The following is a 60,948-nucleotide window of genomic DNA, read 5'->3' as shown; positions in this document are numbered from 1 at the left end:
CCTACAAGATGTGAGAACAGTTCTTCAAAAGCTGCTGTCTGTACCGCGTTTGCCTGAAAAACGCTTTTGACCAATTACATCGATGTATTTACAGTCTGACAAATTGTAGGTCTTGCAAAAGGTGAGTAGAAAAAAGTTCATTTTGAAATAAAAGATACTCAGAGGTACCTTGCATCCTCCTGCCTGGTCATTCCGAAGGCTGCAGCGGCTTTTGTAAGGGCCCCTCTGGGTAGTTTGTCGTCTTTTAGGAGCTTTGTCAACCCAAATGACAATATTTGGACGGTCATTGACGCTAAGTTGCTTGTGTTTGAGTCAAAGAGCTGGAGAGGTAGTCATCGGAGAAGTGCTTGTGCTGCTCGGCGTGATTGTCTTATATTGAGGCCCTGATTTTCAGTCGAAATCGCTTTTTACAGAAGCGATCAGACGGCAGCACATCATGCTTATCTGCACAGCTGACACGTAATATGTAGCTGGCAGTCACAAATTAGACATAGCAAATCTCTTTTCTTAGCATTATAATAGCCAATGATATCTTGTATTTTTCTGCGGTCGCTCGTTGCGTTAGATTTGAGCAAGATGCGTTTAAACCAATTTTTTTCAAGTTGAGATGGAACAGAGCAGTAAGCAAGACAAATTTGTGTTAGCCGATGGAGCCGCCTTCGCTCCGCTCGACAGCCCCTGGTTAAGCTTAAAAATCTGAGTGTTTCGTGTGACGGACAGGCAGCGCTACTGTAAGCTTTGCCGTACTGGGGTGAACGACGCTCACAAAGCACGCGACACCAAGAAGCACTTCAGTTTGCGGCCACCTCATCTATAGCAAATCATGCCACTCCGCCGCGTGGCGGCGGCGAACGGCTAGTTCTAAACATCAGCTGGTGTCATGTGGTCCCGGAAATATCGTGGTTTGGTACGCTTCCGTTACCCCGTTATACATGTTGGATGTCATTTTCTTCGGTGGCCCGTGCTCTTTCGTGTTAATCCTGACCTCGTGGTTCCCTGCTTACCCGTGGCCCACGCTGCTTAGTGGCTATGCGCCCACACATTTGAGTTCACACTTTTTTGTACACCACCCTCTTTCGTGACTGCTAGCCATTCCGTGTTTCCAAAAGCTTACGTGGGTTTCACAGGTTTTGTGGTCAATAATCATTCATGGTCCACGGCGTCCCATCAACCGTACCCTCACCGATGGGTGCTCCTCCGTAGCTATGTTGATACGTCTCCCGTGTATCAAGCGCTTCTGGTGTGGCTCAATCGACCGCATTCTCGCGCTATCATGCAATCGTGGTATGATTCTGCTGTCATATGCTGTTGTATTCGCATACTTTATCTGCGTTTTCCGTATACTAGCGTATTCAACAATGGCATCGTGCTCTGCGGTGTGCAATCATGCCCCCCCCCCCAACCCCCCCCCCGTATATTTCGTGGCTGGTCCGCCGTCCGTCCATTTATGTTCTAGTGTACTGTCGTCCTCCGTGGCTCGATAAGCTCAGGTTCTACACTGGTATCGGGCTCCGTGGTCGGTGATATCCGGTCTAAAGCTACCCTGACTGCTTGTTCTCCCATGTTTTAGGGGCTGGGTCATCGTCCTTGCTATCGTGATCTTTGTAGTTTCGTGGCTGATCAGTGTTATCGTACTCTACCGTAGTATCGCGCTCCGTGGCTCGAGGAGCTCCGATTTTCCCCTGGTATCGTGTTCGAATGATCGGTGATCTCCCGTTAACGGCCTCCCGCGGCTTCATGTTTGGTCCGTCGACCGTGCTCTGTGCTCGACGGTGGTGCTATGGGAGACTTTCTTTCCTGCACTCCACGCGTTCTATCGTGGCTTCGAGCGTGAGTGCTCCTCCGTGGCCCGTGCTTTTCAGCGTGTCATAATTTTAGCCCTCATCATGACTGCCTGCTCTTCCGTGGTTTGTGGTTTTAGAATATCGCGTGACCTTCATTTATCCACTTCTCTTTCGTGGACCGTGGCCTTCCTTCGCTTCGTGTCCATTCGTGCTTCAGCTTCCATTGCATTGTGTACCCATTCGGGTTTAGTGTCCTGCCGCGATTCCGTGCTTTACTTCTTCCGTGCCTCCGCGCTACAACGAGCGCAAACTATGTTCCCAATGCCTTGGACGCACACTGCGTATCGTGTTAAAAAGTGCTCATATTATCTAAAGGTCGCACACCGCGCGCGCAAATACAAAGGAATACTTTTTTTCGCGGCGGTGGAGTGGTGTGCGTGGGTGTAGGGTGGGAGGCCACTATTGTCACATTTTAAAAGCTTATAGTTAGTAAAATAATTGTGTTTTTTTTTTTAACGCTAAGCTAATACATGTACAGTACTACTAGTACAAATAACTGTCGTTTGCGTCCGTAGCGGGCTAGGTCTAATACAACTCACGCAAATACGCGCGCTCTACTGGCTGCCGAGCGCAGCGAAGGCGGCGTCAATTAGCTAAAAAGCTGCCGAGCGCAGCGAAGGCGGCCCCGTTGGCTAAGAATCGTAAGAGAAATGGCCAATTTCGGGCCGTTTTCGAGACATCCGATATTTCTTCTTATAACTCGGGATCGCGTTATCGGAACAGACAAAATGTGGCAGGTTTGGAAAGCCCACCATCTCTTCTACTCCTTAATTGGTTTTGTGCTGTCGGACCAATCAAACTGATGGCATAAAGGTTCTGCTAAATTTGCAATTGAATTTGAGCCGATTGCCAATTTAGGGCCGAATTTTGACTTGAATAAAGTACCGGTGGTCTACAGAGAGGCGACCACGAAAATCGCATGATAATAGGGATCGGGTTACTGCATCTTCTTATCTGAGATAGATGATATACAAATTGAAAGTATATTGAATAATGAAGGTGCATCAATTTGTCAAAGTGATTATCGCATTTCTTAATTAGTGCTGACAGCTCAGTCGTTAAGACGGCTAGCTTATTGAGGGCTCTTCGGGGAGCAGGGTTGTCGCGAGCTCGAGTCCGCCTGATCACGTTAATTCTCCGCACTAAATGGTAAATAAAGCTTTCTATTCAAAGTTCAGTCAAAGCATCCAACTAACACTCTTTTGATCTAAACCACAACCAAACAAACAATGTTGGCAGGCATAGCTGGCTCTGATATCGGCTTGCCAGGTTTTGGTTTGGGCGGTTTTGTTGCACTTGCCGCAGCCTCTTCTAACTTCGCCTGCGTCAGCCTTTGGCCACCCAGCTCGACTCGCTTGCGCTTCGTCGATTTCTTTGGCCGTACGGGAAGCCTAACCTCATGTTCAACCGTCGACTTTACGTGCCGCCACGTTGCAAGGTGCACGTAGCCAGGAACTTTATTGTTGTTGTAGACACCTAGTCTATTGCTCATGTTTACCAAGGAAAGCGGAAAAATTCCGCATGCTTTGAATCCAACCTTGATGTTCCGGCCATTTTTGCTGCTCGTCCACGCCATGCTCGCCAAGCGTATCGCTGTCGTCTTGTCAATCGTGTAGCGTCCATCGTCGTCCTCCTCCACCATTCCGTAAATCAAATTGCATAGCTTTACCTTGAGTGTGGCAAAGACAGCAGCGTCTAGAGGTTGTAGCAGGTGGGTTGCATTTGGCGGCACCAAAACGAGCAGGATGTCCAAATCCGAGGCCTTTTTGACCACGCCCGCGAAGTAATGAGAGCTGCATCCGTCCAGTACAAGCAGCAGCGGCCGCTTCACAGAACTTGGCACAGATTTCGCGAAGAATTGCAGCCACTTCTCAAACAAAAACGTACTGATAAAACCTGAGCTAGATGTAGTAATTGAAGCCCCTGGTATATCACAGTTCTTCAGTATATCCCATTCAACCGTCTTTCCTGGCAGGATGAAGGCGGGTGGCACGACAAAGCCAGCACTGCTTCCACATGCTACAATAGTCGGGTGAAAATTAATAGCAGAGCCCATGCTCCACACGTTAGAGGATCCACGCACCGCCACCACTTTTTTGCTCTTGTTTCGTGTTTGAAAGGCGGTTTCATCCAGTTGAACTCGCGCGACGCATCCAGCTTTAGCTCAATAACTAGCTGGGCTAGTGAGTTAAACAACGCAGTCAGATTTGTAGACTCAATAGTATTCCGCTTCAGCGTGAGCTTCTGAGCCGTGCGACTTGCCAGCGCTGGATGGCGCTCCATGAATCGCCGGTACCAGCCATCCCCGACAGAGCGACCACACACAAGGAGTGCCACCTCCTGCGCCTTAAGTAGGATCTGGTGGTGGTCTACAGGAAACCCAACAAGCTGCCGACCGACTACCCCCTCGTAAATATGGCATTCTGCCTCTTCAGGCAGCAGTGGACGTGGTCCTCTTTGAGCGGGTTTCAGCGACTTGCCACCGGTAGCAGCTTGAACCCACTTGCGAATGGTTCGCTTCAGAATTCCCATTCATTCTGCAACTGCAGACACTGGTACGCCTCCTTGAACCAGGGCTACACTTCAGCGCTTACCTCTGTCCGGTACTTGGCCATGGCGTATTAGCTCGGTGGCGCCAAAGCATTTGTTTCCCGCCATTCGTCTATCAATGTCTGAAGGTTTCGTAATTAACGTATTTCGACCACCCATGGTCCCTCATTTGCATATAACAAGTTTTATTGGTTGAAAGTTTGGTTCGGCCCTTATCTGGTCGGCGGCCCCGTTTTCCTTATTATGAGGTATACACACTCAATGTGGTCTACACCTCGTACTTAAATGCACCGTTCAAATTTCGTTTTGCCCCCATTATCGAAACGGAAGCCGCGGAGCGCCACGACACGCAAAAGACGCTGCCTGTTAGTAAGCATTAGTAGGCGTCTCCGAGGTGCACATTTATGGTCTTTGAAGCTGTGAACTTAAATTGTAGGACCGGGTGACGCCTATTGCGGCTTAAATAGTATTTACTGCTAAAATATGATGTCTTAAGGATCGTAATACTTTTATGATAATTTTACTTACAAGACTGTTTGTTTAGTACTATTCGAAAAATCTTTCCTATTTTCTCTATTTTACTAGGTCGAAGACCATGGCTTCCTTCGCATGTCTACAAATAAACGATTTATCCTAACGTAACGATTAATAGTATCCTCTTTCGAGCGAGAGAAATGGGCTGGTACAGCGACGGACATAATGTAACTGCCACAGTTGGTCGGGGTTATCTTGACATAATTTGCAGAAAAATCTGAGTCGATTTGTTGTTGAGCCTAAAATTACATATCGTTTTATAAGAAAATTCTATAATTTAGCAAAACAAGGAGGTAGCTATATTCACTAAAACTTAGTAAGAAGCGCTTTGTTGAACGTCGTCGTGACAGCCTCTGGGCTAAGAGACTCCCACGCTTTAATTGTTTGCTTAATTGTCTTCAGTTTCTTGTCGGCGGCCGTTTTTTTTTCCACCTGGCTTGAGTGGTGGGGGTCTTTCTGTCAGCCAAAGCGCCTCAAAATTGGCTTTAAATTTGTTCATAATGCTCACGTCTAAGGGCTGGCAAAGCGACGTCAAATTTTAAGGGAGATATTGAAGAGTAGAGCGCAGCTCGTGCTTAGCAGGTCTGTGTGCTTCTCCTATACATGTACAGCACAGAAAGCAAGAATTGTTGTAGCATCCGACACTTAAATAATACACTTAAGTATCAAATATTACACTTAACCATCCGTTAAACAATTTCTCAGCGAGCTCACCAGATGCGGCGACCACCGCCCTATGGCACTTTACGTCGTCGCCGCGGCGGTGAGAGAGCAGCTGCTGGTTATCTCCGCTCTATCTACATGATACGTCTACTCTTCTGCTCGTCTACTTTTCGTCCACTTATTTACTTATCTCCGCTCTGCTCGGGGAAGCTTTGGGCCAATCGAGACCACCACAAGTGCGCCCGCGGCGGCTGGCCCGATACGTCCTAGCGACACATACGAGCGGACTTATCACTTCGCGAAAAATACCACATGATGAGGGAGAGCTCCGAAATCACCATGTCCAGGAGCCTCAGGCAGGGATCCTCAAAAAGTAATATTGCTAAAAAAAATTAGCTAAAGAAAATAACTTCTTTCACCGACGCAACTCAAAAACAACCCATGCAAAATAGTCTAACCAATAGGCATCGAATATCACATTTAAAAAACAATGGCTAGCCTGGACGCAATTTCTGCTAATACTCCAAAACAAAATGACAAAGGTGCTGTACGGCAGCGCCACGACAAAAGAATACGTGAAGTGTGAGAGATCGATATCTCGCACGAACTTCTCAAAGCACGCGAAGAAGTGCAAGGGGATAAAAGCGCGTGAATTCAGGGCTGATATTCGCAAGAGGTCGTGGGTTAAGCACCGCGCCAAGCGCGTCTCCGAGCAGCGTTCTCGCCGCGCTACACAACTATTCCAGAAACTCGAAGGTACCGTGAGTATCTTATATTTTATACACAATTGTGGTACCTTCTATTTGTATCTAATAATGCCAGCGCTCCGACAGGAGCTTAGAGAGGTGGAGCACAGCGCTCTCCCTGACAAGCCACAGCCGAAAGGGCTACGACAACACCCCCTTAAGAAGCTCAGTCAAAACGGACCGCTGTTTGAGTACATTTTTGCTCAGGTACAGATATTCCGGTAAACTTTCAGCTAAACACTAACACTGACTGCCTTTTATTATTAGATGGACGAAATCGACTTGCTGTCAAAGGCGTGGTTCCGAAAGGCCTACCTTCTTCTGCATCGTGACAAGCGCCATTGGATGCCACCAGAGTTTCAAGGAGAGCCTGTTGAGAGTTTGCTTCAAGAACATGCAAAGTATTCGGTCAGTACAAGGCACAAATGCTCGATGCGGACGCCCATACTATTTTTGGAGAGAGGGTCCGCCTTCAAAAATATCTTGCCTATTTACGAGCGACGTATTACGAGCGCGTCAAGCGGTGGCTTACCAGTTGTGAGGAGATACAGGCCCAAAACGCAGCTCTCAGAGCTCCAATTTAAGATGTAATTGACAGCTTCAAAGAAGGCAAGAATTGTAGCTGAGCTTGAAGGGATATATATGGCGGGCTTTATCGAGAAAGACAAGATACATGAGAACAAGATGAAGGAAAAGGAGAAGGATCTGACGGACGAGCGTCGCTTTGGGGAGGTGTTTGGTTTTGATTCGGATAGTGAAGAAGGATAGTGAAAAAGATTAAGGGATATTTTTGTTTTAGTTTTAACCAATCGGATTTACCCCCTAACACCAAGACTCTAAGTACTAAACAAGACTCTAAGTACTAAACAAGACTCTAAGTACTAAACAAGACTCTAAGTACTAAACAAGACTCTAAATACTAAACAAGACTAAAAGTACGAATCTTTAAATGATTGGATCTGCAGCTCATTGTTATTTTGGCTGGACGACATGCATATACCCAGCCAGTGTCTATCGTAATTATGGCAAGACACCCCGCATCATTCCAAGAGCTGTTACAAGGCGGTATCGACACAGCAACACACGTGATTAAGCAGGACACAAGGAATGTGTATGCATCAAATTTCAGGAAGTTCTGCGAGTTTTGTATCGCCAATGAGTATCCCAACCCAGCGCTTACGCGACATCACGAGCTACCTTCTCTACTAGTCGCCTTCATGGAAAGTGTCTCTGCATCCGCTTTGGTTTCCAGCCAAACCGCAGAGAAGATTCGCGCAGCTGTAGCAAACTACTACGGAGGTTACGAACGTCGAGACGCAGCAGGACCTGACAAGTGGATGGTACTCACAGACGATCAAGGTAACAAGTATCGCGGAGTGGTGTTTTGACTATCCGGCTGAGTGTTGCCAAGCTGATTAGGAGTGATGTGAGAGATTTCGCTGCTCAAATGGGAGCTTCAGATGCCAGAAACGCGACCGATTCTATACTGGCAATGTATAATGCATACTACACGAAGCACTGGCTGAAAGACACCGCCGAGTTTAACCTGAATGTTCTTACAATCAATACGCTAGCACGGTGCATTCGCCTGGACAGGAAGCGTCGGGCTGTTAAGTCGATACATATCTACCTATAGTGCAAGTAATATATTCTTTCATCAGTATTTTTGGTCTTGCTGTAGTATTTTTAGTCTTGTCTTAGTACTCATAGTCTCGTCAAAACCACATAGTACTTTTGATCTTGTCAATTCCTTTACGCACTCGAGGCCTTCTACAACTTATTTCTGTTCACCTTCGAACGTTTTGCACATTCAATATTTTTTCACATTTTCTGTGCTCGCGAAAACGAATAGAACAAAGTGCTTCGATTGGACATGCAATCGAGAGTTGCATATTTTGTTGTTTCTGGACGCGGAAGTTACTTCAGACAGAGACTAATACAAAAATCAAGTAAGTAGGAAGCAGCTACCGTTTTCTGAGATATGCAGTTCGTACAGGGGCGTCAGTAGGGTTAGGGTATCCATACAAAGCATAAGTATTTATGCGAAACCTATTTTTCATTTCGTCAATAAAGCTCTACCAAAACCTACACAAACTCAATTTTTGCGTCTGACAAAGCCGTGACGTATTTGTTGTCACAAATCGGTAGTAAAATGCTGAGGCGTTTTTCTCGTCTCCACAAAATGTGTCGACGCAAAATCGTTCGTACCTCATTTCTGGTACATCTATCAGTATCCAGTCAAGCCCACTTCTAGTTTTGCTTTGGGACACAGCAGCTCACACAATGAGCCGCCGTACTGCTGGAAGAGGACGGGGCTTCACTACGCCTCAGGTTGAACGTACGTAGTGCGTCACAAATGGGATCTCATGATTGATTTTAACGCTGCTTTCACTATTGCAGGCCTCTTATCTCTCGTCGAGCAGATTCTCCCTCGCGAATGCTGGCGTCGGGCAGAACCTTCAGACTCGCACACAGCGCGGTCTCTGCATTAGCTAGGACTCCAGATAGGGTAGCTGGAGGGACACCAAAAAGTTCGCACAGCGTCTTGTTCTCTACGGCTGCTGTATAGAAGTGCAATATACAAGGTAACACAGCGTGCTTAAAAATGAACTTTGGGGGCCGCCCTGGCTTGCCCACGCCGCTTTTAACTACGTAATGCACGCTAAACACCTGTAGCAAGCAATCAAATGCCTCAGGATCAAGGGAGACAACTGATATGAAGCTCCCACGATCTCGACTAGCATACAACGTATGCCAGGGCGATTTAGCAGGGTCAATTAGCGCTGCAACTGTTAGAACATTACGATCAAATGAGTACATACAACGTAGCCGTAGAATCAACAACACCTGCTTCTTTAAACGCGCATTCCGGTGCTCGCACGCTAGCACAAGTCGCTGGGCCCTAGCCACCAAAAAGGTGAATGGCCCGCGTACATGTACCCATAACGTTAAAAGTGCTGATTTTGGTATGATAGCAGACATATCACAAATTCGACATATATTTCAACACATTTCGCTTTTAAATTTGTGTTTGTGATTGCATTTGTGTAAGTTTTGGTAGAGCTCCAATGAAAGCGCTACTTACTTTATGGGTTGGCACAATTTGAAAATTTATTTATGGATTTTTTGCATTACTTTACGAAATTTATTGTCCTTGTTGGGCAGCCACCAGAATTTTGCGCTGTTGCAGCGGGGCTGCCGTAGCTTTAGCGTCAGAAGAAGACGTTCGACTCAAAGAGTCACTAATACTAAGTTCCTTATCCAAAGGACACTTACAGCCCAAGACCAGGGCTCAAAGTTAACACCTTAACTTTTATGCTTCAAAACCAGAAGCGTTTTATTTACTATTATTGCGGCTAAGCCGCCTAGGGGTAAATGTATCTCTTTAACTATCTAGCATAGTTAAACCTAATCAAATGCATAACGTGTGGCTTTCAGCCAACGTACTGAGAGACCTTGTTAACTCTCCAACTTATGTACTGAGAGTTTGTTAACTCTCCGGGTACTTCGTACCCCTGTGTGCTCCACACCATGTAACCCCGTTACACTCTCCCCCACTAAGATGAGAACATTCCGTTCTCGAAACTCTCCTCAGCGAGGTCACGTCTTGTTAAGACGGCGGAGGTTACTACACCTCACACCAGCGTTGTACAGCTCCGTGAGCTCACAAACGCCTACGCATCGTTGATGCCCAACTTCTCGTCGTCGGCCCACGGCCCAATGCTCCAAGCGCAGCGCGCATCTTGCTCTCAAGCGGTCTCAGACCTACGCTCGCGCTCCGCGCCTACTCCAAGAGCTGCAAACCGCTTAGAGCAATGCTCTTGACTCATTCGAGTCGTCGACAACAGCTCAGCGGTTGAACACTCGCTTCACAAGCGATAGGTCCGTGGTTCAAACCCACTAGGGCACAGCCCTCTCGTTCCATGAACGATTGTTCACGCTTGGACAAGCTTAAGGTAACACCCTTTTAGCTCAATGGTTGAGCGCTGCCACAGGTCGGTGGTTCGAGCCCACCAGGGCACAGCCCTCTCGTTCCATGAACGATTGTTCACGCTTGGACAAGCTTAAGGTAACACCCTTTTAGCTCAATGGTTGAGCGCTGCCACAGGTCGGTGGTTCGAGCCCACCAGGGCACAGCCCTGTCGTTCCATGAACGATTGTTCACGCTTGGACAAGCTTAAGAGCAATCCGCTTTTAGCTCAGTGGTCGAGCGTTGGCTTTGGAAGCCACAGGTCAGTGGTTCGAACCCGCCAGGGCACAGCCCTCTCGTTCCATGAACTGTTGTCCTTGAATGGACAAGCTTAAGGGCAACGCCCTTTCAGCTCAGTGGTCGAGCGCTGGCTTTGAAAGCCACAGGTCGGTGGTTCAAATCCACCCGGGCGCAGCCCTCTCATACCATGAGTAGTCCGTTCTCGGACTGACGTACGGGCATCGCCCTTGTAGCTCAATGGTAGAGCTCCGGCCTGTCAAGTCAAAGGCCAGTGGTTCGATCCCCGTGCGGGACACCACTTTCGCTGTTACAGCGCATCCACATTTGGATCATGCTCATCGAGCAAGTTGTTTCAAAACAACTATGCGTCTATCGAGACGCTTGTGCCTGAACCTTGTTCAGCACAACACGAAGCACCTGCTTCCTTCGGGACCATTTCCCTAACACTACGAGGTCTCTCCACCTCCTGCTCCCGCTGCGAGCACCGCTCATACGTACGAGCTGGCTGCTGCAGCCACTGGTCAGGGCCTGAGCTCAACTACTGACCTCATCGCTCCCCACTCTAGTGGGAGGCACCCAGCGCCTGGCGACGCTGTCGCACGCCATGGTGGCGCTTCGGCACATGATGTGCCCGGTCGTAAGCGTCAACGACGTCAGGGCAATCTTGCCGGAGGATAACCTCAAACTCCCATGAGTTCTGTGAGTGAGGGTAACCCCTCCACTTCACTAAGTACTGGAGTAGGACCCTGGCGTCTACGCCACGCCACACAGGCGTTCCACGTGAAAGTGGAGCTCACCATGCTCATCGAGCAGAGCAGGAGGAGGCCTTGCCTTAGCTGGGCTCTCGCGGGGAGAGTCAGCACTTGCCGGAACGGCGTCTGCGTCCATACGACGCCGGCGTCCAGGACGCGAACGTTCACCGCCCATCGGTCGATCTCGAAGAGATGATCCACCTTGTGGATAGGTTAGAGCCACCACTGTTGACTCACAACCAGGTCTCGGACCTTGAGCGTCCAGCTGCTCGGCTGAATGTTCAGCTTGCCTTGCTCCTGCATCTCGAGCACTTCGCTCCGCGACCTGTGGCTCTGCCACATGCTGTTGATCAGCCATCTGTGGATCCACCACTTGCTGTCGTTCAGCCTCCCGTGGCTCTACCACCTGCTGCCCTGCAGCTGTCCGTGGCCCAGCCACCGTTGGTGCCAACGCCTCCGCGCTAACCTGAGCAGGGTCTTGGTATGGCTTAAGCAAGCCGACATAGAAGACCGGATGCGTGCGCATCTTCTTCGGAAGGTTGAGCGTATACGCTAGGCCCTTCCTGGCCACGACCTTGAACGGTCATATGAACCGAGGTCTTAACTTCGTCTTGAAGACTGCAGACACTGCATGAGTAGGTAGGTTTTTAGCGTTTAATAAAACTTGGTCACCGACCTCAAACCCCTCAACATTGCTTCTGCCCTTGGCATCTGCATGTTCCTTCTGCGTGTCTTGGCTTTCAGCCATAGCGTCGCGTACTTGACGCATTACGCTCAGTCTCAAAGAGACAAAGTCATCGACTTGCTTGCGAACCGCAACAGGGCTGACATCAGCTAGCCGCTCGGCTATCCCTCCCCCACCAAGCCCTGAGCCACTGCGTGGCGGCGTCAGTGGGACGCGAGGGTTAACCAAGCCGTTCACATAGAACGGAGTGTAGCCTGTCGAGGCGTGCACTGCATTATTTAATGCCAACTCAACGAGTGGGAGCATCTGGCTCCAGCGTTTTGGCGCCTCAGCGCATACGCTTCGGAGGGTATCCTCCACAACGCGATTCACGCGTTCAGTTTGACCATCGGTCTGCGGATGGTCCGCCGTGGACATGTCCAAACGAGTGCCGAGCACTCTGAAGAGGGACGTCCAGAACTTCGCGGTGAAGCGCGGATCTCGATCCGAGACAATTGCCTCAGGCAAGCCATGTTGGCGAAAGACTCGGTCTAAAAACAGCAAAGCTGTACCTTCACCATCAATGGTGTCCGGCACTGCCGCTAAATGAGCCATCTTGCTCAATCGGTCTACAAAGACCACTATACCTGTGTTTCCCGCCTTATCCTTGGGAAGGCCAAACACAAAGTCCATACTCATGGACTGCCAGCATCCCTTGGGGACAGGCAAACTCGCCAATGGCGCTGCCGTGCTCGGCGCGGACTTTGTCCGTTGACACGTCTCACACGTGCGTACATAGGTGCCAGCTCACTTATACATCTCGGGCCACCAGTATATCGAGCTCACCGAGCCATAGGTCTTCTCCCGACCTAAGTGCCCGCCCACGGACGTATCATGAACCTTATAGAGGATTCGACACTTTAGTTCCTCATCATGAGGTACGACTACACGAGGGTTATCCTCAGCGTCGGTGCTGTAGTACAGCAGGCCGCCATCGAGTGAGTATCGATGCAGCCTCGCGCGTAAGCGCCCAGACAATTCCTTGTCAGAGTCTTTAAACTCTTCGCTCCCAAGAGCCCGTAGCAGCGCTACGCACATGTCGTCCTCTGCATACGCTCCGCGTATCAAGTCAGGCACTGACGACGTCACTGTCGTGACATGAGCTAACTCGTAGTCCGGCCTGCGCGAGAGCGCATCGGCCACTACATTAAGCCGCCCCGGCTTGTACTTCACCTCGAAGTTATACTCGGCAAAGAAGGAAAGCCATCTTGCCATTCTCTGAGAGAGATGAGGCGACTGTGTCGCAGTGCGTAACGACGCATGATCAGTAAAGATCACAAAAGGCTTAGAGCCTAGCAGGTGTACCCTGAATTTGACTAGAGCATACTTCATTGCAAGTAGCTCTTTGTCATGAACTGGATAGTTCTTCTCTGCAGCTTTGAGCTGGCGAGACTCAAACGCGATCACGCGTGCACGCCCTTCGGCGTCTGCTTGTAGTAAAGCACAACCGATTGCAAAATCGGAGGCGTCACAGACGACGCTAAACGGACTATCCGGGTCCGGTAGCGCAAGGATCGGAGCCTAGAGAAGGCTCTCCTTCACAGCCTCAAAGGCTCCGTCGTGCTCGACGTTCCAGCACCATGGTGCGTCCTTCTTAAGGAGATCTGATAATGGCCGAGCCATCTCCGCGTAGTTCGCACTGTACTTGTGCAAGTAATTGGCTAAGCCTAGCCACTTGCGTAAGTCTTTTTGGTTCTTGGGAACCGGCCAGTCCACGATGGCCTTGACTTTGGCAGGATCTGCCCGTAAGCCACGCTTCCCAATGAAGCACCCGAGGAAAGGTATCTCCTCTGCGCCAAAGACGCACTTGTCCAAGTTGGCATACAACTTATTAGTGCGCATGCACTCGAGCACCGCTCGCAAGTGGTCAATGTGGTTATCCACGTCTGACTTTCCGTGCTCGGCACGACTATGGACGAATATATCGTCAAAGTACGTTTGAGCGTACGCCCGGTGGGGCCTAAACAGCTGCGTCACAAGACGATTGAACGCTGCTGGTGCGTTCGACAGCCCCTGGGGCATCACCAGCCACTCCCAGAGCATACCGCTCGGAGTACTCACCGCTGTCAGCGGAATGTCGCTCGCTCTCATGAGCAATTGGTAGTAGCCATCGACCAAGTCGAGCGCGCTGTACAGCGTACAGCCTACCATGTTGTTCTGCAGAACATCCTTGCGAGGAATCGGCGTTTGCGCCGGGATAGTGGCCGCATTTAGCTTGTTAAAAGCATGAACAATGCGCCACTTGCCGTTCGGCTTTCTGACACAGAACGTGGGTGTCGAGTGCGGAGACTTACTCTCACGCACCATCCCTGCCTCGTGCTTCGCACGGAAGAATGCGTCAATGACGTCACACTGCTCTCTCGGCAAAGGCCATTGCCTTGTTACGCAGTATTTGGTTCCAGGAGCCAGGTCAATCTCATGACACACGCCTCGATCCGGAGGCAGGCCCGTCGGTGGGTCTTTTGAGACAACGTCTCCATATTCCTTCACCACCGGGTAGAAGGGATCCGAAGGATCTTTGAGGATCGCCGATCCACTTCTTGCGCTCAGCGCCTTCTTGGTGTCCTCTAGGACCGCGTCGTCAACGACGGATGAGGAGTTCAACTCCTCCTCAGGTCCCAGCAAGACCACCTCGGCTAGCTCGCCTGCCTTTAAGGCTTCGCCGAACTCGGCAATGGACATCTCGTCCAGCTCTAGCAGAGCATCTGCAGCGGGCAGAGTATCAAGGCTGATATCGCCTTCTACCTCCCCCGTCACTCCGTTCACGAGTGTATACAGCTGTTCACAGCAATCACGTGGAGCATCACCGCTCGTCACGTTGGACACATCGTCCGACGTCGAAGACGTCACAGACGCCCTGCGTCTTCTTCTCCTCTCCCTCCGCGACCGAGCCCGGCCGGATGAGGGCGGTGTGGCGACATCTCCGTCACCACCACCGGGTGCAGCAGCACCATCACTCCTCGAAGAGGATACAGTGTCTCGCAAGACACTCGGCTGAAAGCCAAGAGGTTCTTGACCTTCACACAGTGAACTAGGTGTCACTTCACCTGCATCTCCTGGGCCACGCCCATGATGCCTCGACTCGCAGTCGACCGCGACCCTAGGGTCACGCAGCGGTAGGTCATCGACCAGATTCATACCACTCAGTGGATTACGCGCCACTCCGCGCTCGTCCTCACCAGGACCCAGCAGTTGGTCATTGACCTGACCTGCACCGCTCCGCGGATAACGTGCCGCACCACGTACGCCCTCAGGGCAAACAGCAACCTCGTTGCTAACAATTTCGGACATACCAATGTCCAGCACTACGGCCGCCTCGGCCTCGTGCTCGCGCCAAAAGCGCTTCTGCTTCCTAGCAGAGGTGGGTTCATGACTCACCAAAGCTCCACTAGGAGCAGGGTGCGACGCACCCAGCGTTTTCGACTTCCAGTCGATCCATGGCTCATGACGTTCCAGCCATGCCATGCCAAGAATGAGGTCATACCTCGCATCCAGGTCTAAGACCAAACAGCGTTCCACGCTATCGAAGTTCTCAAACTTCACTCCAAGGTCGACAGAGACCTTCGACACAGTTACCAGTGTCCCCGTCGCGAGACGGACAGAGATCGTATCTCTCGTTGGCACTTCCAGTGCCTCAGCATACAGCTGACTCCCTTCCAGGGTGGAGCGACGGGCGTAGTTGCCCGAGGCTCCCGAGTCAATCAAGACTCTCCATGGCTTTGCAAAGCCCTTCACGTTCGCTTGAACGACCAGCAAGCCCGGCTTGCACACACTCTTCTCGTAAGAGAGCTCAGCTCTCTTCGGGGCTGAGCCCCGTTGTCCTCTACCTCTTCGAGGCACAACAGAACTCAGTTCTTCCCCAGTAGGCCGCCCCGCGCCTACTGGGAGTTGCCGTTTCCCGGCGATGACCCGGAGGGTTGGCTCGCCGGAGCCTCGCGCTTCTTGCGCAGAGGGCAATAGGCCCTCAAGTGCTTAGTGCTATTGCACACAAAGCATCGGCGGATGCCGGCGCGCTGCTCCGCAGCAAGAAGCTCCGCTTCTTCATCTTCAGCATAGCTGAGGTCCATCGGCTCTGGACCGCTCGAAGAGCGTGCGCTACCAGCGCTCCAACCAGGTCGCGCCGACCTGAAGTTGTGCTCGGCATTCAATGCCACATCCACCGCCTCTTCAAAAGAGTTAGGGTGTACACGGAACACTTCCGTTCGAGCTGCGCTCACACGAAGTCCCTCCATGAACACGGTCACGCTGACCAGTTCCGGAAGAGGGTCCGCCGCCATTCCGGCGATAAGAGTTCTCAACTCTTGGACATAGTTTAATAAATCCTTCTTACCCTGGCGGGTAGCAAGGAACTTTGACCGGATACGGTACGCCTGATTAGGCGGCGCGAACACGCGCGAAAGCTGTTGCTTCAGCTGATCCCAAGTGGGAAATGCAGCGTCAACAGACGTGCCGCACGTTAGTGCCCATTCGCGAGCGCGACCTCCAAGCCTAGAGATAGCCAGCGCCACGCGCTGATACTCAGACTGGATCAGGGCCGATCCCATGGCCATCTCGACCTCACGGGTCCAGAGAAGGAGATTCTCTCCATCCTTCCCCTCGAAGGTTTTTACGCTCACCATGAGCGGTTTCAGTCTCATAGACTCTTCACGCGTCATCGACGCCGCCGCCGTTGCGGCGCTCATCTTCTCTTGGACATGCTCCAAGAGCGCGTTCTCGTAGCGGGAGAACGATTCCAGCCTGGCAGTGACCGCCTCTGGACCTTGCGATGCAAGATGAGCCACGCCCTCCGGGCCAAGCAAGGACATAAGCTTAGTAAGCGCGTCCTGCTGCGCCGGGGGCAAATTCGCGAACACGGGGTGTTCCATCCTCGCAGAGGATATAGTCAACCGACTCAGGAGCGGGATTGACTACAAGTGCTACCAAGTGCAGCGGGGCTGCCGTAGCTTTAGCGTCAGAGGAAGACGTTCGACTCAAAGAGTCACTAATACTAAGTTCCTTATCCAAAGGACACTTACAGCCCAAGACCAGGGCTCAAAGTTAACACCTTAACTTTTATGCTTCAAAACCAGAAGCGTTTTATTTACTATTATTGCGGCCAAGCCGCCTAGGGGTAAATGTATCTCTTTAACTATCTAGCATAGTTAAACCTAATCAAATGCATAACGTGTGGCTTTCAGCCAACGTACTGAGAGACCTTGTTAACTCTCCAACTTATGTACTGAGAGTTTGTTAACTCTCCGGGTACTTCGTACCCCTGTGTGTTCCACACCATGTAACCCCGTTACAGCTGTCTTCAAACCGGTGTCACCGACGCAAACTCACTTTGCGCTTCGCACACACCTGATGCAGATATTTATTTTCCACAGTCGCAGCACAAGTTATTTATTTGCAGATTTAGAATCTACCAATCAATTCTCATTAGACCAAGATATCCATATAAATTTTATTTTTAGCCTCAGCGTCTCGATGCTGTGTCAAGTGGCAGCAGCAAGGCCTTGAACCCACTGCAGCTTCTACCGAGCAAGGGCTAGAGGTAGACGGATGATGCCACGCTGCCTGGCGGCGCTACGTGCGATCGACACACACCTCAACAGCCCCGATAGCTTTGTTTACAGACCTCTTTACAGCTACTAAGATCTACTATTAATGTTGATACTTTTGCACAACACCTAGCTGTGTAAGAAAACCGAGAAAAAATTATTAAGAAAACATCTTGCATTTACGTAAAGTGAGCTAAGGTAAACTGCCAGTTTAAGTCCGTGACAGAAGGCTGAGTTTGAGAGCGCATAAATTGTCACCGACATCGAAAGCGATCGTTTTACAAACACGTCTGTAACCATCAGGATTTCAACAGTGAATTGTGGTGCAGAGTAACGTGAATGAACTATTTTTTACCTTGTAGTAGCGGCTTAAAGTTCGAGCCCATTTTGCAGATGTGCCAGTTTAAGTCCAAATTTGACTTGAGTTTAGTAAGGACGACGACGTTTTATGTACGTTCTCATACGTACACTGGAATTTCTGCAAATTCCGATTTGAGCTTTATAAATGATAATCACGAGAACGATCAATGAATGAAGTGAATTAAAAAAAAAAAAAAATCTACAACCTTACCACATTCAGAACTGTTTGTTGGGTTGACACTTCTGCATTTAGCTCCATCTCATACCGCTGATCCTGGCTCTGTACGCGCTGGTGGTCGTGCTCATGCTCCTGCTTCTACTCCTCGTGGTGCTGTTCCCTCGATGGTTTACTTGAAGCTCTCTTACTCTTAGCTGTGTTTCGTTTTTCATTCTGGGTCATTGGCTCGGAGGGTTGGTCTGGTTGCTGGAACATCTCGCGTGTTAACAGTCTACCTGCTACTGTCTTTGTTTTTTGTTTTCTACTCTGCTTGCGCTGACGAGCAGGTGGCAGTAAGATGTCGTGCTGCACTGTTTCCATGTATCTTAACCAGGAAGCTGTTTTAAGGCGGGCAGTTGTGCTAAAATTTGTGGAGTTTCTCGTGCAGTTTTACATGATTCAACGGGAAATCCCACAACTAAGCTACGAAAGCCAAAAAAATATTTTGCTCAAAGTTGCAACTTGTCCATGCTAATGTAGCCATTTGAAGAGCTTTTTCCTAGCTGATAGTATTAATTCCGCTCGCACGAACCACCGCGTCGATGAGATCGTGACGTTTCGGACAGGAATGCCATTTTTCTCGCCTATGTCGCCTCCTTCTCGAACTCCATTTTCTCCTTGCTGCTGTAAGTCTTGCGGTGCTTCATGATTGGAGATCGAAACGGAGAGATATAAATGGAATCATCTGCCTTAATAATTATAGCCAATCCACTGCATCTGTTATTGATATTGTTCGGTCTTAAACCTGTAAAGTTTATACAAATTGGCAGGAAAATAAGACCTTCTCATTTGAAATGTGTAATGAATCGGTACCTACTATTGGTGTTTGCACAATTAAACTACTCGTAGCACTACCAGGATTAATGCATTGTATTATAAACACGACATGTCTACTTCGGCGCAGGCTGGGTCTCACAGGAGTGTTCCGCCAACGCAAGGTGGAACTCTGACACGGCTTCACTGACATCTAAGTGGTGAGCGCCAAGCGACAGGCAAGATGATGATGACCAACAGCTCGTCGTAGCAAGCATTCAAGTCCAGACGGACAGGCTTGGTCGTCATCGCGGCGCAAGCCTCATGAGTCGGGATGAAGCCGGTGTTAGTGTATTGTACCTGCTTCACTGAAGAACATGTATCTTCGTAAGCCTGGTGTATCGCAGATATGTACGCGTCTACCTTATTAATAGACGGAGATCGTGCATATGTTCCAACTTGTCAGCATCAGTCTGCCACCTTCTGCCTCGACAGTGCCGAGTCGGCGTCATCCTTCCGGATATCGCGGTAACCGCTTTCCTCCCAGAACTCAAGCTTAAGTGCATCGTCTCCGCAAGTTGCCCATGGCTTCGGCACCCGGCAAAAGCAGTAGTTATAGCCTGATAACAGCCCTAAAGTGACCTCATCGAAGTTGAAGTGACAACGTGTTGTGTCCATGCACTCGGTTCGTGTTCGTGTCCTGCGGAACGATAGCACGACAGACAATCGCTCGTGATGGCCATACGGGTTCACCGAGGCTGCCAGTGGCAGTGCCACTACGACAAGAGGACAACCCCGTTCGGTCAACCATTCTCTCGCTTTCTCCGGAGAGTACACCGGTCGGATTTACTGGTATACACGTCAGTTCAGGCGGCTCAGCAGCACCTTACAATTTTCCAACAGCACCTACAGCCGTCCAGCCAAAACGGCTGCAGTTTTATCTCTCTGTACCTCAGGAGAGAGGCCAGCGAGCCCCAAAACACGGATGTAAGTCCACCAACCTTCGTGTTGCCCATTTGGTTTTGGCAGATTTACTTGTGCAATGTCTTCAACTGAAGTTGGAGACAGGCGACAAGACATAGTGAAACCGAGTCACCGGCTTCAGCGTTGAGGCTAATTCCCCTGTTTAAAAATAATGCACTTTGCTTGTCAAAATGTGCAATGGTATTGTTGTCATGTGGTACATGTACGCTTCCGAGGAGTTCCTTTTTTTTATTGCCGTCTTCGTGTCGCTAGTAGGGTGCAACGCAGTGCGCTTGGGGCGGGAGAAGTCCCGAAGGGGTCATTTGCTTTATTTTCCGTATGGCCACTTTTCACAGTGAAATTCACTCTGCGGGTCCAGTTAGTACACTGAAACGAAGCTCCAAAAACAATGCAAAAAAACCATCCGAGATACAACAGTGCGGCCTGGCGTAAGCTTCACACTGGTCGCCGGCCATCGCATTTCGCAATTTCCCAGCCAGCACCCGCGTGCCTCGTGCACACCACTAGCGTCGTTGTAGTGTCCACTTCCATCAGCGCAGACTGCATTCTGTGCCTAATACCGTTCTTCTAGAAAAGTGGGACGGATTTTAGCGGAGGAATAAACATAGCATGCAGCTCCAGCTCGTATTGGGCGACGACCTCGACGTTCTACCGTCTTCACAAACGAAACTACGGCCTATGCGTGACGTCGAAGCGGCCAGCAGCATACTCAACGCCCCACGGCGCGCTGAGCTCTCGCGACAGCGTCATTGTGTGGACTTTGAGCACCAGACCATCGAGCTGCGTCAGGCCTTCCGTACAGCCCCCGAGCCCGTGACGTTAGAGTCTCCTCCACGCAACTCTAGCCCCACCTCCATCCTGCGCAATCGGTCCACGTCAGCCAGCGTGAACTTGCAGACACTGGAACGCAGCGCCACATGCAGTGAGGATAGCGAGGCGCCCAAGGAAAAGCTAAAGAAGAAAAAGAAGGTCTCGTTCATGCAGACGGAACCTGAACAGGAGCTTGAACAGAGCTTCAGCAATCAGTGCAGCTGTCAGAGCTTAAAGCCCTCGGACGACGTCAAGGACATGCAGTCTCCCATCCACGCTGTTTGCAGGAGAGCCGAGCTACAGGCGCTCAAGCATTTACTGAGCTTCTATTTCGGTGCAGACCTGATTAAGCTCGTAAACTCAAGCTGTGCATGTGGCCGTACGCCACTCGAAGTGGCCTGTGAAGCGGGTGACCTTAGGATAGTCAAATTGTTGCTCAAGCGCCACGCAGATCCCAACAGTGCAGGCAGCGCGAAGCCCGGAGCGAAGCAGACTCTGTCCGCCCATATTCGCAACCACAGGAGACGCAGTATCGACCCAATGTTTACGCGCAAGCGGAAACAGCAGACTTGCTTGAGTATTGCTTGCAAGAACCGCAAGTGCGATATATTGGAGCTATTGATGCAGTACGGCGCTCGGATTGACGAGGACGCGTTGGTGATGGCAGCTAGCCACGGTCATGAGGATGTGGTCCGTACCCTTGTGAACTTTGCCAATGCGGATGTCAAGAAGAAGGCCAGTCCAGTGCATCACCTTTTCCATAAGAAAGGAGCGGAAGCCAATGAACGTGTCTACGTGCCGCTGATCTCCAGCTCTACGTTGCAGAAGGCCTGTTCCGCTGCGGCAGTTAAACACCCAGAGCTGATTCGCGTCCTTTTGGGCGAAGGCAAGAACACCGTTTCTAAGCAGAATGTGGTCAAGTGTGCGTTCGACGCCGTCAACTTGCCGGATTATCGTCTGATTAAGTGTTTGACCAAGATGTACGACCTCCGACTGCTGCTTGAAGCACGCGACAAGACCTCACAGAGCTCGCTACTGCATGCAGCAGTGAAGAATGGCAGCGCTAAGACCGTTCTTCTGTTGATCAAGATGGGTGCTGATGTTCATGCAAGAGACGGAAGCGGCATTCCACCTCTGTACTTGGCATGTGCTCGTGGTCAAGAGGTTGTGGTACAGTCTCTGCTGGAGAAAGGGGCCAAGTGTACAGCGGTGGGTCCCGGTGGTGAGACGCCACTGCATATCGCTGCTCAGGAGAACCAACTAGCGTGTGTGAAATTGTTGCTGGAAGTTGGTAAGGTACCGGTGGACGGCGTGACTCACGATCGCTGTACGGCCCTCCATTTGGCGTCTCAGCGAGGCAACACAGCAGTCGCTGCGTGTTTACTGGACCATGGAGCTAACGTGGATGCTATGACGGCAGACAACGAGTCGCCGCTGCTCAAGGCCAGTCGCATGAGTCAGTTCCAGACCGTCAAGCTGCTTCTATCCCGTAACGCCAGCACTCAGCAACCCATTTTGACGTCGAGTTCCTCTGAGCACAAGCTGACGGTTTCTAGTGGAGAATCCTTCGAGTCGGCATCAAATTCTAAAGACGCAGATGCGCAATTGGCTCGCAGTCGATCATGGAACGGCGACAGTAAGAACAGCAAGAACAACGAGCGGATCTTCATCGCCAAGTCCAACACGCACACATCGCTCAAGCATTGGCTTCGCTCCGTGCTCAACAACTAAAAAGAAAACGCTGGCAGTGTTTCCTACAAGGACGGGAGTGTGGGAAGCAATCATGCCGAGCGTCAAGTTATAAATCAGGCTTCTCTTCAAGCCAAAACACCACAAGTATATTACTCCACCCACAGCGGCCACTCGGCGTAGATGGCCCGTGTTGTATCGATAGATATGTAGATCCACTAATTTACCACGATTTTGATTATTATCATCCACCCCCAACCTACTCGCTTCGTCTATCGATTATTGCATAGTATGCAATGCATACTTCGTTTCCGACGCAGAGCTGCACAACGACTCGTTGAAGAGAGAGGGTTGGATGAGCAGAGGATACAAGGTCCTACTCACATGACTCTACACGGTTCAGAAACACTCGCTTCAAGCCCGAAAGGTATCCATGGATCTGGGTGTCTCCAGCTTCCTCCGCTGAACTGTGGACAGGCGTGTGTCTCCATCGAAAAAGTAATACTTCGTTAAACGTGCAAAAAGCATAGTATTATGAGGTGTTAATATCTTCAAGCTCTGTAAACGGAAGTACGACACCCATCACGGTTATACAAGTCGCGAGAAGAACGGGTCCTTACGGAAGCTCTGCAGCAGCTCGCTGGTGCTGAACAGAAGCTTGATCAGGTGTTTCCTCAGCTCCGCCTCGGCGATGAGGCCTTCCTCTCCCAGTGTGTCCAGCGCGGTCCTAAAGTCGCGTTCTGACAAAGGCTTGAAGACTCCTGCGTCCTTGCTCACCTCGCAGTAACAGGAGTACAGCTCGTCGACACTCAAGAGCGGCGTGTTCTTGTTTCCATTCGCAGCAACGCGGTTTGCTGCCACAATGAGCAGTCGAGTAGAAGCGAACAGAATCATCTGCAGGTTGCGCGGCAGTGAACGGATCACTAGCGCACTCTTGGACTCCAACGCGTGCTTGATGATACGCAGCATGTCCGTAAGGGGCAGCGGGCGTCCCAATTCATCCTCCGACGGGTTCTCCGAGTTCTCCTTGCCGGTTTGTTCCATCTTGTGCTGCAGAACGCGACGACAGGTGTCGACTGCTAGTCGGATATCTCCGGTCGTCGACGCGATCTTCCGAGCCAAGAAGGAGATACCATGCGGACTTACCATCTTCGCTGCCGCAGTTTGTCCTCCAAGACGGTCGGTCAGAATCTGCTCGATAGTATGGTGGCTGTACGGCTCAAAGATGACAACCCGTGGCGAACAGTTCGGCAGTCGTTGCTGTAGCAACGGCAAGTGACGCTCAGTGAAGTCCACCTGGTTTGCAATGCCGACGAGGAGGAAGCTATTGGAAGGCCGGTGAGCAAGCTCAAAGAGTCTACACAGGTCGTTCTCGATGCCGTTGTTCTTGAGAAGAATATCGATCTCGTCCAGGATGAGGATCATCGTCTTGGAGGACTTGAGCTCGCGGTTTGTGGCGCGCTCGATAGCTTCGAAAGCCTCGTTTCCTGCTGAGAACGACTTCTTCGTAAGAGCTCCCGCGAGTTTACAGAAAAGAGCTGACGAGTCAGCAAGAGCCATGGCGTTGACATGGCAACGAACAGGCTCCTTTGCTTGCTCAGAACAGCATTCCTATCGTTGCAAAACACACAATTAAGTTAGTTCATCAAATAAACAGTCGAACCAGCTACCACCGCAGTCTTACCTGGTAGAGTTCGTCAATCTCCGATTGAGTCGCCTTCAACAGAGCAGTTTTGCCGCACCCTGGTGCTCCAGAGATATACAAACTGGTCTTCTCCTCTCCGTTAAAGCAATCAGCGAAGAACTTGTAAATCTCTGCGAACTCCTTCTCGCGGTGACGGAGCTTGGTTGGGATATACGACGACGTGAGCTTCAGGATGGCGCTTTGAATCAAGGAACCGGGAGGCTCCTTCGCAGACTTCATCGCAGCGTCATTGCCACCAGGACGCTGCAAGCTTTTTTCCTTCGTTGCGGCACTTGGCGACGGAGTGAAACTGTTTGCGAGATTGCGGAGTGGCTGTCGACCGGTTCCGTTGTTCTCCTTGCTCTTCACTCCTGCAGCATCAGGTGAAATGGTATCCATGTCTTCATCGTCACTGAGATCTGCTGTTGCCAATCGCTTGTCAATTGGAGTTTGGAAAGCATCCTTTTGTTTCTTGGCTTCACGCTGTGGGGCAGGGGTGCTTTCCTCGCGCTTTCTCTTCTGGACGGGGGTTGCCGTCTCGGGATCACTATCCTCCATGAATTCGTCCGAGTCCATAGCAGCTTCAGCTCGCACACGCGCTGCCGTCTTGTCCCAGAGTCCACTGGTTTGCAAGTACTCGATCAATTGGTCCTTCGTCTGAAAGTAGTCGATTCCTGGAACGCCGTCCTTGATGGTGGCGCAGTGAGGCTTAAAGTAGTCGCATTCGAGGACACCATAGCGGTAATGCCAGCCATCGTCCGACAGAACACGCCAAATCTCGCCGAATTTGACCTCTGCAAGTGTAGTTTGGGACGACAAGCCAGCAGATCCCCGAGCTGTTGACTTGGAGCGAGCACGTCGGAAGCGACTCACAGATTTGGATCGACCACGGACGCTTCGCTTGGGGGCTGGCTTTGGCGTATGCTTCTTGGTACGGGCTGGGGGCTTTACTGAGGTCTTCACTTCGACTTGGTCATCTTCGCTGTCACTTCCAGTGAAATATTGGCTGATGTGATCGTCTTCGAGCTTTCTGCAAATATGCTCGAACTCGCCACTGCGCTCCAAATACGCTTCAAGCTGCTCCCGACCACAGAAGTAGTCCTCGTTAGCGATAAGAGTTTTTTTGTCCTTTGACTTGCAGTAAGGCTGGTAGTAGTTCCACTGCAGACCTCCATTCTTCCAGTACCATCCACGGCGCTTCAGCTCGCTCTCAAGCTTTCCGAACGCCATCTTGAACGGAGGGATATCTGGCTTCGGCTTTTTCTGCACCTGGTTGGCTGGCTTAGCTGGTTGCTTCGCGACAGTCTTGGTGGGTTGCGGCTTGGTCGAGGCCTTTGCCACAGTCTTTTTACGTGCTGTCTTCTTCGCAGGAGCAGCAGGAACATCCTCTTCTTCTTGGTTGTCCTGCTCGGCATCTTCCTCTTCGCTCGCAGATTCGTCACCGTCATCGGACTCAACCTCAGCCATTTGACTCAATTCTTCCTCGCTCTCAGCGTCAGACTCTTCCGGCTCCTCCATCTCGACGTCCGAGTCAGCAGCATCTTCCACAATGTCCTGCGTTTCACAGGTGTTGTCGCTAGTGGAGCTAATAAGTCCGCACTCCTCCAGATACTTGGCCACGGCTTGAGATTTAGAGCGGAAGATCGTCACATTGGGTACCCATTGGTCGAACGGCAAGTCTGCCTTCTTGTACAGCGTCTCGGTGTTTGTCACCATGCTCTCCCAGCCACTCCCCGCCGCCATGGGCCACAGGAACTCCGTCAGCTCGGAGAAATCCTCACTAGAGTCGTCAACAGCCGTTGACTTGACCCAGTCGCTCAAGTACCGTCCACAAGCCTTCTCGAGCGAGTCGAAGAGGTTGACGTTCGGGACAAAATCGAAGAAGCTCGTGCCTGGCATCTTGTACAGCACCTGTCCGTCGCCCTGTGTCATCGTCTCCCAGCCAGTCTCCAGCATCTGCTGCCAGCACTTCGCCACCATCGCTGTCATGGCCGGCGTCTTGAGTAGCTTGTACACGTCGGCTGACTTCTTCTCCTCCACGACCTTCTGCTTCGTCTTCTTTGTCTTCTCCGGTGCCTTCGCAGGCGATGGGATGATCTCTCGCACTACGACAGCCTTGCCGGTCTCGTGGGCCTTCTTGGCCATTGTCAAAAACGTCACGAACAGCTCGCTAGCCTGCTCGTCGGTGTGCACGTCACGAGCGAATGTCGAGACCTCCTCGCAGGCACGTAGAAAGCATGCGTTGTTCTGTGCGCGTGTGACGATATCCTCGGGTATTTGGTGCTTATCACAGAGCTCGGGGAAGTCCCCGGCGGTCATCCAGGGCTCCAGTGTGAGGTCGTCTTCGTGTACCACGCACAGCTGAAGGTTGGGCGCAGAGCCCGTCGCTACCACGTGGCAGGCTCGCGGGCCCACGCCGAAGAAGTAGAGGAGGCGGTCCTCGGCATCCAGCGCGGGTTTGTCGTTACGCAGCGACAACACGTCGTGCGTGTGCGCCACAGCGGCCGAGTAGCTCTTATACACGCATGCGGGCCAGAAGACCTGCATAGTGCGCAGCTTGACCCAGTGCAGCGCCGTCGCGTCACAGTCGGTAGGCGTCATGCTAACGATCGATCCCTTAGCTTTAAATGCTGCTGAGTGTTGCGCTTTGGATGCGGAATGCGGGAAGGAATGCGCGCGCAGTTTTGGCGCGCGTTCTGATCGTTTGAATCTGCGGTGATCGGTTTGGACAGGTTTATGTGCCTTATTTACTTACACACAGTCCCGTGGAGAGCTCATCCAGCGCTATATATATCTGCTGGCCGTCATGGACCCGATGGACCTCCTGACTGGAAGCTTCCACGACACGAGCGCCTTTGACTCTCACGTCGACGTCAGTGTGCGCCGGGGACCACACAAGACGCTTGCGGACATCGAGGCGGAGGCCGCAGCGCAGCAGGAAGAGAAGCGCGAGGACAACTCGAGCACTTCCAGCGGCAGCAGCTCGGAGGACGAGCCCGATCAAGACATGGACTACCCAACCACACAAGTGCTGGCGCAGGAGGAACGCATGGGCGAGGAGGTGGCGGAAGCTGAGAAGCAGCCTCCAATGAGCCCTGCGACCACCCGGTCGCCCGTCAAGGTGAGCGAGTCGCCCGCCAAGGTCCGATCGTCTCCTGCTAAAGTCCGTTCATCTCCTGGTAAGGTGCGTTCGTCGCCTGTGAAGGCTCGCTCATCTCCGGCCAAAGTGCAGTCGTCCCCTGTAAAGGCCCGCTCGTCACCAGCCAAAATGCGATCTCCCTTTAAAGCTCGCTCTCCTGCGAAGCTGCGATCGTCGCCATTGAAGGCTTCGAAACCTCCTGTTGTTCCCGCCCCCATTGTAGAGAGACTAACGGAAGCGGAGGAGGCGGCTGAAGACGAGACGCCTGAAGAGTTCCGAGCTGAAGGTGCGGAAGGCAAGTTCACCAAGGTGTTTCCCGCCGTCTCCAAGCTGGTGGAGACCGGTGGGTGGCAGATTGCCCAAGGTATGAACACGCTGTTCTGCGCCATGCCGGGTGTGCAATTCTTCAACTTTAAGCCCAACATTAACGTGTTCGACTCGAAGATCAAGGCTTGCTGGAAGTTCATTCAGCTCGCGGGCGAGAAAACCGTGGATAACGAGGATAAAGAGCTCTGGGAAATGCTCTGGCCTATAGTGCAGAAGGAGTTTGGATGGTTCACTATGACGTGTGGCGTCGAGACGTGGTACGTCAAGCCCAACACCAAATTTGAGAACTTCCTACCGAACGAGACAGTTTTCCAGAATAAAAAGCGTGCTGTGCTGAAATGTCTGGCCGTTGAAGTGGGTGAAATTGAACTGGGTGACTCTGCTGAGGGTCACCAGGTCATTTCCTTCGCACCACGTGTACAGCCGGCACCTGCGTCTGCTCCGAAGAAAGCCAAGACCTCTTTGTTCAAGACCCCGTCGCCAGCCGTGAAGAGTGCTAAACGGGCTACCCCGTCGTCATCGTCGAGTGCCAAGTTCGTCACTCCTAAGCACGTATCGCCTGGCCCAGGCTCTTCCAGTGCCAAGCGCAAACTTTCGTCGTCCACATCTAAGACGTCGAAGAGCTCGTCGTCCAATAAGAAGGCGAAGACAGCTAAACCCAGCGCGAAGAAATCCGCAACAAAGAAGAAGAAGAAAGCAGTCGTGGAGGAAGTCAGCAAGGGAGATGATTTCAACTTCGTCGCTCCCGAATTCAGATGCTCGTTTGGAATTGTGTACGCAAAACTGCAGGATGAGGGATGGTACCACAAGAACGGAGTCTTCGAGTATGATTACTTCTCCCCCACGTACACAGAGGCGACCAAGGAGCTTAATGTCAATTACTTCCAGTCGCAGGCTGACTTTGAGGATTTCTTGAAGGTGAGTGGCACGTGGAAGCGCATCGAGGATGAACTTCGACAAGAGCACGACCTGGTGGTGGATGAAGAGCGCGAAAAGGCTCTGGAGAGACACCACCAGCGATTGGAGCAGCAAGCGGCACGGAAGCGCAACCTTGCACTTTATGGGCCTCCGACTAAGGTGTTGACGCCTCACGCACCTGCTCCGAAGTCTAAAAAGTCCAAGAAGGCTCCTAAGAAGACTTCCAGTAACCCTCCTCCTTCCTCGCAAAGTCTCTATCAGGCTGAAGTTGAAGCTGCTGAGGCGGCAGAGGCTGCTGAACTCGAGAAGAGGTTTTCCAGACTGCCCAAGATGAAATTTGGTACAGTTTTGAAGAAGCTCATTGGACGAGGCTGGTATTACCGACCTGGGCGATTTGAGTACGACTACTTCAAGCCCAGCGCCAACCCGAAGACAGCCGTGTCTGGTGAAGATCGTTTCGAGAGTGCCTCTGCTCTGGAGATCTACTTGAAGACAACTGGACTGTGGGAACAGATCGCAGAGGAGGTGGCACACGAGGAGCTCGCCAAACACGACGCTCTGGATCGGGCAGTCAAGCGTAGCAAGCTTGGGTCGCCTCCCCCGGCATCTCAGTCGCCGAAGCGATCGCTCAATGGCGGTGTCCACAAGGAGGACGTGAAGGCGATCACCAACGATATATGGGCCAACTCGCATGAGTTCGACTTTAACGAGTAGCTTGGTGGACGACCCAGTAGGCGGATGGAGCGATAAGATCGAGGTTGCTAATTCAGATACATTTGAGCTTAGTGGTGGGGGCAGCAGTACCGGTACGCTAACAGATTAGCAAGGCTGGTCAGGCATCGTTGTGAATAGCAGCACCCTCGCCCGTGAATATATTACAAGACCCCCTTGAGCGATGCGCCAGCACGGCGATTGATGTTCTGACGCTCTGCCTCGATGCGGTTGATGCCCTGCTTCAGCTCCTGTTGCGATCAAAAAGCAACAAACATGTCAGTTAGTATTCGCGGGTGTCTACTGTAGTCTAGGTAGCATCGTACCGCGATGTCCTCCGGTGTGGCGTCCTTCGTCGGCGTCGCAGTAAGGTTCGACATGTCAGCGTCGGCCATCTATGAAGTACACCGCACCAGCCTTTTCAGCTTTTTTGCATTGCCAATAAGGTAACAAGTTGTCGTAGACCCACCCTGGAGCTCAGACGATTAAGCATCTCAACGATCCGGTCCTTATCCGCTGCAAGCGCCATCACAACACCCAAAGTCAGCACATCGTATGCATCAGCACCCAAGTACCAGGGCCAGTACTCACTGTAGGCATCGGCGGTATCGTACGGACACTGCTCCGACTGGTTCTCGCTGCCACAAGTCACGTAGTGATTGAGCAGTTAGAATTTGCAACCATATTTGTTTCTCGCACACCAGCGCTGAAGCGCTGCATCGATCGGCGGTATAGCCGCAGCACCTACATCTTGTCGAATACCGAGTCCATCAGCTTCTTGAGCTTGTGGATATCGTCTTGCATCTGCATGATCTGCTCCATAGTCACCAAGAAATGTCTGCTTGCAGCAATTGAGGCAGAAAGTGAACTGTACCCATAATCGGTACCATTCTGCTAAGGTTACCCAAATTCTCGAGATTTTTAATCACCCAGTAGAGTGACTACCGGTACTCGCAGCCAAGCTTTGTCATGGCGTCGTCCCCGGAGGCTCAGTCGGGCAGCAGCAGTAGCAGCGAGGACGAGTTTGACCTTGGCGGGTCCTCACTCAAGTCAAGCGGCGATGCTTGTAGCAGCAGCAAGCCCGTAGACCCGGACAAACTCTTCAGCGACGACAGCGACGAGGAAGAAGATGACAATAAGGAGAGGGTTGAGAAAAAAGGAGCGTTATCCCCCAAAAAGGAAGAGAAAGACAAGGAGATGGAGGATCTCTTCGGATCAGACTACGACTCGGAGGAGGAAGAATTTAAGGCCTCGTACGTCTCATCGAGTTGCTACAGTTGATCTCCCTCTAGTCGGTTATTGAGATTTAATGTTATGACTGTTCAGAGGAGTCAAGGAATCACCAGCCCGTGACGGAGGACGCAGCAATGAGGATCTCTTCGGTGATGAAGCCGGAGACCGCAGTGCATCCGGAGGAGGTGACGGAGACAATGGCTACTCAGACAACATGTGGCTGCCCAAGACTCCCAAGGCCCCCAAGACTGCCAAGTACTTTATCAGCAAGATGCCCAATATCTTGCGTCTCGTGCCAGAGCCGTACACTAAGGAGGCAATTCGAGCCGAGATGGACAACCCATCGGACGAAACACTGTACCGTAACTACGTGCGCTGGCGCTACAAACGCGACCCTGCTACCGGCCGCGTGCTGCTGGACGACAAGACCAAGCTACCGCTGCGCGAATCCAACTCTAAACTGGTGCAGTGGGAGGACGGCACGTTCTCCATGTTTGTAGGCAAGGAGGCGTTGACGCTGTCTCGTCAGAAACTGGCCAATTCGTTCCTATTCGTGAACGAGATGGCGAGTGATAGTCCGCACTTCCAGGACAGTGACGATGTGGTCCCAGGACAGGAGAGTGTGTTGGAGTGTCATGCACGGCTTAAGGAAAAGTTCACGATCCGTCCCATGACTACAGCTAGCAAGTCCCACAGAAGTCTCACCATGTCCATGCGCGCCAAGCACAACAAGAGTGTACAGAAGCTCAAGGAGTACATCTCTGAGCTCGATGGCGAGCGTGAACAGGAGCAGCGTGTCAAGATCACGGACGAAAAGCTACGCCTGCAGAACCGTAAGAAGGCGCGTCAGGGTTACGAGTACGATCGCGAGCGCTCTTCGCGCATGGATGCTCAGTTCTTAGAGGAGGGCTACGATGCCATCGACTACGACGACGATGAGCACGTGGGTGCCATCAAGGAGCAGTTTGGTAAGCGTAAAAGCTCAGCGGTGCACCGAAAGCATGGCGTCCGTCGCCCGGTACCTGGCGGCGGCTTTGACGAGTACCGCAGCAGCCAACGCCAACGTGAACTCGAGCGTGAGCGTGAAGGTGAGAGATCTGACAGTGACAACGACGCTGGTGTGGGCGAAGGTGAGGACGATGAAGAGGAGGAGATGGTTATCCGCAGCCACAAGAAGCGACGCACCGTGGACGAGGAGGACTCGGAATAAGCACGTCGTTCATTATGCGAACGCAGTCAGCTTATACATGTAGTAAACCTTACCCCAATCTTAATGCTTTCGTTAGACACCACCTAACGTTATCAGAGAACTTTAGTTTCTGGAATAACTTAGGCTTTGCAATTAGAATTTTCTTCGTACGGAAATATATTCCAGTTGAATAGCGGTCGCGTTATTCCACTGAAATAAATTACTGAAATGTCGATCGGTAATATATACGTCATTTATACAGATTTTATCCAGATAATCGCTCCTCCTAAGCTAAAGTTCTCTGATTATAGAACTTTAGCTTCTGGAACTCAGGCTTTAAGTGACGGGGTCACACAGCGCGCTATTAATATAATAGAGGAAGTTATCTTCCGAGAGTATACAAACTCTCAGTGAACGGCAGTTCACAGGTCCACTCTTTATTTAAAAGAGAGCGAAGTGACCTTAAAAGAGAGCGAACTGACCTAAATAAGGTAGATTGTAAACTGAGTATATTTATAGGTAGATAAAGTTTGGGTTTAATACAAACTATAAGTCACCCAGCTCACCCACACAGGGTCATCAGCCATAAATTACCAGGTGGCCCATGTCTCTGACTCGTGAGGAAAATAAATTACCGATGGCAAAGTGCAGCAGCACACATCCTTCACAAGTCGCACAGCGCGAATACACGCTGCGCCGCACACAACACCACAAGGTGTAGAAGGATAGCTTTGGTATCTGTGGGGTTTGAACCCACGCAGACTGGTATGTCTAGCGGATCTTAAGTCCGCCCCCTTAGACCACTCGGGCAAGATACCACGCCAAACCGCTTCAAAACCGACGTCTCGGACGCGCACTTTCCTCCACTCCTGGCGCTCCCCACGACAGCGCAACCTCATTTATCCTTGCACGTCGACAGCACGCAGCTCATAGGCTGCTTCTCGCCTGCCCGGGGACACCGCAACATCTCTCAAGAAGTGACACCATACCTTCTCCCACACCCAATCTGTCCGACATCAGTCCCTAGCAAATCACGCGTCCAGCTCACCCACACAGGGTCATCAGCCATAAAGTACCAGGTGGCCCATGTCTCTGGCTCGTGAGGAAAATAAATTACCGATGGCAAAGTGCAGCAGCACACATCCTTCTCAAGTCGCACAGCGCGAATACACGCTGCGCCGCACACAACACCACAAGGTGTAGAGGGATAGCTTTGGTATCTGTGGGGTTTGAACCCACGCAGACTGGTATGTCTAGCGGATCTTAAGTCCGCCCCCTTAGACCGCTCGGGCAAGATATCACGCCAAACCGCATCAAAACCGACGTCTCGGACGAGCACTTTCCTCCACTCCTGGCGCTTACCACGACAGCGCAACCTCATTTCTGCTTGCACGTCGACAGCACGCAGCTCATGGGCTGCTTCTCGCCTGCCCGGGGACACCGCAACATCTCTCAAGAAGTGACACCATACCTTCTCCCACACCCAATCTGTCCGACATCAGTCCCTAGCAAATCACGCGTCCAGCTCACCCACACAGGGTCATCAGCCATAAATTACCAGGTGGCCCATGTCTCTGGCTCGTGAGGAAAATAAATTACCGATGGCAAAGTGCAGCAGCACACATCCTTCTCAAGTCGCACAGCGCGAATACACGCTGCGCCGCACACAACACCACAAGGTGTAGAAGGATAGCTTTGGTATCTGTGGGGTTTGAACCCACGCAGACTGGTATGTCTAGCGGATCTTAAGTCCGCCCCCTTAGACCACTCGGGCAAGATACCACGCCAAACCGCATCAAAACCGACGTCTCGGACGAGCACTTTCCTCCACTCCTGGCGCTCCCCACGACAGCGCAACCTCATTTATCCTTGCACGTCGACAGCACGCAGCTCATGGGCTGCTTCTCGCCTGCCCGGGGAACACCGCAACATCTCTCAAGAAGTGACACCATACCTTCTCCCACACCCAATCTGTCCGACATCAGTCCCTAGCAAATCACGCGTCCAGCTCACCCACACAGGGTCATCAGCCATAAATTACCAGGTGGCCCATGTCTCTGGCTCGTGAGGAAAATAAATTACCGATGGCAAAGTGCAGCAGCACACATCCTTCTCAAGTCGCACAGCGCGAATACACGCTGCGCTGCACACAACACCACAAGGTGTAGAAGGATAGCTTTGGTATCTGTGGGGTTTGAACCCACGCAGACTGGTATGTCTAGCGGATCTTAAGTCCGCCCCCTTAGACCACTCGGGCAAGATACCACGCCAAACCGCTTCAAAACCGACGTCTCGGACGAGCACTTTCCTCCACTCCTGGCGCTCCCCACGACAGCGCAACCTCATTTCTGCTTGCACGTCGACAGCACGCAGCTCATGGGCTGCTTCTCGCCTGCCTGGGAACACCGCAACATCTCTCAAGAAGTGACAGCATAACTTCTCCCACACCCAATCTGTCCGACATCAGTCCCTAGCAAATCACGCGTCCAGCTCACCCACACAGGGTCATCAGCCATAAAGTACCAGGTGGCCCATGTCTCTGGCTCGTGAGGAAAATAAATTACCGATGGCAAAGTGCAGCAGCACACATCCTTCTCAAGTCGCACAGCGCGAATACACGCTGCGCCGCACACAACACCACAAGGTGTAGAAGGATAGCTTTGGTATCTGTGGGGTTTGAACCCACGCAGACTGGTATGTCTAGCGGATCTTAAGTCCGCCCCCTTAGACCACTCGGGCAAGATACCACGCCAAACCGCATCAAAACCGACGTCTCGGACGCGCACTTTCCTCCACTCCTGGCGCTCCCCACGACAGCGCAACCTCATTTGTACTTGCACGTCGACAGCACGCAGCTCATAGGCTGCTTCTCGCCTGCCCGGGGACACCGCAACATCTCTCAAGAAGTGACACCATACCTTCTCCCACACCCAATCTGTCCGACATCAGTCCCTAGCAAATCACGCGTCCAGCTCACCCACACAGGGTCATCAGCCATAAATTACCAGGTGGCCCATGTCTCTGGCTCGTGAGGAAAATAAATTACCGATGGCAAAGTGCAGCAGCACACATCCTTCACAAGTCGCACAGCGTGAATACACGCTGCGCCGCACACAACACCACAAGGTGTAGAAGGATAGCTTTGGTATCTGTGGGGTTTGAGCCCACGCAGACTGGTATGTCTAGCGGATCTTAAGTCCGCCCCCTTAGACCACTCGGGCAAGATATCACGCCAAACCGCATCAAAACCGACGTCTCGGACGCGCACTTTCCTCCACGCCTGGCGCTTACCACGACAGCGCAACCTCATTTCTGCTTGCACGTCGACAGCACGCAGCTCATGGGCTGCTTCTCGCCTGCCTGGGAACACCGCAACATCTCTCAAGAAGTGACACCATACCTTCTCCCACACCCCAATCTGTCCGACATCAGTCTCTAGCAAATCACGCGTCCAGCTCACCCCACACAGGGTCATCAGCCATATATTAACAAGGTGGCCCATGTCTCTGGCTCGTGAGGAAAATAAATTACCGATGGCAAAGTGCAGCAGCACACATCCTTCTCAAGTCGCACAGCGCGAATACACGCTGCGCCGCACACAACACCACAAGGTGTAGAAGGATAGCTTTGGTATCTGTGGGGTTTGAACCCACGCAGACTGGTATGTCTAGCGGATCTTAAGTCCGCCCCCTTAGACCACTCGGGCAAGATACCACGCCAAATCGCATCAAAACCGACGTCTCGGACGAGCACTTTCCTCCACTCCTGGCGCTCCCCACGACAGCGCAACCTCATTTCTGCTTGCACGTCGACAGCACGCAGCTCATGGGCTGCTTCTCGCCTGCCCGGGGACACCGCAACATCTCTCAAGAAGTGACACCATACCTTCTCCCACACCCAATCTGTCCGACATCAGTCCCTAGCAAATCACGCGTCCAGCTCACCCACACAGGGTCATCAGCCATAAAGTACCAGGTGGCCCATGTCTCTGGCTCGTGAGGAAAATAAATTACCGATGGCAAAGTGCAGCAGCACACATCCTTCTCAAGTCGCACAGCGCGAATACACGCTGCGCCGCACACAACACCACAAGGTGTAGAAGGATAGCTTTGGTATCTGTGGGGTTTGAACCCACGCAGACTGGTATGTCTAGCGGATCTTAAGTCCGCCCCCTTAGACCACTCGGGCAAGATACCACGCCAAACCGCATCAAAACCGACGTCTCGGACGAGCACTTTCCTCCACTCCTGGCGCTCCCCACGACAGCGCAACCTCATTTATACTTGCACGTCGACAGCACGCAGCTCATGGGCTGCTTCTCGCCTGCCCGGGGACACCGCAACATCTCTCAAGAAGTGACACCATAACTTCTCCCACACCCAATCTGTCCGACATCAGTCCCTAGCAAATCACGCGTCCAGCTCACCCACACAGGGTCATCAGCCATAAATTACCAGGTGGCCCATGTCTCTGGCTCGTGAGGAAAATAAATTACCGATGGCAAAGTGCAGCAGCCGCATCCTTCTCAAGTCGCACAGCGCGATTACACGCTGCGCCGCACACAACACCACAAGGTGTAGAAGGATAGCTTTGGTATCTGTGGGGTTTGAGCCCACGCAGACTGGTATGTCTAGCGGATCTTAAGTCCGCCCCCTTAGACCACTCGGGCAAGATACCACGCCAAACCGCATCAAAACCGACGTGTCGGGCGCGCACTTTCCTCCACTCCTGGCGCTTACCACGACAGCGCGACCTCATTTATACTTGCACGTCGACAGCACGCAGCTCATGGGCTGCTTCTCGCCTGCCCGGGGACACCGCAACATCTCTCAAGAAGTGACACCATAACTTCTCCCACACCCAATCTGTCCGACATCAGTCCCTAGCAAATCACGCGTCCAGCTCACCCACACAGGGTCATCAGCCATAAATTACCAGGTGGCCCATGTCTCTGGCTCGTGAGGAAAATAAATTACCGATGGCAAAGTGCAGCAGCACACATCCTTCACAAGTCGCACAGCGCGAATACACGCTGCGCCGCACACAACACCACAAGGTGTAGAAGGATAGCTTTGGTATCTGTGGGGTTTGAACCCACGCAGACTGGTATGTCTAGCGGATCTTAAGTCCGCCCCCTTAGACCACTCGGGCAAGATATCACGCCAAACCGCATCAAAACCGACGTCTTGGACGAGCACTTTCCTCCACTCCTGGCGCTTACCACGACAGCGCGACCTCATTTATACTTGCACGTCGACAGCACGCAGCTCATGGGCTGCTTCTCGCCTGCCCGGGGACACCGCAACATCTCTCAAGAAGTGACAGCATAACTTCTCCCACACCCAATCTGTCCGACATCAGTCCCTAGCAAATCACGCGTCCAGCTCACCCACACAGGGTCATCAGCCATAAAGTACCAGGTGGCCCATGTCTCTGGCTCGTGAGGAAAATAAATTACCGATGGCAAAGTGCAGCAGCACACATCCTTCACAAGTCGCACAGCGCGAATACACGCTGCGCCGCACACAACACCACAAGGTGTAGAAGGATAGCTTTGGTATCTGTGGGGTTTGAACCCACGCAGACTGGTATGTCTAGCGGATCTTAAGTCCGCCCCCTTAGACCACTCGGGCAAGATATCACGCCAAACCGCTTCAAAACCGACGTCTCGGACGAGCACTTCCTCCACTCCTGGCGCTCCCCACGACAGCGCAACCTCATTTCTGCTTGCACGTCGACAGCACGCAGCTCATGGGCTGCTTCTCGCCTGCCCGGGGACACCGCAACATCTCTCAAGAAGTGACAGCATAACTTCTCCCACACCCAATCTGTCCGACATCAGTCCCTAGCAAATCACGCGTCCAGCTCACCCACACAGGGTCATCAGCCATAAATTACCAGGTGGCCCATGTCTCTGGCTCGTGAGGAAAATAAATTACCGATGGCAAAGTGCAGCAGCACACATCCTTCTCAAGTCGCACAGCGCGAATACACGCTGCGCCGCACACAACACCACAAGGTGTAGAAGGATAGCTTTGGTATCTGTGGGGTTTGAACCCACGCAGACTGGTATGTCTAGCGGATCTTAAGTCCGCCCCCTTAGACCACTCGGGCAAGATATCACGCCAAACCGCATCAAAACCGACGTCTCGGACGCGCACTTTCCTCCACGCCTGGCGCTTACCACGACAGCGCAACCTCATTTCTGCTTGCACGTCGACAGCACGCAGCTCATGGGCTGCTTCTCGCCTGCCCGGGGACACCGCAACATCTCTCAAGAAGTGACAGCATAACTTCTCCCACACCCAATCTGTCCGACATCAGTCCCTAGCAAATCACGCGTCCAGCTCACCCACACAGGGTCATCAGCCATATATTACCAGGTGGCCCATGTCTCTGGCTCGTGAGGAAAATAAATTACCGATGGCAAAGTGCAGCAGCACACATCCTTCTCAAGTCGCACAGCGCGAATACACGCTGCGCCGCACACAGCACCACAAGGTGTAGAAGGATAGCTTTGGTATCTGTGGGGTTTGAACCCACGCAGACTGGTATGTCTAGCGGATCTTAAGTCCGCCCCCTTAGACCACTCGGGCAAGATACCACGCCAAACCGCATCAAAACCGACGTCTCGGACGCGCACTTTCCTCCACTCCTGGCGCTCCCCACGACAGCGCAACCTCATTTCTGCTTGCACGTCGACAGCACGCAGCTCATGGGCTGCTTCTCGCCTGCCTGGGAACACCGCAACATCTCTCAAGAAGTGACAGCATAACTTCTCCCACACCCAATCTGTCCGACATCAGTCCCTAGCAAATCACGCGTCCAGCTCACCCACACAGGGTCATCAGCCATAAAGTACCAGGTGGCCCATGTCTCTGGCTCGTGAGGAAAATAAATTACCGATGGCAAAGTGCAGCAGCACACATCCTTCTCAAGTCGCACAGCGCGAATACACGCTGCGCTGCACACAACACCACAAGGTGTAGAAGGATAGCTTTGGTATCTGTGGGGTTTGAACCCACGCAGACTGGTATGTCTAGCGGATCTTAAGTCCGCCCCCTTAGACCACTCGGGCAAGATATCACGCCAAACCGCATCAAAACCGACGTCTCGGACGCGCACTTTCCTCCACGCCTGGCGCTTACCACGACAGCGCAACCTCATTTATCCTTGCACGTCGACAGCACGCAGCTCATGGGCTGCTTCTCGCCTGCCCGGGGACACCGCAACATCTCTCAAGAAGTGACACCGTACCTTCTCCCACACCCAATCTGTCCGACATCAGTCCCTAGCAAATCACGCGTCCAGCTCACCCACACAGGGTCATCAGCCATAAATTACCAGGTGGCCCATGTCTCTGGCTCGTGAGGAAAATAAATTACCGATGGCAAAGTGCAGCAGCACACATCCTTCTCAAGTCGCACAGCGTGATTACACGCTGCGCCGCACACAACACCACAAGGTGTAAAAGGATAGGTTTTGGTATCTGTGGGGTTTGAACCCACGCAGACTGGTATGTCTAGCGGATCTTAAGTCCGCCCCCTTAGACCACTCGGGCAAGATACCACGCCAAACCGCATCAAAACCGACGTCTCGGACGCGCACTTTCCTCCACTCCTGGCGCTCCCCACGACAGCGCAACCTCATTTATCCTTGCACGTCGACAGCACGCAGCTCATAGGCTGCTTCTCGCCTGCCCGGGGACACCGCAACATCTCTCAAGAAGTGACACCGTACCTTCTCCCACACCCAATCTGTCCGACATCAGTCCCTAGCAAATCACGCGTCCAGCTCACCCACACAGGGTCATCAGCCATAAAGTACCAGGTGGTCCATGTCTCTGGCTCGTGAGGAAAATAAATTACCGATGGCAAAGTGCAGCAGCACACATCCTTCTCAAGTCGCACAGCGCGATTACACGCTGCGCCGCACACAACACCACAAGGTGTAGAAGGATAGCTTTGATATCTGTGGGGTTTGAACCCACGCAGACTGGTATGTCTAGCGGATCTTAAGTCCGCCCCCTTAGACCACTCGGGCAAGATACCACGCCAAACCGCATCAAAACCGACGTGTCGGGCGCGCACTTTCCTCCACTCCTGGCGCTCTCCACGACAACGCAACCTCATTTATCCTTGCACGTCGACAGCACGCAGCTCATGGGCTGCTTCTCGCCTGCCTGGGAACACCGCAACATCTCTCAAGAAGTGACACCATAACTTCTCCCACACCCAATCTGTCCGACATCAGTCCCTAGCAAATCACGCGTCCAGCTCACCCACACAGGGTCATCAGCCATAAAGTACCAGGTGGCCCATGTCTCTGGCTCGTGAGGAAAATAAATTACCGATGGCAAAGTGCAGCAGCACACATCCTTCTCAAGTCGCACAGCGCGATTACACGCTGCGCCGCACACAACACCACAAGGTGTAGAAGGATAGCTTTGGTATCTGTGGGGTTTGAACCCACGCAGACTGGTATGTCTAGCGGATCTTAAGTCCGCCCCCTTAGACCACTCGGGCAAGATACCACGCCAAACCGCTTCAAAACCGACGTGTCGGGCGCGCACTTTCCTCCACTCCTGGCGCTCTCCACGACAACGCAACCTCATTTATCCTTGCACGTCGACAGCACGCAGCTCATGGGCTGCTTCTCGCCTGCCTGGGAACACCGCAACATCTCTCAAGAAGTGACACCATAACTTCTCCCACACCCAATCTGTCCGACATCAGTCCCTAGCAAATCACGCGTCCAGCTCACCCACACAGGGTCATCAGCCATAAAGTACCAGGTGGCCCATGTCTCTGGCTCGTGAGGAAAATAAATTACCGATGGCAAAGTGCAGCAGCACACATCCTTCTCAAGTCGCACAGCGCGATTACACGCTGCGCCGCACACAACACCACAAGGTGTAGAAGGATAGCTTTGGTATCTGTGGGGTTTGAACCCACGCAGACTGGTATGTCTAGCGGATCTTAAGTCCGCCCCCTTAGACCACTCGGGCAAGATACCACGCCAAACCGCATCAAAACCGACGTCTCGGGCGCGCACTTTCCTCCACTCCTGTCGCTCCCCACGACAGCGCAACCTCATTTCTGCTTGCACGTCGACAGCACGCAGCTCATGGGCTGCTTCTCGCCTGCCCGGGGACACCGCAACATCTCTCAAGAAGTGACAGCATAACTTCTCCCTAACCCACACTGTCCGACATCAGTCCCTGGCAAATCACGCGTCCAGCTCACCCACACAGGGTCATCAGCCATAAAGTACCAGGTGGCCCATGTCTCTGGCTCGTGAGGAAAATAAATTACCGATGGCAAAGTGCAGCAGCACACATCCTCTCAAGTCGCACACCGCGAATACACGCTGCGCCGCACACAACACCACACGGTGTAGAAGGATAGCTTTGGTATCTGTGGGGTTTGAACCCACGCAGACTGGTATGTCTAGCGGATCTTAAGTCCGCCCCCTTAGACCACTCGGGCAAGATACCACGCCAAACCGCATCAAAACCGACGTGTAGGGCGCGCACTTTCCTCCACTCCTGGCGCTCCCCACGACAGCGCAACCTCATTTATACTTGCACGTCGACAGCACGCAGCTCATGGGCTGCTTCTCGCCTGCCCGGGGACACCGCAACATCTCTCAAGAAGTGACAGCATACCTTCTCCCACACCCAATCTGTCCGACATCAGTCCCTAGCAAATCACGCGTCCAGCTCACCCACACAGGGTCATCAGCCATAAAGTACCAGGTGGCCCATGTCTCTGGCTCGTGAGGAAAATAAATTACCGATGGCAAAGTGCAGCAGCACACATCCTTCTCAAGTCGCACAGCGCGAATACACGCTGCGCCGCACACAGCACCACAAGGTGTAGAAGGATAGCTTTGGTATCTGTGGGGTTTGAACCCACGCAGACTGGTATGTCTAGCGGATCTTAAGTCCGCCCCCTTAGACCACTCGGGCAAGATATCACGCCAAACCGCATCAAAACCGACGTCTCGCACGCGCACTTGCCTCCACTCCTGGCGCTCCCCACGACAGCGCAACCTCATTTCTGCTTGCACGTCGACAGCACGCAGCTCATGGGCTGCTTCTCGCCTGCCCGGGGGACACCGCAACATCTCTCAAGAAGTGCACCAAAACTTCTCCCACACCCCAATCTGTCCGGGATATTATGTCTTAGCAAATCACGGCGTCCAGATCATCCCCACCAGAGTCCATCTAGGCTATAAATAACCAGGTGGGCCCATGTCTTTTGCTTCGTGAGAAAAATAAATTAACGGTGGGCAAAGGGGCAGCAGGCCTCCTTTCTTTCAAAGTTGCACAGCGGGGATTACCCGTTGCGGCCGGCACAACACACCACCAAGGTGTAGGAGGGATAGCTTTGGTATCCTGTGGGGTCTGAACCCACGCAGGACTGTATTTTCTAGCGGTTCTTAAGTCCGCCCCCTTAGACCACTCGGGCAAGATATCCACGCCAAACCGCATCAAAACCGACGTCTCGGGCGCGCACTTTCCTCCACTCCTGGCGCTCTCCACGACAACGCAACCTCATTTATCCTTGCACGTCGACAGCACGCAGCTCATGGGCTGCTTCTCGCCTGCCTGGGAACACCGCAACATCTCTCAAGAAGTGACACCATAACTTCTCCCACACCCAATCTGTCCGACATCAGTCCCTAGCAAATCACGCGTCCAGCTCACCCACACAGGGTCATCAGCCATAAAGTACCAGGTGGCCCATGTCTCTGGCTCGTGAGGAAAATAAATTACAGATGGCAAAGTGCAGCAGCACACATCCTTCTCAAGTCGCACAGCGCGATTACACGCTGCGCCGCACACAACACCACAAGGTGTAGAAGGATAGCTTTGGTATCTGTGGGGTTTGAACCCACGCAGACTGGTATGTCTAGCGGATCTTAAGTCCGCCCCCTTAGACCACTCGGGCAAGATACCACGCCGAACCTCATCAAAACCGACGTGTCGGGCGCGCACTTTCCTCCACTCCTGGCGCTCCCCACGACAGCGCAACCTCATTTATCCTTGCACGTCGACAGCACGCAGCTCATAGGCTGCTTCTCGCCTGCCCGGGGACACCGCAACATCTCTCAAGAAGTGCACCATACCTTCTCCCACACCCAATCTGTCCGACATCAGTCCCTGGCAAATCACGCGTCCAGCTCACCCACACAGGGTCATCAGCCATAAAGTACCAGGTGGCCCATGTCTCTGGCTCGTGAGGAAAATAAATTACCGATGGCAAAGTGCAGCAGCACACATCCTTCTCAAGTCGCACAGCGCGAATACATGCTGCGCCGCACACAACACCACAAGGTGTAGAAGGATAGCTTTGGTATCTGTGGGGTTTGAACCCACGCAGACTGGTATGTCTAGCGGATCTTAAGTCCGCCCCCTTAGACCACTCGGGCAAGATACCACGCCAAACCGCATCAAAACCGACGTGTCGGGCGCGCACTTTCCTCCACTCCTGGCGCTCTCCACGACAACGCAACCTCATTTATCCTTGCACGTCGACAGCACGCAGCTCATGGGCTGCTTCTCGCCTGCCTGGGAACACCGCAACATCTCTCAAGAAGTGACACCATAACTTCTCCCACACCCAATCTGTCCGACATCAGTCCCTAGCAAATCACGCGTCCAGCTCACCCACACAGGGTCATCAGCCATAAAGTACCAGGTGGCCCATGTCTCTGGCTCGTGAGGAAAATAAATTACCGATGGCAAAGTGCAGCAGCACACATCCTTCTCAAGTCGCACAGCGCGATTACACGCTGCGCCGCACACAACACCACAAGCTGTAAAAGGATAGCTTTGGTATCTGTGGGGTTTGAACCCACGCAGACTGGTATGTCTAGCGGATCTTAAGTCCGCCCCCTTAGACCACTCGGGCAAGATACCACGCCAAACCGCATCAAAACCGACGTGTCGGGCGCGCACTTTCCTCCACTCCTGGCGCTCCCCACGACAGCGCAACCTTATTTATACTTGCACGTCGACAGCACGCAGCTCATGGGCTGCTTCTCGCCTGCCCGGGGACACCGCAACATCTCTCAAGAAGTGACAGCATACCTTCTCCCACACCCAATCTGTCCGACATCAGTCCCTAGCAAATCACGCGTCCAGCTCACCCACACAGGGTCATCAGCCATAAAGTACCAGGTGGCCCATGTCTCTGGCTCGTGAGGAAAATAAATTACCGATGGCAAAGTGCAGCAGCACACATCCTTCTCAAGTCGCACAGCGCGATTACACGCTGCGCCGCACACAACACCACAAGGTGTAGAAGGATAGCTTTGGTATCTGTGGGGTTTGAACCCACGCAGACTGGTATGTCTAGCGGATCTTAAGTCCGCCCCCTTAGACCACTCGGGCAAGATACCACGCCAAACCGCATCAAAACCGACGTCTCGGGCGCGCACTTTCCTCCACTCCTGTCGCTCCCCACGACAGCGCAACCTCATTTCTGCTTGCACGTCGACAGCACGCAGCTCATGGGCTGCTTCTCGCCTGCCCGGGGACACCGCAACATCTCTCAAGAAGTGACAGCATAACTTCTCCCACACCCAATCTGTCCGACATCAGTCCCTGGCAAATCACGCGTCCAGCTCACCCACACAGGGTCATCAGCCATAAAGTACCAGGTGGCCCATGTCTCTGGCTCGTGAGGAAAATAAATTACCGATGGCAAAGTGCAGCAGCAAATATCCTTCTCAAGTCGCACAGCGCGATTACACGCTGCGCCGCACACAACACCACAAGGTGTAGAAGGATAGCTTTGGTATCTGTGGGGTTTGAACCCACGCAGACTGGTATGTCTAGCGGATCTTAAGTCCGCCCCCTTAGACCACTCGGGCAAGATACCACGCCAAACCGCGTCAAAACCGACGTCTCGCACGCGCACTTTCCTCCACTCCTGTCGCTCCCCACGACAGCGCAACCTCATTTCTGCTTGCACGTCGACAGCACGCAGCTCATGGGCTGCTTCTCGCCTGCCCGGGGACACCGCAACATCTCTCAAGAAGTGACACCATACCTTCTCCCACACCCAATCTGTCCGACATCAGTCCCTAGCAAATCACGCGTCCAGCTCACCCACACAGGGTCATCAGCCATAAAGTACCAGGTGGCCCATGTCTCTGGCTCGTGAGGAAAATAAATTACCGATGGCAAAGTGCAGCAGCACACATCCTTCTCAAGTCGCACAGCGCGATTACACGCTGCGCCGCACACAACACCACAAGTGTAGAAGGATAGCTTTGGTATCTGTGGGGTTTGAACCCACGCAGACTGGTATGTCTAGCGGATCTTAAGTCGGCCTCTTTAAACCACTTCGGGCAAGATACCACGCCAAACTGCATCAAAACCGACGTCTCGGGCGCGCACTTTCCTCCACTCCTGGCGCTCCCCACGACAGCGCAACCTCATTTCTGCTTGCACGTCGACAGCACGCAGCTCATGGGCTGCTTCTCGCCTGCCCGGGGACCACCGCAACATCTCTCAAGAAGTACCACCATACCCTTCTCCCACACCCAATCTGTCCCGACATCAGTCCCTGGCAAATCACGCGTTCAGCTCACCCACACAGGGTCATCAGGCATAAAGTCCCAGGTGGCCCATCGTCTCTCGGCTCATGAGGAAAATAAATTACCGATGGCAAAGTGCAGCAGCACACATCCTTCTCAAGTCGCACAGCGCGATTACACGCTGCGCCGCACACAACACCACAAGCTGTAAAAGGATAGCTTTGGTATCTGTCGGGTTTGAACCCACGCAGACTGGTATGTCTAGCGGATCTTAAGTCCGCCCCCTTAGACCACTCGGGCAAGATACCACGCCAAACCGCATCAAAACCGACGTGTTGGGCGCGTACTTTCCTCCACTCCTGGCGCTCTCCACGACAACGCAACCTCATTTCTGCTTGCACGTCGACAGCACGCAGCTCATAGGCTGCTTCTCGCCTGCCCGGGGACACCGCAACATCTCTCAAGAAGTGACAGCATAACTTGTCCGACATCAGTCCCTGGCAAATCACGCGTCCAGCTCACCCACACAGGGTCATCAGCCATAAAGTACCAGGTGGCCCATGTCTCTGGCTCGTGAGGAAAATAAATTACCGATGGCAAAGTGCAGCAGCACACATCCTTCACAAGTCGCACAGCGCGATTACACGCTGCGCCGCACACAACACCACAAGGTGTAGAAGGATAGCTTTGGTATCTGTGGGGTTTGAACCCACGCAGACTGGTATGTCTAGCGGATCTTAAGTCCGCCCCCTTAGACCACTCGGGCAAGATACCACGCCAAACCGCATCAAAACCGACGTGTCGGGCGCGCACTTTCCTCCACTCCTGGCGCTCTCCACGACAGCGCAACCTCATTTATCCTTGCACGTCGACAGCACGCAGCTCATAGGGCTGCTTCTCGCCTGCCTGGGGACAGCGCAACATCTCTCAAGAAGTGACACCATAACTTCTCCCACACCCAATCTGTCCGACATCAGTCCCTAGCAAATCACGCGTCCCAGCTCACCCACACAGGGTCATCAGCCATAAATGACCAGGTGGCCCATGTCTCTGGCTCGTGAGGAAAATAAATTACCGATGGCAAAGTGCAGCAGCACACATCCCTTCTCAAGTCGCACAGCGCGAATACACGCTGCGCCGCACACAGCACCACAAGGTGTAGAAGGATAGCTTTGGTATCTGTGGGGTTTGAACCCACGCAGACTGGTATGTCTAGCGGATCTTAAGTCCGCCCCCTTAGACCACTCGGGCAAGATACCACGCCAAACCGCGTCAAAACCGACGTGTCGGGCGCGCACTTTCCTCCACTCCTGACGCTCCCCACGACAGCGCAACCTCATTTATCCTTGCACGTCGACAGCACGCAGCTCATGGGCTGCTTCTCGCCTGCCAGGGAACACCGCAACATCTCTCAAGAAGTGACACCATAACTTCTCCCACACCCAATCTGTCCGACATCAGTCCCTAGCAAATCACGCGTCCAGCTCACCCACACAGGGTCATCAGCCATAAAGTACCAGGTGGCCCATGTCTCTGGCTCGTGAGGAAAATAAATTACCGATGGCAAAGTGCAGCAGCACACATCCTTCTCAAGTCGCACAGCGCGATTACACGCTGCGCCGCACACAACACCACAAGGTGTAGAAGGATAGCTTTGGTATCTGTGGGGTTTGAACCCACGCAGACTGGTATGTCTAGCGGATCTTAAGTCCGCCCCCTTAGACCACTCGGGCAAGATACCACGCCAAACCGCATCAAAACCGACGTCTCGGACGCGCACTTTCCTCCACTCCTGGCGCTCCCCACGACAACGCAACCTCATTTATCCTTGCACGTCGACAGCACGCAGCTCATAGGCTGCTTCTCGCCTGCCCGGGGACACCGCAACATCTCTCAAGAAGTGCACCATACCTTCTCCCACACCCAATCTGTCCGACATCAGTCCCTAGCAATCACGCGTCCAGCTCACCCACACAGGGTCATCAGCCATAAAGTACCAGGTGGGCCATGTCTCTGGCTCGTGAGGAAAATAAATTACCGATGGCAAAGTGCAGCAGCACACATCCCTCTCAAGTCGCACAGCGCGATTACACGCTGCGCCGCACACAACACCACAAGGTGTAGAAGGATAGCTTTGGTATCTGTGGGGCTTGAACCCACGCAGACAGGTATGTCTAGCGGATCTTAAATCCGCCCTCTTAGACCACTCGGGCGACGATACCACGCCAAAACCGCGTCAGAACCGACGTCTCGGGACGCGCACTTTCCTCCACTCCTGGCGCTCCCCACGACAGCGCTCCCTCATTTATACTTGCACGTCGACAGCACGCAGCTCATAGGCTGCTTCTCGCCTGCCCGGGGACACCGCAACATCTCTCAAGAAGTGCACCATACCTTCTCCCACACCCAATCTGTCCGACATCAGTCCCTAGCAAATCACGCGTCCAGCTCACCCACACAGGGTCATCAGCCATAAATTACCAGGTGGCCCATGTCTCTGGCTCGTGAGGAAAATAAATTACCGATGGCAAAGTGCAGCAGCACACATCCTTCTCAAGTCGCACAGCGCGATTACACGCTGCGCCGCACACAACACCACAAGGTGTAGAAGGATAGCTTTGGTATCTGTGGGGTTTGAACGCAGACGCAGACTGGTATGTCTAGCGGATCTTAAGTCCGCCCCCATAGACCACTCGGGCAAGATACCACGCCAAACCGCGTCAAAACCGACGTCTCGCACGCGCATTTTTCTCCACTCCTGGCGCTCCCCACGACAGCGCAATCTCATTTCTGCTTGCACGTCGACAGCACGCAGCTCATGGGCTGCTTCTCGCCTGCGTGCGAACACCGCAACATCTCTCAAGAAGTGACACCATATCTTCTCCCACACACAATCTGTCCGACATCAGTCCCTAGCATATCACGCGTCGAGCTCACCCACACAGGGTCATCAGCCATAAAGTACCAGGGGGCCCCATGTCTCTGGCTCGTGAGGAAAATAAATTACCGATGGCAAAGTGCAGCAGCACACATCCTTCTCAAGTCGCACAGCGCGAATACACGCTGCGCCGCACACAGCACCACAAGGTGTAGAAGGGATAGCTTTGGTATCTGTGGGGTTTGAACCCACGCAGACTGGTATGTCTAGCGGATCTTAAGTCCGCCCCCTTAGACCACTCGGGCAAGGATACCACGCCAAACCGCATCAAAACCGACGTCTCGGACGCGCACTTTCCTCCACTCCTGCGCGCTCCCCACGACAGCGCAACCTCATTTCTGCTTGCACGTCGACAGCACGCAGCTCATGGGCTGCTTCTCGCCTGCCTGGGAACAGCCGCAACATTCTCTCAAGAAAGTGACACCATAACTTCTTCCCACCACCCAATCTGTCCGACATCAGTCCCCTAGCAAATCACGCGTCCCAGCTCACCCACACAGGGTCCATCAGCCATAAAGTACCAGGTGGCCCATGTCTCTGGCTCGTGAGGAAAATAAATTACCTGATGGCAAAGTGCAGCAGCACACATCCTTCTCAAGTCGCACAGCGCGAATACACGCTGCGCCGCACACAACACCACAAGGTGTAGAAGGATAGCTTTGGTATCTGTGGGGTTTGACCCCACGCAGACTGGTATGTCTAGCGGATCTTAAGTCCGCCCCCTTAGACCACTCGGGCAAGATATCACGCCAAACCGCATCAAAACCGACGTCTCGGACGCGCACTTTCCTCCACTCCTGGCGCTCCCCACGACAGCGCAACCTCATTTGTACTTGCACGTCGACAGCACGCAGCTCATAGGCTGCTTCTCGCCTGCCCGGGGACACCGCAACATCTCTCAAGAAGTTTTAGCGGTAACTTCTCCCACACCCAATCTGTCCGACATCAGTCCCTGGCAAATCACGCGTCCAGCTCACCCACACAGGGTCATCAGCCATAAAGTACCAGGTGGCCCATGTCTCTGGCTCGTGAGGAAAATAAATTACCGATGGCAAAGTGCAGCAGCACACATCCTTCACAAGTCGCACAGCGCGAATACACGCTGCGCCGCACACAGCACCACAAGGTGTAGAAGGATAGCTTTGGTATCTGTGGGGTTTGAACCCACGCAGACTGGTATGTCTAGCGGATCTTAAGTCCGCCCCCTTAGACCACTCGGGCAAGATACCACGCCAAACCGCATCAAAACCGACGTGTCGGGCGCGCACTTTCCTCCACTCCTGGCGCTCTCCACGACAACGCAACCTCATTTATACTTGCACGTCGACAGCACGCAGCTCATGGGCTGCTTCTCGCCTGCCCGGGGACACCGCAACATCTCTCAAGAAGTGACACCATAACTTCTCCCACACCCAATCTGTCCGACATCAGTCCCTAGCAAATCACGCGTCCAGCTCACCCACACAGGGTCATCAGCCATAAAGTACCAGGTGGCCCATGTCTCTGACTCGTGAGGAAAATAAATTACCGATGGCAAGGTGCAGCAGCACACATCCTTCACAAGTCGCACAGCGCGAATACACGCTGCGCCGCACACAACACCACAAGGTGTAGAAGGATAGCTTTGGTATCTGTGGGGTTTGAGCCCACGCAGACTGGTATGTCTAGCGGATCTTAAGCCCGCCCCCTTAGACCACTCGGGCAAGATACCACGCCGAACCGCATCAAAACCGACGTCTCGGACGCGCACTTTCCTCCACTCCTGGCGCTCCCCACGACAGCGCAACCTCATTTATACTTGCACGTCGACAGCACGCAGCTCATGGGCTGCTTCTCGCCTGCCTGGGAACACCGCAACATCTCTCAAGAAGTGACACCATAACTTCTCCCACACCCAATCTGTCCGACATCAGTCCCTAGCAAATCACGCGTCCAGCTCACCCACACAGGGTCATCAGCCATAAAGTACCAGGTGGCCCATGTCTCTGGCTCGTGAGGAAAATAAATTACCGATGGCAAAGTGCAGCAGCACACATCCTTCTCAAGTCGCACAGCGCGATTACACGCTGCGCCGCACACAACACCACGAGGTGTAAGAGGATAGCTTTGGTATCTGTGGGGTTTGAACCCACGCAGACTGGTATGTCTAGCGGATCTTAAGTCCGCCCCCTTAGACCACTCGGGCAAGAAACCACGCCAAACCGCATCAAAACCGACGTCTCGCACGCGCACTTTCCTCCACTCCTGTCGCTCCCCACGACAGCGCAACCTCATTTCTGCTTGCACGTCGACAGCACGCAGCTCATGGGCTGCTTCTCGCCTGCCCGGGGACACCGCAACATCTCTCAAGAAGTGACACCATACCAATGGGCCCACACCCAATCTGTCCGACATCAGTCCCTAGCAAATCACGCGTCCAGCTCACCCACACAGGGTCATCAGCCATAAAGTACCAGGTGGCCCATGTCTCTGGCTCGTGAGGAAAATAAATTACCGATGGCAAAGTGCAGCAGCACACATCCTTCTCAAGTCGCACAGCGCGATTACACGCTGCGCCGCACACAACACCACAAGGTGTAGAAGGATAGCTTTGGTATCTGTGGGGTTTGAACCCACGCAGACTGGTATGTCTAGCGGATCTTAAGTCCGCCCCCTCTAGACCACTCGGGCAAGATACCACGCCAAACCGCATCAAAACCGACGTGTCGGGCGCGCACTTTCCTCCACTCCTGGCGCTTTCCACGACAGCGCAACCTCATTTCTGCTTGCACGTCGACAGCACGCAGCTCATAGGCTGCTTCTCGCCTGCCCGGGGACACCGCAACATCTCTCAAGAAGTGACACCATAACTTCTCCCACACCCAATCTGTCCGACATCAGTCCCTAGCAAATCACGCGTCCAGCTCACCCACACAGGGTCATCAGCCATAAATTACCAGGTGGCCCATGTCTCTGGCTCGTGAGGAAAATAAATTACCGATGGCAAAGTGCAGCAGCACACATCCTTCTCAAGTCGCACAGCGCGAATACACGCTGCGCCGCACACAGCACCACAAGGTGTAGAAGGATAGCTTTGGTATCTGTGGGGTTTGAACGCAGACGCAGACTGGTATGTCTAGCGGATCTTAAGTGCGCCCTCTTAGACCACTCGGGCGAGATACCACGCCAAACCGCGTCAAAACAGACGTCTCGCACGCGCACTTTCCTCCACTCCTGGCGCTCCCCACGACAGCGCAACCTCATTTATCCTTGCACGTCGACAGCACGCAGCTCATGGGCTGCTTCTCGCCTGCCCGGGGACACCGCAACATCTCTCAAGAAGTGACACCATAACTTCTCCCACACCCAATCTGTCCGACATCAGTCCCTAGCAAATCACGCGTCCAGCTCACCCACACAGGGTCATCAGCCATAAATTACCGGGTGCCCCTCGTGAGGGAAATAAATTACCGATGGCATAGTGCAGCAGCACACATCCTTCACAAGTCGCACAGAACGAATACACGCTGCGCCGCACACAACACCACAAGGTGTAGAAGGATAGCTTTGGTATCTGTGGGGTTTGAGCCCACGCAGACTGGTATGTCTAGCGGATCTTAAGTCCGCCCCCTTAGACCACTCGGGCAAGATACCACGCCAAACCGCATCAAAACCGACGTCTCGGACGCGCACTTTCCTCCACTCCTGGCGCTCTCCACGACAGCGCAACCTTATTTCTGCTTGCACGTCGACAGCACGCAGCTCATAGGCTGCTTCGCGCCTGCCTGGGAACACCGCAACATCTCTCAAGAAGTGACACCATAACTTGTCCGACATCAGTCCCTGGCAAATCACGCGTCCAGCTCACCCACACAGGGTCATCAGCCATAAAGTACCAGGTGGCCCATGTCTCTGGCTCGTGAGGAAAATAAATTACCGATGGCAAAGTGCAGCAGCACACATCCTTCACAAGTCGCACAGCGCGATTTACACGCTGCGCCGCACACAACACCACAAGGTGTAGAAGGATAGCTTTGGTATCTGTGGGGTTTGAACCCACGCAGACTGGTATGTCTAGCGGATCTTAAGTCCGCCCCCCTAGACCACTCGGGCAAGATACCACGCCGAACCGCATCAAAAACCGACGTCTCGGACGCGCACTTTCCTCCACTCCTGGCGCTCCCCACGACAGCGCAACCTCATTTATACTTGCACGTCGACAGCACGCAGCTCATGGGCTGCTTCTCGCCTGCCCGGGGACACCGCAACATCTCTCAAGAAGTGACACCGTACCTTCTCCCACACCCAATCTGTCCGACATCAGTCCCTAGCAAATCACGCGTCCAGCTCACCCACACAGGGTTATCAGCCATAAATTACCAGGTGGCCCATGTCTCTGGCTCGTGAGGAAAATAAATTACAGATGGCAAAGTGCAGCAGCACACATCCTTCTCAAGTCGCACAGCGCGATTACACGCTGCGCCGCACACAACACCACAAGGTGTAGAAGGATAGCTTTGGTATCTGTGGGGTTTGAACGCAGACGCAGACTGGTATGTCTAGCGGATCTTAAGTCCGCCCCCTTAGACCACTCGGGCAAGATACCACGCCAAACCGCGTCAAAACCGACGTCTCGCACGCGCACTTTCCTCCACTCCTGGCGCTCCCCACGACAGCGCAACCTTATTTCTGCTTGCACGTCGACAGCACGCAGCTCATGGGCTGCTTCTCGCCTGCCCGGGGACACCGCAACATCTCTCAAGAAGTGACACCATAACTTCTCCCACACCCAATCTGTCCGACATCAGTCCCCTAGCAAATCACGCGTCCAGCTCACCCCACACAGGGGTCATCAGCCATAAAGTACCAGGTGGCCCATGTCTCTGGCTCGTGAGGAAAATAAATTACCGATGGCAAAGTGCAGCAGCACACATCCTTCTCAAGTCGCACAGCGCGATTACACGCTGCGCCGCACACAACACCACAAGGTGTAGAAGGATAGCTTTGGTATCTGTGGGGTTTGAACCCACGCAGACTGGTATGTCTAGCGGATCTTAAGTCCGCCCCCTTAGACCACTCGGGCAAGATACCACGCCAAACCGCTTCAAAACCGACGTGTCGGGCGCGCACTTTCCTCCACTCCTGGCGCTCTCCACGACAACGCAACCTCATTTATCCTTGCACGTCGACAGCACGCAGCTCATGGGCTGCTTCTCGCCTGCCCGGGGACACCGCAACATCTCTCAAGAAGTGACACCATAACTTCTCCCACACCCAATCTGTCCGACATCAGTCCCTAGCAAATCACGCGTCCAGCTCACCCACACAGGGTCATCAGCCATAAAGTACCAGGTGGCCCATGTCTCTGGCTCGTGAGGAAAATAAATTACCGATGGCAAAGTGCAGCAGCACACATCCTTCTCAAGTCGCACAGCGCGATTACACGCTGCGCCGCACACAACACCACAAGGTGTAGAAGGATAGCTTTGGTATCTGTGGGGTTTGAACCCACGCAGACTGGTATGTCTAGCGGATCTTAAGTCCGCCCCCTTAGACCACTCGGGCAAGATACCACGCCAAACCGCATCAAAACCGACGTGTCGGGCGCGCACTTTCCTCCACTCCTGGCGCTCCCCACGACAGCGCAACCTCATTTATCCTTGCACGTCGACAGCACGCAGCTCATAGGCTGCTTCTCGCCTGCCCGGGGACACCGCAACATCTCTCAAGAAGTGACACCATAACTTCTCCCACACCCAATCTGTCCGACATCAGTCCCTAGCAAATCATGCGTCCAGCTCACCCACACAGGGTCATCAGCCATTAAGTACCAGGTGGCCCATGTCTCTGGCTCGTGAGGAAAATAAATTACCGATGGCAAAGTGCAGCAGCACACATCCTTCTCAAGTCGCACAGCGCGATTACACGCTGCGCCGCACACAACACCACAAGGTGTAGAAGGATAGCTTTGGTATCTGTGGGGTTTGAACCCACGCAGACTGGTATGTCTAGCGGATCTTAAGTCCGCCCCCTTAGACCACTCGGGCAAGATACCACGCCAAACCGCGTCAAAACCGACGTCTCGCACGCGCACTTTCCTCCACTCCTGTCGCTCCCCACGACAGCGCAACCTCATTTCTGCTTGCACGTCGACAGCACGCAGCTCATGGGCTGCTTCTCGCCTGCCCGGGGACACCGCAACATCTCTCAAGAAGTGACACCATAACTTCTCCCACACCCAATCAGTCCGACATCAGTCCCTGGCAAATCACGCGTCCAGCTCACCCACACAGGGTCATCAGCCATAAAGTACCAGGTGGCCCATGTCTCTGGCTCGTGAGGAAAATAAATTACAGATGGCAAAGTGCAGCAGCACACATCCTTCTCAAGTCGCACAGCGCGATTACACGCTGCGCCGCACACAACACCACAAGGTGTAGAAGGATAGCTTTTGGTATCTGTGGGGGTTTGAACCCACGCAGACTGGTATGTCTAGCGGATCTTAAGTCCGCCCCCTTAGACCACTCGGGCAAGATACCACGCCAAACCGCTTCAAAACCGACGTGTCGGGCGCGCACTTTCCTCCACTCCTGGCGCTCTCCACGACAACGCAACCTCATTTATCCTTGCACGTCGACAGCACGCAGCTCATGGGCTGCTTCTCGCCTGCCTGGGAACACCGCAACATCTCTCAAGAAGTGACACCATAACTTCTCCCACACCCAATGCGTGTCCGACATCAGTCCCTAGCAAATCACGCGTCCAGCTCACCCACACAGGGTCATCAGCCATAAAGTACCAGGTGGCCCATGTCTCTGGCTCGTGAGGAAAATAAATTACCGATGGACAAAAGTGCAGCAGCACACATCCTTCTTCAAGTCGCACAGCGCGATTACACGCTGCGCCGCACACAACACCACAAGGTGTAGAAGGATAGCTTTGGTATCTGTGGGGTTTGAACCCACGCAGACTGGTATGTCTAGCGGATCTTAAGTCCGCCCCCTTAGACCACTCGGGCAAGATACCACGCCAAACCGCATCAAAACCGACGTGTCGGGCGCGCACTTTCCTCCACTCCTGGCGCTCTCCACGACAACGCAACCTCATTTATCCTTGCACGTACGACAGCACGCAGCTCATGGGCTGCTTCTCGGCCTGCCCGGGGACACCGCAACATCTCTCAAGAAGTGACACCTTAACTTCTCCCACACCCAATCTGTCCGACATCAGTCCCTAGCAAATCACGCGTCCAGCTCACCCACACAGGGTCATCAGCCATAAAGTACCAGGTGGCCCATGTCTCTGGCTCGTGAGGAAATAAATTACCGATGGCAAAGTGCACATCCTTCTCAAGTCGCAAAGCGCGATTATACGCTGCGCCGCACACAGCACCACAAGGTGTAGAAGGATAGCTTTGGTAGCTGTGGGGTTTGAGCCCACGCAGACTGGTATGTCTAGCGGATCTTAAGTCCGCCCCCTTAGACCACTCGGGCAAGATACTACGCCAAACCGCATCAAAACCGACGTCTCGGACGCGCACTTTGCTCCACTGCTGGCGCTCCCCACGACAGCGCAACCTTATTTCTGCTTGCACGTCGACAGCACGCAGCTCATGGGCTGCTTCTCGCCTGCCCGGGGACACCGCAACATCTCTCAAGAAGTGCACCATAGCTTCTCCCACACCCAATCTGTCCGACATCAGTCCCTAGCAAATCACGCGTCCCAGATCCACCCACCACAGGGTCATCAGCCATAAAGTAACCAGGTTCGACCATGTTCTCTGGCTTGTGAAGAAAAATAAATTTACCGAAGGCCAAAGTGCAGCAGCACACATCCTTTCTCAAGTCGCACAGCGCGATTACACGGTGCGCCGCACACAACACCCACAAGGTGTAGAAGGATAGCTTTGGTATCTGTGGGGGTTTGAACCCACGCAGACTGGTATGTCTAGCGGATCTTAAGTCCGCCCCCTTAGACCTCTCGGGCAAGATACCACGCCAAACCGCATCAAAACCGACGTGTCGGGCGCGCACTTTCCTCCACTCCTGGCGCTCCCCACGACAGCGCAACCTCATTTATACTTGCACGTCGACAGCACGCAGCTCATGGGCTGCTTCTCGCCTGCCCGGGGACACCGCAACATCTCTCAAGAAGTGACACCATACCTTCTCCCACACCCAATCTGTCCGACATCAGTCCCTAGCAAATCACGCGTCCAGCTCACCCACACAGGGCCATCAGCCATAAAATACCAGGCGGCCCATGTCTCTGGCTCGTGAGGAAAATAAATTACCGATGGCAAAGTGCACATCCTTCTCAAGTCGCACAGCGCGATTACACGCTGCGCCGCACACAACACCACAAGGTGTAGAAGGATAACTTTGGTATCTGTGGGGTTTGAACCCACGCAGACTGGTATGTCTAGCGGATCTTAAGTCCGCCCCCTTAGACCACTCGGGCAAGATACCACGCCAAACCGCATCAAAACCGACGTCTCGGACGCGCACTTTCCTCCACTCCTGGTGCTCCCCACGACAGCGCAACCTTATTCATGCTTGCACGTCGACAGCACCGCAGCTCATGGGCTGCTTCTCGCCTGCCCGGGTCCACCGCAACATCTCTCAAGAAGTGACACCATAACTTCTCCCACACCCAATCTGTCCGACATCAGTCCCTAGCAAATCACGCGTCCAGCTCACCCACACAGGGTCATCAGCCATAAAGTACCAGGTGGCCCATGTCTCTGGCTCGTGAGGAAAATAAATTACCGATGGCAAAGTGCAGCAGCACACATCCTTCACAAGTCGCACAGCGCGAATATACGCTGCGCCGCACACAACACCACAAGGTGTAGAAGGAAAGCTTTGGTATCTGTGGGGTTTGAACGCAGACGCAGACTGGTATGTCTAGCGGATCTTAAGTCCGCCCCCTTAGACCACTCGGGCAAGATACCACGCCAAACCGCATCAAAGCCGACGTGTCGGGCGCGCACTTTCCTCCACTCCTGGCGCTCCCCACGACAGCGCAACCTCATTTATCCTTGCACGTCGACAGCACGCAGCTCATAGGCTGCTTCTCGCCTGCCCGGGGACACCGCAACATCTCTCAAGAAGTGCACCATACCTTCTCCCACACCCAATCTGTCCGACATCAGTCCCTAGCAAATCACGCGTCCAGCTCACCCACACAGGGGTCATCAGCCATAAAGTACCGGGTGGCCCATGTCTCTGGCTCGTGAGGAAGATAAATTAACGATGGCAAAGGGCAGCAGCACACATCCTTCTCAAGTCGCTTAGGGCGATTACACGCTGCGCCGCACACAACACCACAAGGTGTAGAAATAGCTTTGGTATCTGTGAGGTTTGAACCCACGCAGACTGGTATGTCTAGCGGATCTTAAGTCCGCCCCCTTAGACCACTCGGGCAAGATACCACGCCAAACCGCATCAAAACCGACGTCTCGCACGCGCACTTTCCTCCACTCCTGTCGCTCCCCACGACAGCGCAACCTCATTTCCGCTGGCACGTCGACAGCACGCAGCTCATGGGCTGCTTCTCGCCTGCCCGGGGACACCGCAACATCTCTCAAGAAGTGACAGCATAACTTCTCCCACACCCAATCTGTCCGACATCAGTCCCTGGCAAATCACGCGTCCAGCTCACCCACACAGGGTCATCAGCCATAAAGTACCAGGTGGCCCATGTCTCTGGCTCGTGAGGAAAATAAATTACCGATGGCAAAGTGCAGCAGCACACATCCTTCTCAAGTCGCACAGCGCGATTACACGCTGCGCCGCACACAACACCACAAGGTGTAGAAGGATAGCTTTGGTATCTGTGGGGTTTGAACCCACGCAGACTGGTATGTCTAGCGGATCTTAAGTCCGCCCCCTTAGACCACTCGGGCAAGATACCACGCCAAACCGCATCAAAACCGACGTCTCGCACGCGCACTTTCCTCCACTTCTAGCGCTCCCCACGACAGCGCAACCTCATTTATACTTGCACGTCGACAGCACGCAGCTCATAGGCTGCTTCTCGCCTGCCCGGGGACACCGCAACATCTCTCAAGAAGTGACACCATAACTTCTCCCACACCCAATCTGTCCGACATCAGTCCCTAGCAAATCACGCGTCCAGCTCACCCACACAGGGTCATCAGCCATAAATTACCGGGTGCCCCTCGTGAGGAAAATAAATTACCGATGGCAAAGTGCAGCAGCACACATCCTTCACAAGTCGCACAGCGCGAATACACGCTGCGCCGCACACAACACCACAAGGTGTAGAAGGATAGCTTTGGTATCTGTGGGGTTTGAGCCCACGCAGACTGGTATGTCTAGCGGATCTTAAGCCCGCCCCCTTAGACCACTCGGGCAAGATACCACGCCGAACCGCATCAAAACCGACGTCTCGGACGCGCACTTTCCTCCACTCCTGGCGCTCCCCACGACAGCGCAACCTCATTTATACTTGCACGTCGACAGCACGCAGCTCATAGGCTGCTTCTCGCCTGCCCGGGGACACCGCAACATCTCTCAAGAAGTGACACCATAACTTCTCCCACACCCAATCTGTCCGACATCAGTCCCTAGCAAATCACGCGTCCAGCTCACCCACACAGGGTCATCAGCCATAAATTACCAGGTGGCCCATGTCTCTGGCTCGTGAGGAAAATAAATTACCGATGGCAAAGTGCAGCAGCACACATCCTTCACAAGTCGCACAGCGCGAATACACGCTGCCCCGCACACAACACCACAAGGTGTAGAAGGATAGCTTTGGTATCTGTGGGGTTTGAGCCCACGCAGACTGGTATGTCTAGCGAATCTTAAGCCCGTCCCTCTTAGACGACTCGGGCAAGATACCACGCCCAAACCGCATCAAAACCGACGTCTCGCACGCGCACTTTCCTCCACTCCTGGTGCACTGCACGACAGCGCAACCTTATTCCTGCTTGCACGTCGACAACACGCAGCTCATGGGCTGCTTCTCGCCTGCCTGGGAACACCGCAACATCTCTCAAGAAGTGACACCATAACTTCTCCCACACCCAATCTGTCCGACATCAGTCCCTAGCAAATCACGCGTCCAGCTCACCCACACAGGGTCATCAGCCATAAAGTACCAGGTGGCCCATGTCTCTGGCTCGTGAGGAAAATAAATTACCGATGGCAAAGTGCACATCCTTCTCAAGTCGCAAAGCGCGATTACACGCTGCGCCGCACACAGCACCACAAGGTGTAGAAGGATAGCTTTGGTATCTGTGGGGTTTGAACCCACGCAGACTGGTATGTCTAGCGGATCTTAAGTCCGCCTTCTTAGACCACTCGGGCAAGGTATCACGCCAAACCGCATCAAAACCGACGTCTCGGACGCGCACTTTCCTCCACTCCTGGCGCTCCCCACGACAGCGCAACCTCATTTATCCTTGCACGTCGACAGCACGCAGCTCATAGGCTGCTTCTCGCCTGCCCGGGGACACCGCAACATCTCTCAAGAAGTGACACCATAACTTCTCCCACACCCAATCTGTCCGACATCAGTCCCTAGCAAATCACGCGTCCAGCTCACCCACACAGGGTCATCAGCCATAAATTATTAGGTCGCACAGCGCGAATACACGCTGCGCCGCACACAACACCACAAGGTGTAGAAGGATGGCTCTGGTATCTGTGGGGTTTGAACCCACGCAGACTGGTATGTCTAGCGGATCTTAAGTCCGCCCCCTTAGACCACTCGGGCAAGGTATCACGCCCAAACCGCATCAAAAGCGACGTCTCGGACGCGCACTTTCCTCCACTCCTGAGCGCTCCCCACGACAGCGCAACCTCATTTATACTTGCACGTCGACAGCACGCAGCTCATAGGCTGCTTCTCGCCTGCCCGGGGACACCGCAACATCTCTCAAGAAGTGACAGCATAACTTCTCCCACACCCAATCTGTCCGACATCAGTCCCTAGCAAATCACGCGTCCAGCTCACCCACACAGGGTCATCAGCCATAAAGTACCAGGTGGCCCATGTCTCTGGCTCGTGAGGAAAATAAATTACAGATGGCAAAGTGCAGCAGCACACATCCTTCTCAAGTCGCACAGCGCGATTACACGCTGCGCCGCACACAACACCACAAGGTGTAGAAGGATAGCTTTAGTATCTGTGGGGTTTGAACCCACGCAGACTGGTATGTCTAGCGGATCTTAAGTCCGCCCCCTTAGACCACTCGGGCAAGATACCACGCCAAACCGCATCAAAACCGACGTCTCGCACGCGCACTTTCCTCCACTCCTGGCGCTCCCCACGACAGCGCAACCTCATTTCTGCTTGCACGTCGACAGCACGCAGCTCATAGGCTGCTTCTCGTTTGCCCGGGGACACCGCAACATCTCTAAAGAAGTGACACCATACCTTCTCCCACACCCAATCTGGTCGGACATCCAGTCCCTGGCAAATTCACGCGGTCCCAGCTCACCCACACAGGGTCATCAGCCAATAAAAGTACCCAGGTGGCCCCATGTCTGTGGGCTCGTGAGGAAAAATAAATTACAGATGGCAAAGTGCAGCAGCACACATCCTTCTCAAGTCGCACAGCGCGATTACACGCTGCGCCGCACACAACACCACAAGGTGTAGAAGGATAGCTTTAGTATCTGTGGGGTTTGAACCCACGCAGACTGGTATGTCTAGCGGATCTTAAGTCCGCCCCCTTAGACGACTCGGGCAAGATACCACGCCAAACCGCATCAAAACCGACGTCTCGCACGCGCACTTTCCTCCACTCCTGGCGCTCCCCACGACAGCGCAACCTCATTTATACTTGCACGTCGACAGCACGCAGCTCATAGGCTGCTTCTCGCCTGCCCGGGGACACCGCAACATCTCTCAAGAAGTGCACCATACCTT

The 60,948-nt window shown here is 53.2% G+C and overlaps 5 protein-coding genes, 3 non-coding genes and 1 pseudogene across 9 annotated transcripts; 5 read left to right on the top strand and 4 right to left on the bottom strand.

Annotated features, from left to right (window-relative positions):
* Positions 1-10,298: 10,298 nt before the first annotated feature.
* On the top strand, positions 10,299-10,360 carry PITG_27176. The gene has a single exon. It is a non-coding gene; the product is annotated as a tRNA-Ser (tRNA).
* Positions 10,361-10,411: 51 nt separating this feature from the next.
* Positions 10,412-10,473, top strand: PITG_27175. Its single transcript has one exon. It is a non-coding gene; the product is annotated as a tRNA-Ser (tRNA).
* A 10,013-nt stretch (positions 10,474-20,486) lies between these two features.
* On the top strand, positions 20,487-22,418 carry PITG_08456 (ankyrin-like protein; the record flags this gene model as incomplete). The annotated part of the gene is made up of 3 exons (XM_002903790.1): positions 20,487-20,762; positions 20,829-22,258; positions 22,334-22,418. 3 exons carry the CDS (start codon positions 20,487-20,489, stop codon positions 22,416-22,418), a joined length of 1,791 nt encoding a protein of 596 aa, XP_002903836.1.
* Positions 22,419-22,964: 546 nt separating this feature from the next.
* PITG_08455 (uncharacterized protein) lies at positions 22,965-26,708 on the bottom strand (the record flags this gene model as incomplete). Its single annotated transcript, XM_002903789.1, has 5 exons — positions 22,965-23,987; positions 24,061-24,259; positions 24,362-25,022; positions 25,116-26,094; positions 26,170-26,708. The coding sequence occupies 5 exons, from the start codon at positions 26,605-26,607 to the stop codon at positions 22,965-22,967; spliced, it is 3,300 nt and encodes a 1,099-aa protein (XP_002903835.1).
* A 131-nt stretch (positions 26,709-26,839) lies between these two features.
* Positions 26,840-29,158, top strand: PITG_08454 (uncharacterized protein; the record flags this gene model as incomplete). The annotated part of the gene is made up of 1 exon (XM_002903788.1): positions 26,840-29,158. One exon carries the CDS (start codon positions 26,867-26,869, stop codon positions 29,156-29,158), a length of 2,292 nt encoding a protein of 763 aa, XP_002903834.1.
* A 40-nt stretch (positions 29,159-29,198) lies between these two features.
* Positions 29,199-30,005, bottom strand: PITG_08453 (uncharacterized protein; the record flags this gene model as incomplete). Its single annotated transcript, XM_002903787.1, has 5 exons — positions 29,199-29,406; positions 29,482-29,550; positions 29,625-29,671; positions 29,747-29,793; positions 29,904-30,005. The coding sequence occupies 5 exons, from the start codon at positions 29,975-29,977 to the stop codon at positions 29,320-29,322; spliced, it is 324 nt and encodes a 107-aa protein (XP_002903833.1).
* A 100-nt stretch (positions 30,006-30,105) lies between these two features.
* On the top strand, positions 30,106-31,598 carry PITG_08452 (uncharacterized protein; the record flags this gene model as incomplete). Its single annotated transcript, XM_002903786.1, has 2 exons — positions 30,106-30,408; positions 30,482-31,598. The coding sequence occupies 2 exons, from the start codon at positions 30,125-30,127 to the stop codon at positions 31,596-31,598; spliced, it is 1,401 nt and encodes a 466-aa protein (XP_002903832.1).
* A 10,371-nt stretch (positions 31,599-41,969) lies between these two features.
* Positions 41,970-42,057, bottom strand: PITG_27151 (annotated as a pseudogene). The gene has a single exon. The product of its transcript is annotated as a tRNA-OTHER (tRNA).
* Positions 42,058-44,862: 2,805 nt separating this feature from the next.
* Positions 44,863-44,949, bottom strand: PITG_27145. Its single transcript has one exon. It is a non-coding gene; the product is annotated as a tRNA-Leu (tRNA).
* Positions 44,950-60,948: the final 15,999 nt, after the last annotated feature.

The sequence above is a fragment of the Phytophthora infestans genome, genomic scaffold (genome assembly GCF_000142945.1).
Source record: "Phytophthora infestans T30-4 supercont1.13 genomic scaffold, whole genome shotgun sequence".
NCBI classification, from domain to species: Eukaryota; Oomycota; class Peronosporomycetes; order Peronosporales; family Peronosporaceae; genus Phytophthora; species Phytophthora infestans.
Note: the sequence above shows the minus strand (reverse complement) of the source record. Positions and strands in the feature narration are given on the sequence as shown.